Source organism: Cucurbita maxima, unplaced genomic scaffold (assembly GCF_002738345.1).
Source record: "Cucurbita maxima cultivar Rimu unplaced genomic scaffold, Cmax_1.0 Cma_Scf00060, whole genome shotgun sequence".
Lineage (NCBI taxonomy): Eukaryota > Viridiplantae > Streptophyta > Magnoliopsida > Cucurbitales > Cucurbitaceae > Cucurbita > Cucurbita maxima.
Genome location: NW_019272076.1, coordinates 444,428 through 516,516, shown reverse-complemented (window position 1 = coordinate 516,516; position 72,089 = coordinate 444,428). Strand labels below are relative to the sequence as shown.

Here is a 72,089-nt window from a genome sequence, read left to right as displayed (position 1 = left end):
CGTCCTATGGTCTCCACCACTAGGTTGCACCGTGAGATTCCCATGTTCCGCCTGCATGCTGCACTAGAGCAACTACCCATTCGGAGGGTCGTAACATGGGAGTCGAAACAACGCAAACTTCAGAAATGGATAGGATTTCTTAGGTCCATTCCCAACTTTGACTTTTTTTTATTCGATAGCGTTGTTGGGACCGATCTCTGAGGTCTAAAATTGGTGGGTCACAATTACGAAGAATTACTAAGAGTTAGTATATTTTTTACCAAAAAAAGTGATAACTAAAACACTATAGGAACAAGACTTATTCTGGGATTAGTGTTTAAGTCAAGAATGTCTTGGTTTGGTGAAGGAATGATTGACTGCCCCTCGGTAGGATTAAAAACTAAAAAGATAAAAATAAATAAATATCAAATTGAGAAGAAATGCAACGGAAACATATATCTGATCTTGAGCTTGAAGCTCTGATACCAAATGATATGTGGAAATCATTACAAGGGGAGTAAGATTCGAATTACCTTGTTAATCGAATATCTCAAGACAAGAACATTGTTTGAGATTCGAATCACTCCACAAGCAAGATCGATCATATCTAGCTTGAAGGATTCTTGTTGATCAAATATCTCAAGGCAAGTACACTTGTTTGAGATTCGACTCACTTCATAAGCAAGATTGATCATGTTGAGCTGGAATGATTCTACATGAAACCTAAATTACATAGAATTGCAAAGAAACTTAGCCATTGACTAAAGAAAAACACAAATGCTTCTTTTACTATATTTTCCAAGTCTCTTACAAATACAACATACATGACTTTATATAGCCTCAAAATGAAACTACTAGAAGCATTCCAAAAATGGTAACATTCATACTTAATGACCATAATTAACCATTATGTAATTGTAACCTAGAGTAAATTAAAAGTCTTAAAATATATTAATGAAATACAATTACTCTAAATTGTAATCCACCCAAAATTTAAAATATGAAACTTCATTCTTCTTCAATATGGCATGAATTGAAATATCTTTTGATAATTTCAACAATATTTTCTTCACATTTTTATTGAAGCATATTGTATGATTGATGTCTCTTGGTTCATATCACTCTAACTCACTAAAGTATCATTGCAAATTAATAATTTTGGGTACATTATTACATTTGCTAAACTTGATTGGATTAAACAAGATTAAATCAAATCACTAATAGAATTTTCTTATATCACAACATGACAAACTCAATAGTACAATTACTCGTTTCTGAGAAATTAAACGGCGACAATTACGCAACTTGAAAATCAAACCTTTACACAATACTTGTAATTAATGATTTGAGGTTTGTTTTAAATCAGGAATGTCCTTGCATATGACAAATGAACAAAGGCAAATGACAAAGACCGAGTGTACACTTTAGCCAGCATATATGATGTTTTGGCTATGAAACACGATGTCATGGGTACTGTTAAAGAGATTATGGAATCTTTGAAAGGGATGTTTGGACAATCGTCCTTCTCCCTTAGACATGACGTCATAAAATACATTTACAACTGTCGTATGAAAGAAGAAACCTCAGTTAGAGAACATGTCTTGGACATGATGATCCATTTCAATGTGGCAGAAGAAAATGAAGCTGTTATTGACGAGAAGAGTCAAGTTAGTTTTATCATGGAGTCACTTCCAAAGAGCTTCTTCCAGTTCCCACAAATGGAATAATGAACAAGATAGAATATAACTTGATTGCTCTTCTCAATGAGCTACAGGCTTATCATTCCTTCTTAACGAACAAGGGACAAACAGGAGAAGTAAATGTTGCTATCTCTAAGAAATTACTACGAGGATCGTCCTCCAAAAATAAGTATGGACCTTCAACATTATTTTTTTATTCATTATTAATAATGCACGCAGAAAGATGAAGGGTAAAGGGAAAAATAAGATTCCTATTGACCGCAAACACAAGGTTCAAAAAGCAGATAAAGGAAAATGTTTCCATTGCAACGAAAACGGGCACTGGAAGAGAAATTGCCCAAAATACCTTGCAGAGAAGAAAGTTGAAAAGACACAACAAGGTAAATATGGTTTACTCGTTATAGAAATATATTTAGTAGAGTATGAAAACTCAACTTGGATACTAGATTCAGGAGCCACTAATCATATTTGTTCTTTTTTCCAGGAAACTAGCTCCTGGAGAATGCTTGCGGACGTCTAGATAACACTCAGGGTTGGAACAAGAGAGATTGTCTCAAGAAGATCAGTAGGAAATTTAAAATTGTTTTTTGGAGATAGATTCATTATATTAGATAATGTACTTTTTGTTCCTGGAATAAAAAGAATTCTAATATCTATCTCTTGTTTATTAGAACAATTGTATAAAGTATATTTTGAAGTCAATGAATTGTTCATTTGCAAAAGAGGTATTCATATTTATTCTACAAAACTATAAAACAACTTTTATATGTTAAAATCGAGCGAAACAAAAGTTATTTTAAATACCGAGATGTTTAAAACAGCTGAAACTCAAAATAAACGACAAAAGATTTCTCTTAATACCTATCTTTGGCACTTAAGACTAGGCCACATTAATCTCAATAGGATTGAGAGATTAGTTAAAAGAGAATTTCTAAATGAGTTAGAAGACAACTATTTACCTCCATGTGAGTCTTGTTTTGAGGGTAAAATGACAAAACGACCGTTTTCTGAAAAAGGTTATAGAGCCAAAGAAACCTTAGAACTCGTGCATACAGATCTATGTGGTCCAATGAATGTCAAAGCACGAGGAGGGTACAAATATTTAGTCAATTTTATTGATGATTATTCAAGGTATGACTATCTTTACCTAATGCATCACAAGTCCAAAGCTCTTGAAAAATTTAGAGAGTATAAGACTGAGGTTGAGAATCTATTAGGTAAAACTATTAAAATACTTCGATCAGATCGAGGTGGAGAGTATATGAACTTAAGATTTCAGGACTATACGATAGAAAATGGAATAAGGTCTCAACTCTAAGCCCCTGGTATGCCTCAACAAAATGGTGTATCAGAAAGGAGAAATAGAACTCTGTTAGACATGGTTCAGTCTATGATGAGTTTCACTTAATTACCTGATTCGTTTTGGGGATATGCAGTGGAGACTGCTACATACATTGTGAACATGATTTGGGGATGTCTAGCACATGTGTTGTTGCAAAACTCCAAGAAATTAGAACGTCGTTCAAAATTATGTCTATTCGCAGGATACCCCAAAGAGACGAAAGGTGGTTTGTTTTATTACCCTCAAGAAAATAGAGTGTTTGTATCAACAAACGCTACATTCTTAGAGGTAGACCACGTAAGAAATCATCAACCTCGCAGCAAACTAGTATTAAGTGAGATTTCTAAAGAAGCTACTAATAAAACAACAAGAGTTCTTGATCAAGCTTGTCCTTCAACAAAAGTTGTTGATGGAGCTGGCAATTCTGGTCAATCACATCATTCTTAAGAGTTGAAAATGCCTCGACGTAGTGGGAGGGTTATAACTCAACCCGATTGTTACTTAGGTTTGGTAGAAACTGAAGTCATCATACCTAATGATGGCTCTGAGGATCCATTAACCTATAAACAGGCAATGAATGATGCAGATAGAGATCAGTGGATCAAAGCCATGAATCTTGAAATGGAGTCAATGTACTTCAATTTAGTTTGGGAGCTTGTAGATCAACCAGATAGGGTAAAACCTATTGGTTGCAAATGAACCTATAAGAGGAAACGAGACCAAACTGGTAAGGTACAGACCTTTAAAGCTCGACTTGTAGCAAAGAGTTATACCCGAAGAGAGGGGGTGCACTATGAAGAAATCTTCTCTCTTGTTGCTATGCTTAAATCGATTAGAATACTCTTGTCCATTGCCACATTTTATGATTATGAAATTTGGCAAATGGATGTTAAGACAGCCTTTCTATACGGCAATCTTGAAGAGAGTATCGATATGGCTCAACTAGAGGGGTTCATTGAACAGGATCACGAGCAAAGGGTTTGAAAGCTTAAAAGATCCATTTATGGGTTGAAGCAAGCATCTCGATCCTGGAATATAAAGTTTGATACTGCGATCAAATCTTATGGCTTTAATAAAATGATGACGAACCTTGTGTTTATAAAAGGATAGTCAACTCTACAGTAGCTTTCCTAGTGTTGTACGTTGACGATATCCTACTCATTGGGAATGATGTGGGATTTCTGACTGACATTAAGTATTGGCTAGCAACACAATTCCAAATGAAAGATTTGGGAGAGGCTCAGTTTGTTCTTGGAACCCAAATTGTTCGGAATCGCAAGAACAAAGCACTAGCATTGTCTCAGGCATCGTACATCGATAAAATGTTGATTCGATATAAGATGCAGGACTCCAAGAAAGGATTATTACCTTTCAGGCATGGAGTTTATTTGTCGAAGGAACAAAGTCCTAAGACACCTCAAGAAGTTGAGGATATGAGACGCATTCCCTATGCATCAGCAGTCGGTAGTCTGATGTTTGCCATGCTATGTACCCGACCCGACATATGTTAAGCTGTGGGAATTGTCAGCAAATATCAGTCCAATCCGGGACGTGCTCATTGGACTACCGTTAAGAATATCCTCAAGTATCTTAGGAGAATGAGGGACTATATGCTAATGCACGGTGCTAAGGATCTTATCCTTACAGGGTACACTGACTCAGATTTTCATATCGATGTAGATTCGAGAAAATCGACATTAGGATCTGTCTTCACTCTGAACGGAGGAGCAATAATATGAAGAAGTATAAAGTAAGGTTGCATTGTTGATTCCACCATGGAGGCTGAGTATGTTGCTTCTTGTGAAGCAACGAAAGAATCTGTATGGCTTAGGAAGTTCTTAATTGATTTGGAAGTCGTTCCAAATATACATCTTCATGTCACTCATTATTGTGATAATAGTGGAGCAGTTGTAAATTCAAAAAAACCAAGAAGCCATAAGCGAGGAAAACATATTGAGCGCAAATATCATCTCATAAGGAAGATTGTGCAACAAGGAGATGTGATCGTGACACAGATAGCTTCAGAGCACAACATTGCTGATCCATTTACAAAGCCCCTCACAGCTAGTGTTTCAAGGGCACCTAGTGAGTCTAGGACTATGAGTTATGTAATCTAGACCAAGTGAGAGAAAAAGCATGAGTATGTGATGATCTAGTTTATTGTATTTATGTCTTTCTCTCTACTCAACATTATAAAACCCCACTAGAGTTTTAGTCCAAGTGGGAGTTTGTTGGGTTTTATATCCTAAAACTCATAGTTTGTAAACAAAAACATATTCTATTTTCAATAAAGTTATTAATGATGTTTATTCAGTAAAGATTGTTATTGAATAAAGTAAATTTTACGATTATTAATCTAAATTCAATAAACTAAGAACACTCTGACTATAGTGTGATTACTTGAACTATATGTAGAGACATAAGAGTGGATCAAGTTCAAGCATATAGTCAAAATGATCTATAGTATAGGGATATGGCTGAGTACCTTATCCTAGGGACACTATGGATGCGGCCACTTTTGTATATGACATAAACAATGTGATCGCTAAATTGTACATGTGAAGACATGTGAGTGAGGGGGGGGNGGGGGTGTCCTATGCAATGAGTATTGCATAAGATCGGACCATGAAGAAAATCACTCTCACTTTATAATGTCGTTTACTGTTGAGACTGATTTTCTTTTCATCTGATGACCTAGGTAACACGATCTTAATTCTAAGCTAACAATGAACTTCTGTTTATTCGAAATTGTCCTTAGATTTTCATGGGTGAGAGTGGCTCGAGTTCGCCGACTCAATAGGCCTCCCATTTCAGGGGTAAGACTGGGTGAATGGCTGGGGACGTGGGGTGCAAGATGAAATTTACTCCTACCCACTTTTAGGGATAGAAGAGAGGTAGTTCCCTTAAGCACTGACTCCAGGTCTTGAACAAGGGGCCCCACCCTCTCATTGCCCTGAGAGGGATTCGGTTTACTGGTTGGACCACAAACCAATTGTTCATTAGAGGATCAGTGAGACATAAGGAACAAGAAGTAACTTCAGGGGTAAAACGATAAATTGACCCAGCTCTAGTTACGAACAACCTGTGAAGGATTAACTTATTAATCATGGTTATATCAAATGGACATAAATATATCTATAGTGAGGGGAGTGCAACTACTAGGCTATAGTGGAGTGTCCTAGTAGTTAACGAATGTTGGTTAACAAGGTTAATAAGTTTAGCCGGTTAATTTTGGATCGTTTAAGCCCATGATCTATAGGTCCATTAGGTTCCTCTCCTAGCTCATATTAGACTAAACCATAGAACAGTGTGACGAGTGAGTTTGAAGTGTTCGAATTCAAATTAAGGAATATGCGCTACATATATACGATATATTTAACCACATTTTTGTTTTATTTACAAATTAAACAAGAAGAGAGAATCTGAGATATCTAAATAATATTTAAATATTTTAATCAAATATGTGTCGGAATTGATTGGGATTGACATTTGAATTAATATTAAATATTAATTAATTACTTTAATTAATCATTTAATATTACTTTAATTTAAAATTAATTATTCAAATTATTTGTTGAATTAAAACGAAGAAAGTAAAAAATGTTTACTTCATTTAATGAAAAAATCCATGTTTGAGTTAGTGGAATTTTGAGGTGTCAAAATTTAGTTTAACCAAACTTGCATGCTTGCCAAATAAACCCCACAAATTTGAGTGTCAAAATTTGGTGATCTCAACTTTGCATGAACATGCAAACATGACTCTATAAATAGAGTGATCAAGGTACATGGAAGTTCTTCCTTGAAAAAACCTTGAGAAAAACTCTCACAAACTCTCTCTTCATATTAAATCTCTCCCAAGTTTAGTCACTCACCGAATTTCAGAATCTCGTTCTAAGGCCGGAAAATAGTGGAGAAGACACTAGTGGTGGTTCGAAACCGGTTCGTGAGGAAAAAGAAATTTGAACTACAAAAGGTTAGTACTCAAAAACCTTGAGTTTTAATACTTATGAACATGCTAGTGAAATATCTTCTATTAAGCATTTAAGAGTGCCTAAGATCCAAATTGCTTCCCATGTGTTATATTAACTCCATCACTTATATTATGCCAGATTCTTTATTTTGGGATGGATATTCTACTTTCTATTAGGATTTTATTTTTATCTTCTACTCAGCATTGTATTGGCTATAAATATAGTCATTCTTCACATAATAAAGTATTGAATTTCCTTCCTTTTGCAAACTTATCTTCATTAAATTTATCATTTGGTATTAGAGTCTTGTCTCTTTCAGCTGCAGCTAAAGATGACTACTGAAGGCAGCTTTGTTCAACCAGCAATACCAAAGTTTGTTGATCACTACGATCATTGGAGCATATTAATGGAGAATTTTCTTCGCTCTAGAGAATATTGGCAAGTAGTTGAGTCTGGGATTTCAGTTGTAGCAGATGATGCTGATTACTCAGATGAACAGAAGAAGGAGATAGTAGATCAGAAATTGAAAGACTTAAGAGCTAAGAACTACCTTTTCCAGGTCATCGATCGTTCAATTCTAGAGACTATTTTGGATAAAGAAACTTCGAAAGGAATTTGGGATTCAATGAAGAAAAAATTTCAAGGAAATACAAAGGTGAAATGAGCACAACTATAAGCCTTGTGCAAGGACTTTGAGACCCATCATATGAAGGAAGGTGAGACGATTTCTGATTTCTTTTCTCGTAATCTTACCATTGCTAAAAAAACCAAATTTTATGAGGAATGATTAGGCATGATGATTTAGAATAGAATTTCGAAGAAATGAAGTGTATAAAACAGTAAAAAAAAAATGTTTAAAATCGAAGGCCTAATTCGGAAACCCCATACCAGGACGTTTGTTCTAAAAAAACCAAGTAACTGTCCATATTTTTCGAAACATTTGTGGGGAATGATTAGAAATGATGATTTAAAATAGAATGTCGAAGAAATGAAGTGTATAAATCAGTAAAAAAAGTGCTTAATATCGAAATGCTAATTCGGAAACCACAAACCGGGACGTATGAAGCACGTTTTAAAACAATCGAGTAAATGTTCATGTTTTTTGAAACTTTTGTGCGGAATGATTAGGCATGATGATTTAGAATAGAATTTCGAATAAACGAAGTGTATAAAACAGTAAAAAAAATGCTTAAAATTGAAACGCTAATTCAGAAACACCAAACTAGGACGCTTGAAGCACCTTCTAAAGAAACTGAGTAACTGTCCATGTTTTTCGAAACTTTTGTTGGGAGTAATTAGGCATGATGATTTATAATAGAATGTCAAAGAAATGTAGTGTATAAAACAGTAATAAAGTGCTTAAAATCGAAACCCCAAACCGGGATGTTTGAATCACGTGCTAAAGAAACCGAGTAACTGTCCATATTTTTCGAAAATTTTGTGGGGAATGATTAGACATGATGATTTGGATTAGAATGTCGAAGAAATGGAGTGTATAAAACAGTAAAAAAGTGCATAAATCGAAACCCTAATTCGAAAACCTCAAACCGGGATGTTTGAATCACGCGCTAAAGAAACCGAGTAACTGTCCATGTTTTTCGAAACTTTTGTAAGGAAAGATTAGGCATGATGATTTAGAATAGAATGTCAAAGAAATGGAGTGTATAAAATAGTAAAAAAGTGCTTAATATCGAAACGCTAATTCAGAAACCATAAACCCGGACGTTTGAATCACGTGCTAAAGAAACCGAGTAACTCTCCATGTTTTTCGAAACTTTTGTGGGGAATGATTAAACATGATGATTTAAAATAAAATGTCAAAGAAACGGAGTGTATAAAACTGTAAAAAAGTATTTAAAATCGAAGCCCTAATTCAAAAATCCAAACCGAGACGTTTGAAGCACGTTCTAAAAAAATCAAGTAATTGTCCATATTTTTCGAAACTTTTGTGGGGAATTATTAGGAATGATCATTTGGAATAGAATGTCGAAGAAACGTTGTGTATAAAACAGTAAAAAAAAATGCTTAAAATCAAAAGGCTAATTCGGAAACACCAAACCGGGGCGTTTGAAGCACGTTCTAAAAAACCAAGTAACTGTCCATGTTTTTCAAAACTTTCATGGGGAATGATTAGGCATGATGATTTAGAATAAAATGTTGAAGAAACGAAGTGTATAAAATAGTGAAAAAGTGCTTAAAATCGAAACCTATTCGAAAACCCAAACCGGAACGTTTGAATCACGTGCTAAAAAACCGAGTAACTGTTCATGTTTATCGAAACTTTTGTGAGGAATGATTAGGCATGATGATTTACAATAGAATGTCAAAGAATTGGAGTGCATAAAACAGTAAAAAACTGCTTAAAATCGAAACCCTAATTCGAAAACCCCAAACCTGGACGTTCGAATCACGTGCTAAAGAAACTGAGTAACTGTCCATATTTTTTGAAACTTTTGTGGGGAATGATTAGGCATGATGATTTATAATAGAATTTCGAAGAAACGGAGTGTATAAAGCAGTAAAAAAGAGCTTAAAACCAAACACTAATTCGGAAACGCTAATCTGGGATGTTTGAAGCACATTCTAAAAAAACCGAGTAAGTGTCCATGTTTTTCAAAACTTTTGTGGGAAATGATTAGACATGATGATTTAGAATAGAATGTCAAAGAAACGGAGTGTATAAAATAGTAAAAAAGTGGTTAAAATCGAAACCCTAATTCGCAAACCCTAAACCGGGACATTAGAAACACGTGCTAAAAACTCGAGTAATTGTCTATGTTTTTCGAAACTTTTTTGGGGAATGATCAAACTTGATGATTTAGAATAGAATTTCGAAGTAACAGAGTGTATCAAAGAGTAAAAAAGTGCTTAAAATATAACCCTAATCTTGGATGTTTGTAGCACGTGCAAAAAAGCCGAGTAACGTTTGATGTTTTTCGAAATTTTTGTGGTAAATGATTAGGCATGATGATTTAAAATAGAATTTCGAAGAAAACGGAGTGTGTAAAAAATTTAAAATAAAGTGCTTAAAATCGAACCCTAATTTGTAAACCCCAATCCGGGACGTTTGAAACACGTTCTAAAAAAATCAAGTAACGTTCCATGTTTTTTGAAATTGTTGTGGGGACTGATCAAGCTTGATAATTTAGAATAGAATTTTGAAGTAACGAAATGTATAAAAGAGTAAAAAAGTGCTTAAAATTGAAACCCAAATTGGGACGTTTGAAGCACGTCCTGAAAAACCTGAGTAACGATCGATGTTTTTCAAAATTTTTGTTTGGAATGATCAAGCTTGATGATTTAGAATAGAATGTCGAAGAAATGGACAGTATAAAAAAGTAAAAAAGTGCTTAAAATCGAAACCATAATTTGGAAACCCCAATCTGGGAAATTCGAAGTACGTTCTCAAAAAATCGAGTAACTCTCGACGTTTTTTGAAATTTTTGTGGGGAATGATCATGATTGATGATTTAGAATAGAATTTTGAAGTAACGGAGTGTATAAAATAGTAAAAAAGTGCATAAAATGTAACTCTAATATGGGACACTTGAAGCACGTGCAAAAAAACCGAGTAACGTTTGATGTTTTTCGAAACTTTTGTGGGGAATGATTATGCATGATGATTTAGAATAGAATGTTGAAGAAATAGAATGAGTAAAACAATAATAAAAAAAAAAGTGCTTAAAATTGAAACCCAAATTTGGAAACCCGAATCCGGGACGTTAGTAGCACATTCTAAAAAAACCGAGTAACTGTTCATGTTTTTCAAAATTTTTGTTGGGAATAATCAAGCTTGATGATTTAGAATAAAATTTTGAAACAACATAGTGTATAAAAGAGTAAAAAAATGCTTAAAATGGAAATCCTAATCCGAGACGTTTGAAGTACGTGCTAAAAAAACTGAGTAACAGTCGATGTTTTTCAAAATTTTGGTTGGGAATTATTCGGCATGATTATTAAGAATAGAATATTGAATAAACAGAGGGTGTAAAACAGTAAAAAAGTGCTTAAAATCGAATCCTAATTTGGAAACCCCAATTCGGGACATTTGAAGCACGTTCTAAAAAAATCGAGTAACTGTCCATGTTTTTTGAAATTTTGTGGGGAATGATCAAGTTTGATGATTTATAATAGAATTTTGAAGTAACAGAGTGTATAAATGTTGGGTTTTATGTCCTGAAACTCATAGTTTGTAAACAAAAACATATTTTGTTTTCGATAAAGTTATTATTGATATTTATTCAGTAAAGATTATTATTGAATAAAGTGAATGTTACTATCATTAATCTAAATCCAATAAACTAAGAACACTCTGGTTATAGTATGATTACTTGAACTATATGTAGAGACATAAGACTGGATCAAGTTCAAGTATATAGTCAAAACTATCTATAGTACAGGGATAAGGTTGAGTATCTTACTCTAGGAACACTATGGATGCAACCCACTTTTGTATATGATATAAACAATGTGATCACTAAATTGTACATGTGGAGACATGTGAGTGGGGGCATCCTATGCAATGATTATTGCATAAGACCGAACCATGAAGAAAATTACTCACACTTTATAAGGTCGTTTACTGTTGAGACTAATTTTTCCACTCGATGACCTAGGTAACTCGACCTTAATTCTGAACTAACTATGAACTCCTGTTTATTCTGACTTATCCTTAAATTTTCCATGGTTAATAAAACTTCAAAATGACATTTTCTTTTGATCCAATTTTTTTCCCTCTCCTTATCATTAAAGAAAGACGGAACAATTTTAGGGTAGAAACATTCTCGAGAATTTCTCTTAAGATTCGAACCCATAGCTGATGATAGAATTAGAATAGCTATTTTTTGTTTCCTACTCACGCACGCTCATATCTTTCCTTCTTGATTAATCTTTAATTCTAATTTTCCTCCCCAATAAGATATTACGGTGCTGGTATAGATCGAAATTTCGTTATAGTCCAATTTTGACTGGTAATAGATACAAAGGAATGTTTCCAATTAAAATTGTTCGTTCTCTATATTTTGAAAAATTAAAAAGGAAAAAAAATAGAATTGTTTTCCTTTCCTCATTATTGTTTGCATTTGAATTGTTTGTAAGTGTCCACTTGATTTAGTTCATGTAACCACCCAATTAAGTATACACGTTTTAAACTTTTATGGTTTTAACTCAATTTTTTTTTTCTACTGATACTTTAATTTCATCTCGACATACTTCAAAGTTATAAAATTTTCTTTCAAACACTACCACCCTTAATATGTATAGCATACTATAAGATATTGTCATTTATCTTCCTGGGTCATTTTCATTTCATTTTAAATTAATTACACGTCAGTATACGTTGGTGCATTCCTCTCCATATCAATGGGATCACAATAAGTAATTAATCTATATTCGAGACGTATAACCGAAGCATATGACATTCCTTAGCATAATTATTTCCACGGATACACTAACATTTAGTAGCTTACTAAAACTATAGCTACCCATTCACAGTACCAAGCTCAGTAAATCTAAACATCATCAATACAATAATTTACATTCACATTTCATGCAAGGTAAAATATAACATATTCTACATTATAATAAATATAGGATTAAGCTAACAATAATGCAGTCAATTATGATACAGTCATTGGTGTAAACATTCAATTATGATTTATATTTTATAATGACCAAGCAATACCAACATACGCAATCAACAACATTTTATTTTCTTATCTTATGCAAGTCATACCTGACGGAGACGAGACATCAACAGTGGGACCATGGAACATTCCAACTACATCGTAGGCTAGTCTACAAGATCTGTAACTTGGCTTTGATACCAACTGTAACGACCCAAAATTTTTTACTTAATTTAAGGTCGCTACTATATACGTACCATAAACATTGAATATAGAAGACTTAATCGATGGTGGGACCATGGAACATGTCAATCCTACATCGTAGGCTAGTCTACAAGATCTGTAACCTGGCTCTGATACCAACTGTAACGACCCAAAATTTTCTACTTAATTTAAGGTCGCTACTTTGTACGTACCATAAGCATTGAATGTGGAAGACTTCATTTAAATTCCATCAAACATAATCTTTATCTTAAAACACAGTCAGGGACATCCGATAAAATTGGAACGATATAGAGAAGATTAGCATGGCCCTATGCAAGAATGACACGCACAAATCGAGAAATGGTATCAGAGCCAGACACCGAACAATGTGTCAGCCTTCTCGTTGTTCCCCGAAGGGGGATAGACACGAGGTGATGTACCAGTAAGGACGCTAGGCCCCGAAGGGGGTAGATTTGTTTGCGGTCCCACATCGATTAAAGGAAGGAGTACCAGTGAGGACGCTAGGCCCCGAAGGGGGGTGGATTGTGATGTCCCACATTGGTTGGGGACGAGAACAAACCACCCTTAATAAGAGTGTGGAAACCTTTCACTAGCAGAGTGTTTTAAAGTCGTGAGGGGGATCCTGAAAAGGAAAGCTCAAAGAGAACAATATCTGCTAGCGGTGGGCCTGGGTCGTTACAGTGTGGAAACCTTTCCTTAGCAGACACGTTTTAAAGCCTTGAGGGAAAGCTTGAAAGGGAAAGCCCAAAGAGGATAATATCTGCTAGCGGTGGGCCTGGGTCATTACAATGTGGAAACCTTCCCCTAGCACACGTATTTTAAAACCTTGAGGGGAAGCCCGAAAGAGAAAACCCAAAGAGGACAATATTTGCTAGCCGTGCACGTATTTTAAAACCTTGAGGGGAAGCCCGAAAGAGAAAACCCAAAGAGGACAATATTTGCTAGCGATGCACGTATTTTAAAACCTTGAGGGGAAGCCCAAAAGAGAAAACCCAAAGAGAACAATATTTGCTAGCGGTGTACCTGGGTCGTTACAAACATTTTCACTAATTTTCACTATCGAGCGAAAAACTGCTCGGTCTCAGGACCACCCTAGAACACAAGCGAAAATGCTTCAGTTTCAAAAATTTTGGCTCCCAACTATCGAGTTAGGTCATTCCCCACTCCTAGGGAAAGAAAAAAAATTTCGCTAATTTTTTCGCTACCAAGCGAAAAATAGCTCGGCCACGGGACCGCCCTAGAACTCAAGCGAACACGCTTCAGTTTCAAAAAATTTAGCTCCCATTCATCGAGTTGGGTCATTCCCCACCCCTAGGAAAATAAAAAAAAATTTGCTTATTTTTTTGCTACCGAGCGAAAAATCGATCGGTCTCGGGACCGCCCTAGAATGCAAGCGAAAACGCTTCGATTTCGAAAAATTTGGCACCCAACCATCGAGTTGGATCGCACCCCACCTGTAGGGCAAGAAAAAAAATTTTGCTAATTTTTTCACTATCGAGCGAAAAACCGCTCAGCCTCCGGACTGCCCTAGAATGCAAGCGAAAACGCTTCCGTTTCAAAAAATTTGGCTCCCAACCATAAATTTGGGTCATTCCCCACCCCTAGGGAAAGAAAAAAGTTTTTGCTAATTTTTTCGCAACCGAGCAAAAAATCACTCGATCTCGGGACCGCCCTAGAACGCAAGAGAAGACGCTTCGGTTTCGAAACATTTGGCTTTATCCATCAAGTTGGATCATTCCCTACCGCTAGGGCAAGAAAAAAATTTTCCTAATTTTTTCGCAAACAAACAAAAAATTGCTTGGTCTCGGGACTGCCCTAGAACGCAAGTGAAAACATTTCGGTTTCGAAAAATTCAGCTCCAAACCATTGAGTTGGGTCATTACCCACTCGTAGGGCAAGAAAAAAATTTCGTTCATTTTTTCGCTACCGAGAGAAAAACTGCTCGGTCTCGGGACCGCCACAGAACGCAAGCGAAAACGCTTCGATTTTGAAAAATTCGACTCCAAACCATCGAGTTGGGTCATTTCCCACCCTTAGGGCAAGAAAAAAAATTTCCCTAATTTTTTCAGAAACGAACGAAAAATCGATCGGTCTTGGGACCGCCCTAAAATGCAAGCAAAAACGCTTCGGTTTCGAAAAATTCGAATCACAACCATAAAGTTGGACCATTCCCCATTCCTAGGGCAAGAAAAAAGTTTTAGCTAATTTTTAAGCAACCAAGCGAAAAACTACTCGATCTGAGGACCGCCCTAGAATGCAAGCGAAAACGCTTCAGTTTCGAAAACTTTGGCGCCACACCATCAAGTTGGGTCATTCCCCACCCGTAGCACAAGAAAAAATATTTCGCTAACTTTTTCGCTACCGAGCGAAAAATCGCTCGGTCTCGGGACCGCCCTAGAACGCAAGCGAAAAAACTTCGGTTTAGAAAATTTTGTCTCTCAACTATCGAGTTGGGTCATTCCCCCACCCCAAGGGCAAGTAAAAAAATTTGCTAAATTTTTCCCTATCGAGCGAAAAATCGCTTGGACTCTTGACCGCCCTAGAACGCAAGCGAAAACTCTTTGGTTTCGAAAATTCAACCCCCAACACTCGAGTTGGGTCATAACCCACCCCTAGGGCAAGAAAAAATTCGGGACCACCCTAGAACGCAAGCAAAAACACTTTGGTTTTGAAAAATTAGGCTCCCAACCATCGGGTTGGTTCATTCCCCACCCATAGGGCAAGAAAAAAAAATTTGCTAATTTTTTTCGCAATTGAGCGAAAAACCGCTCGATTTTGGGACCACCCTAGAACGCAAGCGAAAACGCTTTGGTTTCGTAAAATTTGGCTCTAAACCATCGAGTTAAGCCATTCCACACTCCTAGCGCAAGAAAAATATTTTCGCTAATTTTTTCGCTACCGAGCGAAAAATCGCTCGGTCTCACGACCGCCGTAGAACGCAAACGAAAACGCTTTGATTTTGAAAAATTTGTCTCCCAACCATCGAGTTGGGTCATTCCCCACCCCTAGGGCAAGAAAAAATTTCGCTAATTTTTTTGCTACCGAGCGAAAAAGCGCTCAATCTCGGGACCCCCCTAGAACACAAGCGAAAATGTTTCGGTTTTGAAAAATTCAACTCCCAACCATCGAGTTGGGTCATTCCCCACCCCTAGGACAAGAAAAAAAAAAAATCGCTAATTTTTTCGCTACCGAGTGCAAATTTCTCGGTTTCGGGACTGCCTATTGGGTTTTATGTTCTAAAGCTCATAGTTTGTAAATAAAAGCATATTCTATTTTGAATAAAGTTATTATCATATTTATTCCGTAAATAAAGTAAATTTTACAATTATTAATCTAAATCCAATAAACTAAGAACACTCTGACTATAATATGATTACTTGAATTATATGTAGAGCCATAAGAGTGGATCAAGTTCAAATATATAATCAAAATGACTATAGTACAGGGATAAGGCTGAGTACCTTATCTTAGGGAACACTACGGATGTGGCCCAATTTTGTATAGGATATAAACAATGTAATCACTAAATTGTACATGCAAAAACATGTGAGTGGGGGTGTCCTATGCAATGAGTATTGCATAAGATCAGACCATGAAGAAAATCACTCACTTTTATAATGTCGTTTACTGTTGAAACTAATTTTTTTTTCATTCGATGACCTAGGTAACTCGATCTTAATCCTAATCTAACCATGAACTCTTTTATATTCGGAATTATCCTTAGATTTGCATGGGCTCGAGTTCGCCGACTCAATAGGCCTCCCATTTCAGGGGGTAAAACTCAGTGAATGGCTGGGGACATGGGGTGTGATAAGGCAACTCTAATCCTTAGCCCAACGATCAAAGCTTTTGTTTTAGTAAGAACCCTTGAATCCAAGTAATTAACACCTCAAATTTAGATCAACCAAGAGATAAGGCTAGAATTAGATTACCTCATACGATCGAAGATCTAGAAGCAAGATGTGAAACCTTGTTCTAAATTGAGTCACTTCATAATCTAACTTGATCAAGATTTGATTGAATGGCTCGGATGCAATTCTACCACAAGAATTACTTGAAACTTAGAAATGAAAAAATTGATGCTCGAATTTTTAAGGAAAATGTCTCAATTCGAGATCTCAATTTCATTTATTCACCAATCTGATTTTTACATAACATATTGTGGGTATTTATAGTCTCTCGACAAAAGACGTTTGTGGTCGGGATTCCATCTGATCCCCTTTAATCTTCACAAAAGATGAAGTCAATTTTGACCATTTGACCATTGCAAAATGAAAATGAAAAAATAATAAATTTTTTCAACAAACATTGATATGTTTGAGTGGCTAAGGAGACAAACTTGAAATCAATTGGGCTTCACTTGTGTAGGTTCAAACCTTGTTGATATTTTAAAGTTTTCCAATTTCAACCGTGCAAATATTTAATTGTCGTCAAATGGTACAACATTGAAGGTCGAATGTTCACCTGCATCAAAAGGACTGAAAAGTGTTATTAATTCGTGTTCAAAGACTTGATAAGGGTTGTTCACCTGCATCAAAATGACTGAAAAGTCTCTAGAAGATCAATTTTATATGCATTGTTATTAATTCGTTCAAGGACTTGATGGCCTGAATTAATTCGTTCAAGGACTTGATGGCCTGAAGGTAGAATGTACTGAAAAGTCTCCGGGAAGATCAAGGAAGATCAATTTTATATGCATTGTTATTAATTCGTTCAAGGACTTGATAAGGGTCATCCCCTCTTTGTTGAATCTTCTTCGCCTTGGATCGTGTAATAAATCTAGTTGGAAGATTTGGAACACCGTGATTCTTATCATTTTCCCCCTCTTCAAAAAGATTCGTCTTCGAATCATAAAAATCATCACCTACATCAAAAGAACTCAAGTCAGCAACATTGAAGGTAGTTGAAGGTAGAATGTACTGGAAAGTCTCCAAGAAGATCAATTTTATATGCATTGTTATTAATTCGTTCAAGGATTTGATGGCTTAAAGGTAGAATTCACTGAAAAGTCTCCGGAAAGATCAATTTTTATATGCATTGTTATTAATTCGTTCAAGGACTTGATAAGGGTCATCATCTCTTAGATGTAACTTTGTCTTCCGTTGAGATGGGAATCGCTCCTTGCGAAAATGTATACAAACCCAATCACCACGTTTAAAAATGATTTCCTTCCATCCTTTGTTAATCCTTGAAACAACTTTGAAATTTTATTTCTCAATTCTCTACTTCACCTCCATGTGCAATGTTTTGATCAAGTCTGTCTTACTTGTGGCTGCATCACTCACAAAAATATTAGAAGGAATAAGAAGCAAATCAAGAGGCGTAAGTGGATTAAATTCATAAACAACTTCAAAAGGAAAACAATGAGTGGTATTATAAATTGCTCTATTATATGCAAACTCTAAAAATGGCAAACATTCATCCCAAGACTTAATATTCTTAGAAATAATAGTCATAAGCAATGCTATTAATATTTTATTGACTAGATCAGTTTGTCCATCCGTCTGAGGATGACATGTAATTGAAAACAACAATTTGGTACCCAATTTACCCCACAATACTCTCCAAAAGTGACTTAGAAATTTAGCATCCCTATCACTAACAATTATTCTAGGGATTCCATGTAATCTAACTACTTCCTTAAAAAAAATAAGTCAGCAACATGTTTTGCATCGTCCGTCTTGTTGCATTGAGTCATCTTACTAAATCTATCTGCCACAACAAAAATACTATCTTTACCCTTTTTAGTGTGCGGCAAACCAAGAACAAATTTCATAGATATATTAAGACAAGGTTCATTAGGTACATTCAAAGGAGTGTACAATCCATTTGGTTGTGATATAGATTTAGCTTCTTTGCATTTAAAGCATTGACTACAAAACTTATGAACATTATGCTTCATTTTCGCCCAAAAGAAGTGTTCATGGAATATATTATAAGTTTTATTAATCCCAAAATATTCGATTATGCCACCACCATGTGTTTTTTTTACAAGCAAATCTCTAATAGAGCATTTAAGAATAAAAAGCTTACTTTTTTTAAACAAGAATTCATGAAACACATAATAAGCATCTACAGCTGGTTTTGTAAGATAAGATCATAAATAATTCCAAAGTCTTAATCATCTCGATATAATTCTTTAATATGCTCAAATCCAAGAATTTTTGCACCAAGAGAAGTATAAAGATTGTACCTTCTAGATAATATGCATTAGCTACAACATTATCCTTACCTTGCTTATATTTGATGATATACATAAATGTTTTAATATACTCCACCCACTTTGCATGCCTACGATTCAGTTTTCTTTGACCCTTAAGATACTTCAAGCTTTCATGATCAGAGTGGATCAAAAATTCTCTAGGCCATAAGTAGTGTTACCACACCTGCAATGTGCGAACTAAAGCAAACAATTCTTTATCATAGGTAGGATAGTTCAATGCTGCCCCATTTAGTTTTTCATTAAAATATATTACATGTTTTCCATCTTGCATCAAAATAGCACCTATGCCCAAACAACTTGCATCACACTCAAGCTCATTGGTTAATTTATTCTTAAGTTCATTGAATGCATTATCTTGCATATCTCCCCATTTAAAAACAACATTCTTTTTCACTAAGTCATTCAATGGTGCAACTATGGTGCTAAAATATTTTATAAATCTCCTATAGAAGCTAGCTAACCCATGAAAACTACCAACTTCACTTGCATTTTGTGGGTGTTGGCCAATCCCGGATTGCTTTAACTTTCTCTTCATCTACTTCTATGCCATTTTTACCAACTATGAAGCCAAGAAAGTTAACTTTTTTCTATGCAAAAACTACACTTTATTAAAATTAGTATAAAGTTTCTCTTTTCTAAGTGTAATCAAAAGTAACTTAACATGCTCCACATGCCCATGCAGCCTTTGAATAAATTAAGATAACATCAAAATACACAACAACATGTTTTCTTAAATATTCTCTCAAAACGTGATTCATTAAGCGCATAAATGTACTAGGAGCATCAGTTAACCCAAAAGGCATAACAAGCCATTCATATAATCCAAACTTAGTTTTGAACGCGGTTTTCCATTCGTCTCCTACATGCATTCTAATTTGATGATATCCAGATTTCAAGTCAATCTTTGTAAATAAACATGAACAATGCAATTCATCAAGCATATCGTCTAGCCTAGGAATAAGATATCGATACATTACCGTGATTTTGTTGATGGCTTTACAATCCACGCACATGCGCCACGTTCCATCTTTCTTCGGCACCAATAAGACTGGTACAGAACATGGACTCAAACTCTCTCATATATAGCCCTTCTCCATGAGCTCCTCTACTTTCCTTTGAATTTCTTTAGTCTTAGTTGGGTTGACTCTATAAGCTGATCTATTAGGAGTGACTGCTTCTAGAATGAAATTTATTTTATGTTCAATATCTTTAATGGGAGGTAATTCTTTAGGGACTTCATCTTGGAATACGTCATGTGATTATAAACGATCTTTATCATTTTTTTTAGATCATTTACATGTTTATTTGAAGATCAAATAAACTTCGATTCACATCTTTTTCTTAATCCGTCTAAATCTAGAACCGTTGAGTTTAATATTTTTTTTTTCCTTTTTCTCATATTCTACGCTTGAAGATAACTTCTAAATTTCCTGAATTCTGTAAAAATGAGAGTTAGATCGTTCTTAAATCTTCACGTCCTTCTTTTTGGAATTTTCTTTTTATTTTTTTCAGTGTGCAATTCTATCCAAAAATATCTTCATGTCCCTTATTTTTTTGTTCACTTCTTGTTTTATTTTGTTGTTATTTCATAATTAACTTATCTTGATTCCTTGAATAGCTTACTACTATAAAAACTGCTTTACCGATATATTAGCCTACCTTGATCATAATTTAGTCACTTTCTCAAACAGCCTACCTTTGTGTGTATAAACACGAGTGTCCCTGAGTGTAAAATCAGTGAGTTGAGGGTTGAGGTCCTAAACATATTTCACTATTGTTTGTACAATCATGAACCAAGATGAGGAAAATGGAGGGGAGATCAATGATCTAGTTGAAGAAGTCTAGAAGAATGAGAAGGAACTGGTAGATGGGATTTATTTGGCCCTTATAACAAGAAGACTTGTTAAAACTTAAGTTACGGAGAATGATGTTGATGATCAAAGAGATAACCTGTTCCACACGCAGTGTTTCGTCAAGGGGACTGCTTGTAATCTTGTCATTGATAGTGGAAGTTGCACCAATGTTGTAAGTACTATGTTGATCAAAAGGTTACAAATTCCAACCCAAGATCATTCTAAACCTTACAAGCTCCAATGACTCAATGATAGTGGAACAATGTAGGTAGTTTCCCAAGCTTTAATATCTCTTACTTTGGGAAAATATAAAGATGAAATTCTTTGTGATGTGTTACCAATGCATGCTGGAGATATATTGCTTGGCCGACCTTGACAATTTGACAGGAGAGTTATGTATGATGGCTATTTGAATAGGTATTCTTTTGTAAAAGATGGTAGAAAAACCACTCTTGTACCTTTGAGTTCTGCAAATGTATTTGGTGATCAATTAAAGTTTAAAGTTGGAGGAAAGAAAGAAAGAGTTTGAGGAAAAAGAGTTAAAAGAAAAACGAGAGTTAGAGTGGAAAAATAGAGAAAAATCAAAGAGAAAAAAGAAGAATGAAAAAAGAGATGAAATTGAAGAAAAAAGAAAGATAGAAAGTTATTTGGCTACAGTTGGAGAGGTGAGTAGGTTTTCACAAAAATCGATTTTTGTACTGATGTACAATGGAGGAATTTTGTTTTCTAACTATAACAACTTCGCTCTGCCTAGTGTTTTTCAATCTCTTTTATAGGAATTTGAAGAAATGTTTTAATATAAAGAAATACCTCCCATTAGAGGTACTGAACATAAAATATAAAATAGACTTCATTCCAAGGACTGTCATTCCTTATAAGTCAGCTTATCAAGTCAATCCAACTGAGACAAAAGAAATTCAAAAGAAATTCAAAAGAAAGTGGAGGAGCTCATGGAGAAGGGCTATGTACAAGAAAGTTTGAGTCCATGTTCTATACGAGACTTATTGGTGCCAAAGAAATATGAAACTTGACACATATGCACGAATAATAGAGTCATCAACAAAATCACGGTAAAGTATCGACATCCAATTCCTAGGTTAGACGATATGCTTGATTTATTGCATGATTCGTGTCTATTTATAAAAATTATTTTGAAATCTGGATATCATCAAATTAGAATGCACGTAGGAGATGAATGGAAAACAACTTTCAATATTAAGTTTGGATTGTATGAATGGCTTGTTATGCCTTTTGGGTTAACTAATGCTCCCAGTACACCTATGCGCTTAATATATAATGTTTTGAGAAAATATCTGAGAAAATATGTTGTTTATATTGATGATATTATAATTTATTTGAAGATTTTGCTTGAGCATGTAGAGCATGTTAAATTAGTTTTAATTACGCATAGAAAAGAGAAATTTAATTTTAATAAGGGTAGTTTTTGTATGGAAAAAGTTCACTCTATTGGCTTCATAGTTGGTAAAAGTAGAGTAGCATTATATTGAGACAAAGTTAAATTCATTATGGATTTTCCAACACCAAAAAGTGCCCGTAAAAGTTCGAAGTTTTCATAAGTTAGCTAACCTTTATAAGAGATTTATAAATGATTTTAGAACCATAACTGAACTATTGAATGACTTTGTGAAAAAGAATGTTGTTTTTAAAAGGGGAGAAAAGCAAGAGAATGCATTCAATTTGCTTAGGAAGAAATTAAGCAATGCATCATTATTTGTTTTGCCTAGCCTTTATAAAACTTTTGAAATTGGATGTGATGCATGTGGTTTGGTCATAAGTGATGTTTTAATTCAACATGGAAAGTTGTTAGTGTATTTTAGTGAAAAATTAAATGGGGCAACATTCAAATACCCTACCTATGATAAAGAATTGTTTATAATTCATTTATTGCATGTGCCGCAACACTACTTATGGCCTAGAGAATTTGTGAACTTTGATTATGAAAACTTGAAGTATGTGAAGGGTCAAAGAAAACTGAACCGTATACATGCAAAGTGGGTGGAATTTATTGAAACATTTTCGGATGTCATCAAGTATAATCAAGGTAAGGATAATAATGGTAGCTCATGTGTTTTTTAAAAGGTATGATATTTTACTTCTCTTACTGCAAAAATTCTTGGAGTTGAGCATATTATTGAATTATATAGAGATGACGAAGACTTTAGAACTATTTATGCATCTTGTCTTGTAAAAAAAAGTGGTGGATGATTATTATGTGTTTCATAAATTTTTAATTACTAAGAGTATGCTTTGTATTTCTAAATGCTCTATAAATGATTTGTTTTTTAGAGAAGCATATGGTGGTGCCTTAATGGGACATCTTAGGATTAATAAAGTTTATAAGATGTTGCATAAACACTTCTGTTGGCCGAAGATGAAGCATGTGGCAAATAGAGTTATGGATGATGCAAAGCAAAACATGCTGCTGACTTATTCTTTAAGAAAGTAGTTTATGGATTTAATACACTTCATTTGTTTAGTAATGCAGATTTGATCAAAACATTTCAAAATGAAGTGAAGGAAAGAAGGTGGTGATTTTTCTATTTCGAGGACATTAGAAAATGAGGGGAAGGAAGAAGATGAAGCATGTGCCAGATAGAGTTTGCTGCGCATATTTGATCAAAACTTGCTGCGCATATTTGATCAAAACATTTCAAAAGAAGGTGAAGGAAAGAATGTGATGATTTTTCTGAAAAGGAGGTGAAGGAAGAAGGTGAAAAAAAGGAGGTGAAGGAAGAAGGTGATGATTTTTCTGATTCGAGAACGAATTCTTTTGAAGAGGGGGAAGATGATAAGAATCACGGTGTTCCAAATGGACCTATTGCCAAAAAGATTCAAAAAAATATGTCAACAACAGAATTCAAACCTACAAGCAGAGAGCTCAATTGATTTCAAAATCTGTCGTATTAACCACTCAAGCACATCAACATTTGTTGGAAAGAACTATTTTTAATTTCATAAATTATGTAAAAGTCAAATGATCAAATTGACTTATTCTTTTGTGGAGATTAAAGGAGATTGGGAATAAATCCCGTCCACAAACGTATTTTGTCGAGAGACTATAAATACCCACAATATGTTATGTAAAATTCAAATTTGTGGATGAATGTAATTCAGATCTCAAATTGAGACGTTTCCCTTAGAAATCCAAGCATCATATTTGTCATTTCTAAGTCTCAAGCAATTCTTGTGGTAGAATTACACCCGAGCCATTCAATCAAGCCTTGATCAAGTTAGATTATGGGGTGACTCAATTTAGAACAAGGTTCCAAATCTTGCTTCTAGATCTTAAATCGTAAGGTAATCTAATTTTAGCATTATCTCTTGGTTGATCCATATTTCGTATAAGGAGGTGTTAATTACTTTGATTCAAGGGTTCTTGCTAAAACAAAAGCTTGGATAGTAGGGCTGAGAATTAGAGTTGCCTTATCACATAGGAAAGAAAAAAATTTCGCTACCGAGAGAAAAACTGCTCACCATAACTGCCCTAGAATGCAAGCGAAAATGCTTCGGTTTCGAAAATTTGACCTTCAACCATCGAGTTGGGTCATTCCCCACCCCTAGGGCAAGAAAAAAAATTTGCTAATTTTTTCGCTACCGAGTGAAAAACCGCTTGTCTCGAGACCGCCCTAGAACGCAAGCAAAAACACTTCGGTTCCAAAAAATTCAGCTCCCAACCATCGAGTTGGGTTATTGCCCACCCCGAGGGCAAGAAAAAAAATTTCGCTCATTTTTCGCTACCGAGCAAAACATCGCTCGGTCTCGGGACCGCCCAAGAACACAAGCGACAACACTTCGGTTTCGACAAATTCGGCTCCCAACCATCGAGTTGGGTCATTACCCATCCGTAGGGCAAGAAAAAAAATTTCGCTACCGAGCAAAAACCCGTTCGCTCTCAAAACCACCCTAGAATGCAATCGAAAACGCTTCAGTTTCCAAAAGTTCTACTCCCATCGATCGAGTAGGGTCATTCCCCACTCCTAGGGCAAGAAAAAAATTTTGCTAATTTTTTCGCTACCGAGCGAAAAACTGCTTGGTTCGGGATCGCCCTAGATCGCAAGCAAAAAAGCTTCAGTTTCGAAAAACTCGGTTCCCAACCATCGAGCTGGGTCAGTCCCAACCCCTAGGGCAAGAAAAAAAAACTCACTAATATTTTCGCTACCGAGCGAAAAACCACTCGATTTCGAGATAGCCCTAGAACGCAAGTCAAAACGTTTCAGTTTCGAAAATTCGGCTCCCAACCATCGAGTTGGGGCATTCCCCACCCCAATGCTAAGAAATAATTTTTTCACTACGTTGCGAAAAAACCGCCCAAGAACGCAAACGAAAGCGACAATTCAGCTCCCAACCATCGAGTTTGGGCATTCCCTACCCCAATGTCAAGAAATAATTTTTTCGCTACGTTGCGAAATAACGCCCCATTTTGGAACCGCCCTAGAATGCAAGTGAATATTCGACTCCCAAGCATCGAGTAGGGGCATTTCCCACCCCCATGCCAAGGAATAATTTTTTCGCTAGGTTGCAAATAAATCACCCCATTTCGGACGCCCTAGAATGCAAGCAAAAAAAGGTGAAAGTGAAAATTTGGCTCCCAACCATCAAGTTGGGGCATTCCCCACCATAATGCCAAGAAATAATTTTTTCACTACGGAAAAATTGCCCCATTTTGGAACTGTCCTAGAACGCAAGCGAAAGCGAAAATTCGGCTCCCAACCATCGAGTTGGGACATTCCCCAACCCAATGCCAAAAAATAATTTTTTTCACTATGTTGCGAAAAAACCACCCTAGAACGAAAGCGAAAGCGAAAATTCGGTTCCCAACTATTGAGTTGGGGGCATTCCCCACCCCAATGCAAAGAAATAATTTTTTCTCTACGTTGCAAAAAAACCGCCTCATTTTCGAACCGCCGTAGAACGCAAGCAAAAGCGAAAATTCGGCTCACAACCATCAAGTTGGGGCATTCCCCACCCCAATGTCAAGAAATAATTTTTTCGATACGTTGCGAAAAAACCACCCCATTTCATAACCGCCCTAGAATGGAAGCGAAAGTGAAAATTTGGCTCCTAACCATTGAGTTGGGGCATCCTCCCCTCTCCCCATGCCAAGAAATAATTTTTTCGCTACGTTGTGAAAAAACCGCCCTAGAACGCTAGCGAAAGCGAAAATTCGACTCCCAACCATCGAGTTGGGGCATTCCCCACCCCAATGCCAAGAAATAATTTTTTTGCTACGTTGCGAAAAAAAACTGCCCCATTTCGGAACCACCGTAGAACGCAAGCGAAAAAAAGGCAAAAGCGAAAATTCGGCTCCCAACCATCAAGTTGAGGCATTCCCCACCCTAATACCAAGAAATAGTTTTTTTGCTACGTTGCAAAAAAAAAAAAAACCGCCCCATTTTGGAACCGCCCAAGAATACAAGCAAAAACAAGCGAAAACGAAAATTCGATTCCCAACCATCGAGTTCGGGCATTCATCACCCCAATGCCAAGAAATAATTTTTTTGCTACGTTGTGCAAAAACCGCCCCATTTTGAAACCGCCCTAGAATGCAAGTGAAAACAAGCGAAAGCGAAAATTCGGCTCATACCATCGAGCTGGGGCATTTCCCACCCCAATGTCAAGAAATAATTTTTTCACTACCAAGCAAAAAAATGACTCCATTAAAAACTCAAAACTGCCCTAGAACGCAAGTGAAAACGTGCCGGTTTCACAAAATTCGGCTCCCAACCATTGAGTTGGGGCATTCCGCACCCCAATGCCAAGAAGTAATTTTTTCGCTACTGAGCAAAAAAATCACTCCATTTCAAAACTCAAAACCGTCCTAGAACGCAAACGAAAACGCACCGGTTTCGCAAAATATTATTCATTTTACAAATTTTTAAATAATTTTTTTAAAACTCAAAATTTTTATATTGATGTTCATTGGAGAGTGATAAACTAACAAACCACCATCAATTTTAAGAATATATTTTATGATAGGTTATTGAATATGATTTATATATATATATAAGTTATTTGAAAGAAAAGCATATAGTATACCATGTTTATAGAGATTAAGGGAGTAATTTTAAAGCATATTGTTTTCTTTTATAAATTCTTAAATGAATTTTTTTAAACTCAAAGTGAAAGTAGTTTAGAATTCTTTTACTTTCCATCTATCATTTTTCTTTTATAGAATTTGGTGGAAGTAAATGAATTTAAATACAAAGTTTTATCAAAAATCAAAATATTTTAACCGTTTAGTGTTTACTATTGTTTCTCGATCAACTTTTAATATTAGTAAAGATTCTTGATTATTGTAGGAGTTCTTTGACACCTAAACTTTTAACATTTAACCCTAAATTGAATGAATAAAATATTAGTTTAAATAGATTTGAAAATTTTGTTATAAAACTTAGAGATGAGAGATGTAATTCTATTACCCATACTTTTTAGAATATGACTAACTTCACTCTGAAATAAAGGGAAATAGAGTGGAGGGTGACTCTAGGACAGATCTCAAAATTTAAACTAAAAATTAAATTAAAATTTTAAGATAAATAAATAAATAAATATATATATTTACATGGATAGAAGTTTCAAATCATTTGAAATCATTGTACCACAACCAGATACGTGAAAGACAAATTAAACCCGAAAAATTTAGAAACTTAGGTTTTAGAGTATATTATTATTTTTGTTCAAAAACTTCAAAAATATTTTTATAAACTTTTTTAGAAATTTGAAATCTTTTTTAATCTTTTTTATAAAAAAAAAAATACATTTAAGACCACTTTTGAATTTTTAAAAAATATATTTTTAAAGGATGTTTTGTGTTTGGTATATTTTATGTCAATTCTATGGTTGGAAGCAATGTAATAATATTAAAGATGGATGTGGCATGACATGACAAGTCATAAATCTCACCAGACACAACTATCTATAAAATAACAATAAAAAACTTGCAATAATTAAAGCACGAGAATATGATAAAATAATTTTCCAAATATAAAAACATTACACATTAATATTATTGAATTTCTTAACATCATCTAGTCAATTTTTTGGTTTCTGGAACAAATTTCTTTTGCTATTATTACACAACAATGATATAGAGCAACCTTTCAACGTGGGAGCTCAAGTACAACAACCAAAGTCTGTAAGCAAATTGTACTAATGTTGAAAAAAATACTTTTCGGTATTGTGGTGGGGATACCTCAATTCGATAGTTGGGAATCGAATTTGCCACACCAACACATTTTCGCTTGTGTTCTAAGGCAGCTTCAAAAGGTTGCTCTGGTTTTTTCGCATGAGGAATGCCCCAATTTGATGGGTGGGCACCCATTTCGAGACACCAACGCGGTTTCGATTGTGTTTTAGGGGTTTCGAAAAGATGCAACACGGAAGCGGTTTTTTCGCACGCATGCGAAAAAAATATTTCTTGGCATTAGGGAAATGCCCCAATTCGATGGTTGGCAACCGAATTTTCCACACCGGCACGTTTTTGTTTGTGTTCTAGGGTCAGCTCCTCGGGAGCGTTTTTTTCGCACGCATGCGAAAAAAACATTTCTTAGTGTTGTGGCTGGGAATGCTCCCATTCGATGGTTGAGACACCAAACTTGCGATACTGGTGCGTTTTCGCTAGCGTTCTAAGCCTGCTCCTCGGGAGCGTTTTTTGCGAAAAAATATTTCTTGGCATTGTGTAAGACTCGAACTCCGATAGAAAGTTTAAAATCTAATTATTATTTTTTTAAGTCGGACTTCTTTAATTGGGGGAGGAACGAAAAATATAAAAGAAAAATGATAGAAAATTGGGAATATGTGAAACGGTCAATCCATAGAGTAATTTGGTCATTATGCCCTCCTTCGGCCTAACTATTACCCTAACACCTTCAGAGGTAGGAAAGGCTAAGGAAATGCCTATTACCCTCATACCTTATCAGGAGTAGGAAAGGCCCTATTACCCTCTGACCTTATCAGGAAAATGAAATTGCCTTAGTTCTACCTCAATTAAAAAAAAAATGAGGAAAAGAGGGGAAAAGAAAAGAATAGACAGAAAGAAAGTTATATGGAGAGAGGGAGGTAACTGCAGCTTGGGCCACGAGGAGTCCGATTCCGGTCGAGCCTTCTACATGAAATCTTCACAAAACTTAGAGGAGAACATTCTTCACTCTTAAATCGTCCAAAACTGTCAAGAAACAAGGAAAATCTTAAGATAAAATTCTTTAATCTAGATTCTCGGATTTCCTTCAGATCTAGATATTGTAAGAGTTAGATTCTGAAATTTGAGTATGTTAATAGAAACCAGGAAAATCTTAAGATAAAATTCTTTAATCTAGATTCTCGGATTTCCTTCAAATCTAGATATAGTAAGAGTCAGAATCTGAAATTTGAGTATATTAATCGAGGGTGGATTAAGCTCAAATCCGGTAAAGAAAGTTGTAGTTGATGCTGATTGGAAGTAGGAGTGTCAAAAGGAGAAGTATTGATATTGATGTTTAATTGCCATCTTTGGATTAAGATAAAAATACTACTCATGGATGGATATGCCATCTACAAATATGGTGAAGGATCCGTGTTAATCCGATTTATGTAGAAAGAAATGGGAATGCCCACATTAGATGGTTGGGGCACCGAATTTGTGACACCGGCGCGTTTTCATTTGCGTTCTAGGGCCCGCTCCTCGGGAGCATTTTTTCGCATTTTTGTGAAAAAAATATTTCTTGGCTTTGTGGCTGGGAATGCCCTCATTCGATGGTTGGGACACCGAATTTGCGATACTGGCACGTTGTCTCTTGCGTTCAGGGCAATTTCAGAAAGCTATTCAATGGGCGCAATTTTTTTGCACTTACGCGAAAAAAATATTTTTCGGCATTGTAGTGGCGGATGCCCCCATTCGATGGCTGGGAATCGAATTTGCGACATCGGGCGAGTTTTCGCTTGTGTTTTAGGGCAGTTTCGAAAGGCTGCTCCTCTGGAGCAGATTTTTCGCATGCATGCGTTTTCGATTGTTCTTAATATTGTGCTTATAAATCCTTATAATTAGACCATTTGCACGTTTATTTGAAGATCAAATAAACTTTAATTCTCATTTTTACTATACCATATAAATATGGAATCATTATGTTTGATATTTTTCTTTTATCATTTAAATACGAAAATAATTTATGAATTTTTCCATTTTCCAAAAAAAAGAGATAAAGATCATTCTCTTATATTTTATAATTAAGAAGGGAATTTAGTCAAAATCTTAACTATCTTTTGTATTTGAATTCATTTAGTGTAAAATTTTATCCAAAAATACATTTGTGTCCCTTATTTATTTGATCTTTTTTGTTTTATTTTGTTGTTATTTCATAATTAACTCATCTGTATTTTGACTGCTTTAGAATAGCTTACTAATATAAGAATTGTTTTATCCATATATTAGCCTACCTTGATTATAATTTAGTCACTCCCCCAAATAGCCTACCTTTGTGTGATAAACACTAGTGTTTCTGAGTGTAAAATCAATAAGTTGAATGTGTGAGGTCCAAGCATATGTAACTACTATTTGTACATCATGAATCAAGAAGGAGAGAGAAATAGAGGGGAGATCAATCAGCTCATTGAAAAAGTCCTCATTTCAGTCTCTTTCTTCCTTTCTTTATATGTATATGAGTGAACTAGCAATTATGTGTAGACATATATATAGTGTATATATATATAGATAGATAGCTAAATTTTATAGGTGAGGATGGAGAGGTAAACCTAGTAAACTTGCTAAATGTGTGACTTTCTGTTTATTAAAGAGTTATTGTAGTATCTTTATATGTCTGTTTAGCTGACTACTTTACTTGCATAGTTGTTCGTGTTCTTGGGAGGAAGAGAGTTTGAGAATCTATCTAATAGAGTAGAAACATTCCAAAAATTTAAGCATCTCTACCGAAACTCTCCTAGCTGAAACTCACCATTATTAATTGTCTCATTCAGCTTCCGTTTGCGACATGTTTAGTTTTATTCTACATTTTTTCTTGATATTATACACTCAACAAACACATTTGAAAGTCATTTGAACTCACTTACTTTTCTAACAATAGACCTAATCGAAAAGATAGGTTCCTTGAGTATTCGATACTCTATTTATTACTTATTGACATTGTGTACTTGTACTTGCATTTATGAGGATTAGTCTAGGGACATATTAGGGACAACTACTAGATTGACCATGTACCATGACCCATGACCATGAGACGAGAAACCATACCAAGTTCCTAGAAATGATTAAGGAGTAGTGTAACTTAGCATGCACCATGGGCATGATCAAGAGCCTATCAGTAGGCTACTTACCAAGTTTTTGTACTTTCACAACCTGATTTCTTAAGTTACTTGGAGAACGAATATCAACTTAAAAACTTAAAAAGACAAAAGACGTAAAATAAAATTGCATGTAAGACAAAAGGGTTATAAAACATAAATATATTTAAAATATTAAACAATTAAAATTTTGGTGTTGCTCTGTATGATACCTACTCTAGATCTGCTCCATCCTTAACTAGTTCGTTCATGTTAACTTGAAAATATGAAAATATAGAACGAGTACAAAGACTCAGGAAAGAAGCGTACTTGTAAGCTCTTAATCGTGTTCATGATAGATGCTAAGGTACCACACTCTTTTCTTGTCATGTATTTGTTTCTTGAGAACTTAGGTCCTTAAATTATATTTTGGAGAACTAAGGCTCTTAATCATAATTGTTTAGTAGTTATTGACTTTCATTTTTGAAAAATGGTTAGTCTTTTTTTTTTTTATAGTGGAAAGTTTAGGAAATTTGTTAGTCTCCCCTATAAATATTTATGAGATGTACTCTATTTTTACCATTATAAAGAAAATTAAAAATTTAATTGCTTTCCATTTTTTTGTTCTAAAAGATCTCTTATCTCAAGTTGTTCATTTGTTTCTTTTATTTGTTTCATCATATTTCGATTGTGGTCATTTCCAACTTGAGCATAACTTTGTATGTGTGTGTTAATGTCAAGACTTAGTTGGTCGGTACCAAGTCCACCCTGGTTTGTACTTGAAGGTGGCTATGATTTTGTAAACTGTGTTTATATTTTTTGTGTGCTATTGGTCATAGGGGTTGTGCTTTAGTTTGTTAGCCGCACTCTACGTTTTCTATATGTGAATGGTTTCTCTTTAGAGATATTTTTTGGGCAACTAAATTTGAGACCTTTTTAAGCTTGCATGCTAATCCTAACAAGAGTTTACTCTTTTTTTGGGGTCTCGTTGGCTTCTCCCAATACATTATCTTTTCATGAGCTCATTTCGTAAACTAGACTAATTGGTTTGCATACTCTTTATCCTGCGCTAGTAGGTTACAACTCAATCAATTTGTCGTCTAGAGTTTTTAGGTCTTGTAGACTTCTCACTCACATTTTTCCAATGTAAACTAATCCAACATCGTGAAATACTATGTACAACTTTATGAAAAAGATGATATTATAGATGTCATTTTAAGAGTAATGATAGCATCATACAGAGATGATTATCACCCAACTTATCAACTCAAATATAAACCGTTAGTAGTATTTAGAGGATTCATAGATGGATCCACCAAAAATTGTCCAATTCAAGGCAATGAAATCAAAACTTGTATAAATCATGCAGTAAATAGTAATCTGTGTATAAAACATGCTTTGGGTGAAATGAGATAAAAAAGGAACCAGCAATGAAAAATAAAATAAAAAAAAATAAAAAAAATAAAAAAAGAACAAGACATTGAAACAAAAATATAATGGCTAAAGCAGCAAGACTCGACTTTTAACTACCTAATGTCACCTATATTTCCATGCACGAATAAATATAATGGACACTTTTTTGAAAGAGGATGCCAATCAAAATGACATTTCAACATGAACTCCAAATATAAACTCCATTTCAAAATGAGCCCTTGTTTTAAATATTTCACAAACCTGAAGGTTAAGAGTTGGGTACATATGAAAGGAAAAGTTGAGTGTTAAAATTTAAAATAAAAAAGGTAAATGAAAAAGGAAGCTACAACTTGAGAACCAGGCCAATTGGGCAATGATCACTGCCCCCCACATCAGGGAGTATGTAAGACTCATGCACCTTCTCTGCTATTGTTCCCGATACAAGAAAATAGTCGAGTCGCCATCCTGTTTATTAGAGAAAAATGATTCATCCACCCTCGAAAGTTACCCCAAATTTACCAAAATGCTGAATTTTAGGACAGCAGAGCAAAGGAGAGAACACATAGATAAAGTAATAAAAACAGATGCAGATTGAGTTTTTACCTCTGTTGGTTTTGCGTCCACCATGACGATAACCCCAATATGTATACCCAACAACATCAGGGTGTTTTCGTCTAAATGTATCGACAAACCCCTTTTCCAAATAGCTCGTCTCGAACGATTGCCTTTCTTCGTCTGTGAAACCAGCACTTTTTCGGTTTCCCTATTCAATCCAACCATACATGTCCAGTAAGTAAATTGAAAAAATGCAACAGAAAGCTAATTGTACAAAGCACAATATGAGACTTTGAATGAAGCTCCTTCACAGAGCACTAAATTTGATCACTTGCCGCAGGATTATAGATGTCTATCTCTTGATGAGCACAATTCAGATCACCAGTCAAAATCACCGGCTTCAATTTTTCCAACTCCTACACAAGTTGCTACCAATAAATGTTAATATATAAATTAAGGAAACCGAACCATGTAACATTTTAGTTTTACGCACTGAACAATGTTTATACAAAGTGCTTCATAAGAATGCACATTTGACCAAGAAGTACTTCAAAAGTACTTATAAGAATATAGAACATTTGTTACTCAAAGTGCTTATACCTAAAATATGTTTGCTACAAGCACTCCTTTGGGTGCATCAAGTTTTACTTCCATAAAGTTGCGAATCTTCACATAATTTTACATTTCTTCCATTGAAATCAGCCATTGGTTTTAAAGCTATGGCTATAAGCTAGGAAATGGAATTTAAGGCTTTTTCCTACTGGCCAAATTAGGAGTTGAGACCTACACCAATCGTTTTCCACTCATAAGAAATGTTTTCCATGAAGGCATTGATAGCTGAGGAGCTGTGAATTAAAGGGAATTAGTGAAGGACTTTTTGGGTAAGAAATTAGCTCTTTACTGTGAATGGGGAAATTCTCCCACTCCACTCAATCTCATTGCCTCGAACTTATTTCTACAATCTCAATGCCTCAAACTAAAACAAGAATGGTTCAATCAACAAAAGAATAAAACCTAAGATGATAGTTACAAAAAATATGATTAATGAACGCCCCAAAGAATCATGAAACTTCACACGCCCTACAAATCTAAGCATGGTTCAATGGATAAGACACCAATTTACCATTCAAAAGATTAATGGTTCAATCCCCCACCCGTTGAACTAAAAAAAAAAAAAAAGACTCCACCTTCCCGAACCTCCTCCAAAGATCTCTAACCCCTCTCGAAATTCTACTATTCCTCTCATCAAACTCCTCACAAAATAGCACCAACTTTACTGAGACCAAACAGAAAACTATCTGCCATTCTACTGTCATCTGCAAATAACACATCATTCGGCTGTAGCACAAAAGGAATGTTGCTGATACAGTCTTGGTTGTTCACTCTCCCAAAACTTGTCGAACAAACAACGCACAAATGTGTTTATCCCCCACCCAACAATCCTCCCAAAAGTCATCTCAAACTGTCTTTTCTAAAATATGGAATAATAAAGGAATAAAATGAAAGAATAATAATGCGTACTTACCTTCATATAATTACTGAGAGATGGGTCCCATTGGGTAATTCTGTATGACTACAGGTGAAATCAGAGATATCAGTGCAAGAGGCATTCACATCAAAATAGAGCATAAAATCAAGCATTCATTTTATGATGAAATAAATAAGGCTAACTACAATTGGGAAGTGAATACCAGTCTCTTCAATCCGTCTCCAGAATTGGGAACATAAACATTTAGTAAATAAAACGATTCAAATTCCACCATCACAAGCCGCCCTTCACTATCATGTTCTGATATGCCTACACCATATCTGACTGAAATTGGCTCTATCTGAAAAATAAAAGGAAAAGATTTGAAATGCATAAAATATGATGGCAATATGAGTATCTACAAGTGTCCGCAGGTAATAGTAGCTTTGCACTGAAATAATTTCTTTTTTAATAAATAAGAAATCGGGCTTTCATTGAAGAAAACATGAAAGAACCTAGCAGATAAGTAATCTAGTCCAGAAAGAGTCTCCAATCATGTAAAATAAAATAAGAGCAAGCAGATAATTGCAGAAGATGAAAAATAGAACCTAGTAGTGAACTAGAGCTCCCTATGGTCTCTCTTACCACCCCCCCNCCCCCACAAAACCCTAAGCAATCCTACTGTTCTGACAAATGAAGAAGGAACTCCCAACAAATTGCAAGTCAAACACGTCAAAAAAGAGTCCTCGAAGGTACAAGCAAAATTGCACCCCCAAAGCAAGTAATCAAGTACCTTCCAACAAAGGATAACAAAACAGCCCAATCAATGAAGGCATCTTTCTCAGAAATCAATCAAAAGTATCAACCTTTCCATGGATAACCTGTCAAACAAAGAACTAAACTTTCATTGGAACTTTCACCTTCCACAAACAAGAAAAGACCAACTCCCTGACTGAAGTAGGATTTAGTAGCCATTGAAAGAATGAACTACAAGAAAAGCCCTTAGTAGGGCCATAACTCCAATAACAAACATCCCCTTTCTTTGACCTAAGAGCAATCCACTCCATCAACGATAGGACAGCCAATATGTCTGTAGTCTCCCTGCCGGAAAGTGGACAGTGAAAACCAAGTCAACAAGGGCGAGCTCTTTGAGGACCAGAGATACTAGCCATGAAATGGTTTTTAATTGAGGATGGATGATATGAATGGGGGGGAACAAAGAGTAGAGAGAACCATCCCCCACCCACTAATCCTCTCAACAATATGTATCCTCCCATCAACCACAAAACAGTAGACCAAGGAAGAAAAAGATGAGAGGAGAGAAGATATGTCCTCATTTTCCTATAAGTGCCTTTGAAATCACCCAACATTCACTTGAAATGATAGGAGGATGAGCGTATTTACTCAAAATAATCCTATGCCAAAGGGAACCAAACTCAAGAGGGAACTGTCAAAGCCATTTAGTCAGTAAGACAATGTTACGAGCACCTAAATTCTCCAACTCTAACCTCCCCAAGTGATAAGGATCATGGTGTTCCACAAGTTTCAACTGGACCTATTACACGATCCAAGACCAAAAAGATTCAACAAGCGTTCATTCTTCATCTATAAAATTGGATAGGCTTGGTCAAACCTCTATTTCATGTGTTACAAGCTAACTTGAATATGGAAGGACTCTTTAGAACTTTGGAAGTCAACATTTGCAAGATTTAGAAGTGGAGCATGGGGTTTGGATTGATAATATATTTGAAGGCTTTATTTATTATTTTAATTCCATAACTTCTTGTAGTGACCATTAGACGGGTAGTGGGGAGTTACCAAACTTATAAATCATGGTCATAACTTTTTGGAGTGGACATTTGAAGGGCAGTTGGAAGTTACCGAACTTGTCAAGCATGGCAATAATTTTTTTTTTAGTGGGCATTTGAAAGGATTTGAGGTTTCTTTTGTGAGAGGGTATAAATACCCACAAAATAGTACATAAAAATCAGATTATGAAAGAATGAAATTGAGCTCTCGAGTTAAGATTTTCACCCTTGGAAATTTGAGCATCATCTTGTCATTTCTAAGGTTTCAAGCAATTTTTGTGGTAAATTGCATCTGGACCATTCAATCAAGTCTTGATCAAGTTTGATGGTAGAGTAACTCAATTTAGAACAAGATTTCAAATCTTACTTTTAAATCTTTGATCTTAAGAGGTGATATGAATTCAACTACTGACCCTTTGCATGTACCCGAAGGACTAAATACAAGAAGCAAGGTCAAGAAGATTCAAGAGGCCTATACATTGCTTCTTCAAAGGCTAGCTAGTGTACAAGTTGAAACAAAGACTTTTGAGCTAAAAAAATCTTTATAGCATTAGCATATCAAATCAAGAAAATAATGGAGTAGATGACATTGGAAAGTGATTAGAAGACTTTGTCTTTGGTAGTTGAACTACAAATTAAGACAATTTATGTATGCCTTATTTTCTTCAATGTATTTACAAGTTTTATTGGTAGTTGTAGTTTGTAGTTGGTAGATGAACTTCATTATGTTTGGGTTATCTTTTTGGCCTATTTAAAGGCATGTAATATTCATGCTTGAGCATCATTGTTGAATACAAACAAAACCTTTATGTTTTCTTGATACCTTTTTTGGTGTTATTCTTTTTCAAACCTTGCTTTAGGTTTAATGTTTAAACCGATTCATTGAATTAGTTTTGATCCAAGATAATTTTGGAGTGAGTCGTCTTGGAATCTAAGAGTGACCATCATAGATTTCAAGTTCGATCTAAGAGTCATTCATCTTCTAACCAGCTCTTGGTTGGAATCAATTCGTTAAGTTAGCTTTCTTTGTGAACGTTTGCAAAGATTCTAGAAAGACCTCTAGCTTTGCAAAATCCAGCATGGTTGGCGTTTATCAAGAGGTAATCTAATTCTAGCCTTTATCTCTTGGTTGATCCAAATGTTGGGTAAGGAGGCGTTAATTTTTTTGATTAAAGGGTTCTTGTTCAACAACCGCTTGGACCGTTGGGCTGAGAATTAGGGTTGCCTTATCGCCAAGGCTCACAAGCCTCCCCACCTTCTTCCAACTCACGAGATGCACACATTTTGTTGTGCGCCGAAAGCGGAACAAATGTACTCACAACACCAAAATCACTCAAGACATACAATATTGCACTCAAAAACTTGATCTTCAGAAAGAATGGCATTATATAGCCTTCTGCTAAACCTAAAGATAAACTAACAAGCCTAAAAATATTAGCAAGACCTTGAGAATAGGTCTTGGTCCTAGAGAATAGGGCTTATGACAGTGTTTAACAATCTCCACCTTGTCATAAGATCTCCAAGTTGATAGCGAATTTGGTTGCTACCACGTCAACACACTACTCCTTCCTTCCGACGTTGATGAGATCCAAACAATGGCAGAACTTTTCACGAGCGATCACCTTTGTCAACATATCAGCAGGGTTATCAGCAGTTCCAATTTTTAGTAAACGAATATCCCCTTTGCTAATAATTTCTCGAATAAAGTGAAAACGGACATCAATGTGTTTTGTACGAGCATGATGGACTTGATTTTTTGACAAGCAAATAGCGCTCTGGCTATCACAAAATACATATATGTCCCTGCAAAATACCCAAGTCATTGATCAAACCATGCATCCAAATAGCTTCTTTAAAAGCTTTCGTTACTGCCATATACTCTGCTTCAGTGGTAGACAATGCAACAGTAAACTGCAATGTTGAACGCCAACAAACAGGTCCACCAGCCATAGTAAATAAATATCCCGTAGTAGATCGTCGCTTATCCAAATCACCAGCATAATCAGAATCCACAAAACTAGCTACACAATTGTCAAGATTAAACATTTCTTGTTTTTGAAACTTAATACCAACATCAATAGTGCCAAGAATGTACCTAAGAATCCATTTTACAGCCTGCCAATGCTCTTTACCAGGATTATGCATATAACGACTCACCATGCTTACTGCGTGTGAAAGATCAGGTCGAGTACACACCATAGCATACATCAACGCACCAACAGCATTTGTATAAGGAATGTTCTCCATATACCTTTTGTCATCGTCAGAACTTGGACACATGGAAGCACTAAGCTTGAAATGAGGAGCAAGTGGAGTACTAACGGGTTTGGTTGAATCATTCAAACTAAATCTTGACAATACCTTGCGTAGATATTGAGACTGAGTCAACCAGACTGTACCTTTTTTTCGATCTCGCTCTATCTCCATTCCAAGTATTTTCTTTGCATTGCCTAAGTCTTTCATTTCAAATGTTTTAGAAAGCTCATCTTTGAGTTTATCAATCTCCACCTGTCTCTTTGAAGCAATTAACATATCATCAACATATAAGAGCAAGTAAATAAACGATCCATCATCGAGACATCGATAATACACACAATGGTCAAATTGACTATGAGTATACATATGCTCTACCATGAAATGATCAAACCTTCTATACCATTGGCGAGGGGATTGCTTCAGCCCATACAAAGATTTCTTCAATCTGCATACTAAATGTTGTTGTCCAACTACTCGGAAACCAACTGGTTGCGTCATATATATTTCTTCTTCCAAATCTCCATGCAAAAAAGCAGTTTTTACATCGAGTTGTGCAAGCTCAAGATTAAATTGAGCAACCAAAGCCAACAATATTCGAATCGAAGAATGTTTTACCACAGGTGAGAAAATTTCATTGTAATCAATACCTTCTTTTTGTGCGTAGCCTTTAGCCACAAGTCGAGCCTTATAACGTATACCAAAAGGGTCTTCCTTTTTTGCAAAAACCCATTTACAACCAATTTCCTTCTTACCTTTTGGAAGCTGTACCAAATCCCAAGTTTGATTTATCTCCAATGATGCTATCTCCTGATTCACAGCCTCTTGCCAGTGTAAGCTATCCGGGCTCTGAATAGCATCTTTGTAACTGTTAGGAACTCCATCAATCAAAGAGAAAGCATATGCTATCGTATCATCAAACCTTGCAGGTTTTCGAATTACCCTTCGTGGTCTATTCTTGGCGATTGACTCAGGTTCCTCCCCTCTTTCATTTACAAGGCTTTGCTCCTCAAGACTTTGTTCTTTCTGTTCTAAGACATCAAAGTTATTATTTACCTGATCAATAGGTTCTTCAGTAGAAGCAACCACATCAGGAGAGAACACCACCTTCTCCACCTGCTTCAATGCCTCGTCATTATTTTCAATTTTCAGCAAAAACATTCCAGACTCATCGAATGTCACATCTCGACTATTAACAATCTTACTTGTTTCTGGACACCATAACCTATAGCCCTTCACACCTTTGCTAAAGCCCATAAACTTGACTTTTTTTGCTCTAGGATCCAGCTTTGAGTCTGTCACATGATAATAAGCAGGACACCCAAACACATGCAATTTATCATAATCACTAACAGGACTACCTGACCATACCTCAAGCGGAGTTCTCCCACCGTTTCCAGAAACAGGTAAACGATTCACCAAGTGAACTGCATAACTGAGAGCCTCAGCCCAAAATGCTTTACTCAATCCTGCTTGAGACAATATGCATCGAACCTTCTCTGTTAATGTCTGGTTCATTCTCTCAGCAACTCCATTTTGTTGTGGCTTACCAGGAACAGTGAAGTGTCGAACGATCCCTTCATCTCGGCATACTTTAAGGAATGGATCATAAGTATATTCTCCCCTGTTGTCTGATCTCAGCCTTTTGATTTTCCTATCCGTCTGATTCTCTACCATTTTCTTCCACTCTAGGAAGATTTGGAGAACCTCGTTTTTGTGCCTCATGGGATACATCCATACTCTCTTCGAGTAGTCATCAATAAAGGTGACGAACCACCTCTTTCCTCCCAATGAGACATTCTTTGTAGGACCTCATACATCAGTGTGAACATAATCCAAAATGCCCTTTGTTTGGTGTATAGCTGTACCAAACTTCACATTTTTTTGTTTACCAAATATACAATGTTCACAGAAATCAATTCTTCCAGTTGTGGCACCCTTAAGGACTCCTTGGTTCACCAGTGTTTGAAGCGCCTTCTCACCCGCATGCCCGAGTCGCATGTGCCATAATTTCGATATGTCTTGTTCTTTCGAACTTGCCACAGCAGCATGCCCAATTATTGTGGTTCCGTTGAGGTAGTATATGCTACCTCTTCTAGTTTCTGTAATTGCCACCAAAGCTCCACGAGCTACTTTCAAATTCCCTCCTTCCAAAATGATGCGATAACCACTCGCATCCAAAACGCCAAGTGAAATCAAATTTTTCTTCAAGTCAGGGACATACCTCACCTCTTTGAGTTTTCGTATAACCCCATCAAACATCTTGATTTGTACTGAGCCGATTCCCATTATCTTGCAAGTACTATCATTGCCCATATAGACAACTCCACCATTGAACTTTTTGGAGTCCAAAAACATCTCTTTGTTGGGACACATATGATAGGAGCACCCAGAATCAAGAATCCATTCACTGGTTTGGTTGACTGATAGGGAGATTGTCAAGGCATCATATGTATCAGTGTCGTCATCTCTAACCACAGTGGACTTCGACCCCTTCTCTTTTAAGATCGAACAATCTTTTTTCCAATGGCCTTTCTGTCGACAATATGCACACTCATTTTTATCAAGTTTTCTCCAATTGTCAGATCTACCTCTCGACTTTAATCGAGACTCTCCACATTCGTTCTTTTTCCAATTAGAAGTCCTTCCATGAGCAGTGAGAACATTTGAGCTAGAGCTTTGATACGTCTCCTTTTCCTTTTTTCGCATCTCATTGTTTATTAAGGCATTTGAAACATCTTCAAAATCAATATTAGTGATTCCATGTAGTAGGGTCGTTACTAAAAACTCGTAGGTTTCCGGCAAAGAGTTTAATAACAACAACGCCTTGTCCTCGTCATCAATCTTAACATCAAGATTGAGCAAATCAGTGATGATTTTGTTAAAATCATCCAAATGCTCAGCCATTGAGATGCCTTCCTTGTAGTCAAAACGGAAGAGTTTCTTCTTCAAATAGAGTTTATTTTCCACACTCTTCTTCATATATTTCACTTCAAGCTTGTCCCATAATTCTTTCGCCATGGTAACCTTCATAAATGGATATTTCTGATCCTTGCCAAGACAGGATCGAATAATTCCACAGGATTGTCGATTTAATTTCGTCCATTCTGCTTCTGTCATGTCTTCAGGCATTTCCTCTTGGAGAGAAACATCGAGGTCTTGCATGACCAGCAAATCGCAAACTTCGCCTCGCCAAACACCAAAATTATTGGTTCCATCAAATTTCTCTACTTCGAGATTGGAACTCCACACTCTCGATCCACGTCGTGATGGTTCTGCCATTTGCAATAATTAATCTGGATGAAACTCAAAAAACACAATTCTTGAAAATTGAATTTCAAGAGAATAAACACGATTGTGAGCACGTCTAATGGTCGATGAGGCCCAAGCTTTCACAATATCCCAAAATACCACAATAAGGCTCTGATACCACTTGTTGTGCGCCAAAAGCGGAACAAATGTACTCACAACACCAAAATCACTCAAGACATACAATATTGCACTCAAAAACTTGATCTTCAGAAAGAATGGCATTATATAGCCTTCTGCTAAACCTAAAGATAAACTAACAAGCCTAAAAATATTAGCAAGACCTTGAGAATAGGTCTTGGTCCTAGAGAATAGGGCTTATGACAGTGTTTAACACATTTTCCCTCTTCAATGCCCTCCCACAAAAAAAAAAATAATAATAATTAAAAAAAATCCCTCATAAGTTTGTTGATATAATTGCAAATAGCCCAGAGGTTTAAAGAGAGAGAACAAATAAACAGGGATGCCACTCAAGACAATGTGTATGAAGGCCAATCTTCCTCCCTTTGAGAAAAAAAATGTCTTTTTCAAGCAGCTAGTCTTTTATGAACCTTCTCTAAGGTGGAATCCCAAAAGGAAATGGATCTCGGATTATTTCCAAGAGACAACCCTAAGTAAGAGGAGGGAAAAAGCCAACCTGACATCCCATCAAGTTTTAGAAACTTGTACGATTTAAGTTCTTTTATGGATATCAGCTTTCAGGTTGCTCAGTTGAGAGATATCCATTTGATGGCCAAGGAGTTTCTTTTCCTAGCTCTCTTGTGAGAAGGTTTGGTTTTTGCGTCTACAGGGGATTTATGTGATTTTGTTCCATGGGGCCTCCTCTCTAGGCTACTCAATCGAGAGATATCTACTTAGTTGTTGAGGAGCTTCTTTTCCATTGGCCCTTTTGTGGGAAGCTCAATTTTTGCGGTTAGTGGGGGTTTGTGTGATTCTGTTCTATGGGGGCTCTAGTTGGAGAGAGGGGCCATAGATTTTTTTTAAGGGGTTAGAGAGATCGATGGAGGATGTGTGGACCTTGTTACGTTCCATGTCTCTTTGAACCTCAGTTCTTACAAAGTTTGTAATTATCTTTTAGTTCTCATTTTGCTTGATTAGAACACCTTTTTGTTTTAGTTTAGCTCCATTTCTTTGGGGTTGGTTCTTTTATAATCCTTACGTTCTTTCATTTTTTCTTTATCACGATGGCGGTGCAATATTTCACTAAAAAATGATGCATCTCAATAAGGGTAATAAAATGCACCATTTGTTCATTACTCAGCTTACAAACCTTGATTAGTAACCTACAAAATTATCATCTGACCCTACAGGATTATTGCCTACCTCTGCAACTTATAGAATCAAGAAACCCATAGGCTGTTGAGTAGCTTAAATAGATAGCTACAAAGAACTGCCTCAAAAACATTTGAGTTTACATTTTGCTTATTCCTCATCTAGCAAACCACATAACCCTAGTTACAAGTTAAAACAAAACTCATTAGGCATTCATTAAGAGATAATTTTGTCCAATTTGATAATATATAGACTCCAAGTCTCCAAGTTTCAACAAGCATATCAAACAAAAACATTGTCTCAAAAAAACAATAAATTCCTTGATCCACAATGAATACATTTTAAGAAGACTGATAACTCTTCCCCTCTCAATACTTTTGAACCTTGCAAGACTATGGTTTTGCCTCACTAGCTTTCATAATCAAATAATTTATAGAATATTAATAATAGATAACCACAGAAGCATAATCCAGTACTTGATCCATAATATAACATTTTAAATGATCAGGCTGACATGTTTTTCTACTCTTTTCTTTGTTGTACACAAAATTTTTGTTAAAGTATGGGAAAAGGAAACCATACCCGGGATATGATTGCAGTTCCAGAATAACCAAGTTTAGAAACACTGCACGTCCAATAGGTATAATGATATCCATCCATGAGAGAGTTTTTAATTTCTAATACGTCCTTCTCCTGCAGCAGAAATTGACATGTAAACTCAACTCCAGACTCTAGTTTATAGAGAAAGAAAGCATAACATTTTTTATTTTATAGCAGTAATAATAAGTGATGACTATTGCTAGAATAAACAATTTAAAACTTAAACCTTCCACCCTTGCCCTCCAAAACCGAAGTCTACTAAAGGTGAAGTTACTGAAATCTGCATAACTCTATACTTGAGCTAAAAAGTGTTTTGCTAACATTTGGGGAACATAGCCTTTACAGCTTACAAGCGATTAGGGGGCTTTTGGAATTAATTAAAATAATAAACCAAACTTTAAATTTTAATGATAGGAATTAAGTTAGACGTTAGAAGAGATTTAGAAGAATAATGAATAAAGTTATTAACTTCCCTTCTTTCTCAAAGAGCATTTCATCCCTTGCCACATTTTTTTTCTTTCTTGATTTCAACAGGAAGCATACATCTAAAGAAAATGGGCGAAGCAACAGAACCAACTATGAGATATGGTGAAATCAGTGCTAAGTCTAAATACACGAGCATTATTCATTTTATAGTGAAATGAAATTCCACCGGGAAAAAAAATATAATCTCCACAATAGTTCTTACTCTATGTAGAAAATAAATAAGAATTATTCTACTTGCCTGCAATTTGGTTTCCTGTAAACACAATATATCAAAGTCTTCCCTTTCAGCTAATTCCACGGCTGAAAATCCCTTAAGTAAGGCTCTTAACCCATTGACATTCCAAGATAAAATTTTCACAGATTTTGTATCCTTGGAAAGAGGTTTAGGCCTCATGGTTCTAGGGTTGTATGCTATCCAACCTTTTTGAGGTTTCTTATGAGCAAGAACAGTCCACGGCTCCTTTTGCATCAACTCTACTCCATGCTCATGCTTTACGATGCTGGAATCAACTTCTGACAATACTTTTTTCTTTGTTCTAGATGGGTTACAACCTACAAAGATATAATTTACGTAAGAAAATTTGTTAGTCAGTGTACCAGTAAACAATGAAAGTACTTAAAGTGCAGTGTATTTGAGGTTTAGAAGAAAAAAAAAAACAATACTAAGAAGATAGAGGTGTTCAAAGGATAGATAGAATCAGTCGTTGCACCACTTGAAAACTCACCAGATTTAGCTGACTGCCTCTTCTTTGGTGTTAAGAATTTTGTTTCAGCGGCCTCAGTTTCACCTTCAGAAGGTGATACATTTGAATCTCTCTCTGTCTGTTGTGATCTATAATCTTCGACTGCATCAATAACACTGCCTACAACAAATATATACTCAGTCTTCTCACTTATTCTACACTTCAATGAAAATGGAGGATTAAGACAATAAATGCAAATAACATTCATGTGAATTTCTAATGCAAAATTAACTAGGATGGTATCTACTCTAGTCATGTTAAGTTACAGAGCACTACAATTTTGGAAGAAAGAAAATGCAGTTTTCGATAATAAATAATGTATACCGACTGTTTGATTCTCCACAAAACGTTGCAGCGCAATTACAAGATCATGCTTACGCCCTTTGGCTAGAATACCTACACTTCTGTAAAATGTGAACATCATTTATTAATAAGAAACTTAGTTAGAACTCTATTACAGTCTAAATTTGGAACTGGGTGCCCTTGAGCTGAAACACTGCAGCATATATAACCCAAAGCTCAATATTCAAAACAAGATTCCAAGAATTCTCCATCGGAGGACACATCAAAACAAGTTACTTCAAAGATAAAGCTCCCATTACCTTAATGTCATTCTCAGTTCTTGGACCGTCATAGCTTCAATTTTCGACGGGTCATCCTTAAAACTTTGAATGTCCACTTTACTGTCGTTTTCCTATATATGTCAAACACGTGATCTGAATAAAGAGTAGAGGCATAGAAGGTGAATGAAATACAGTACAAACCAAAAGCATCCCACAACCTCAACAATAATCTGACTGGAATTTGTTTCCAGACTTGTATCTTTTCTTGTCCCACCGGTGGTTGTATTGTGTGTGGATAAATTTACAGAGAGTCGATTCAATGCCATTGCAACTGTTTGCAAAGGTAACAATGTTGCAATTCTGAACCTACTCTGGTTCACTGCAAGGCTACGGCGAGCCCAAGTTAGTTCAGCTGACCAAAGAAACAATTAAACCATTGCTAATAGTAGTAGTAATAAACCCATGTTCGCGTTGTGAAGAAAAGAAATGGGCGAGGCGTGTGAAGGATAGCATTTAGGTATAAACATTTAAACAGAAATCATGGAAGGAAGAAAGAATTATAAACAGAAAAGCAATTAGGGGTATAAGGGAAAACCTGGAGGGATTAAGGAAACTCCGAAACCCAAATTGGAATAGTGAGTTCATGGAGAAAGAAAGGAGAGGAGAAAAGAAATGTATACAGATGAGGAAACAGAAATGGAAGCGGCAAAGAGGAGAGGAGGGGAAGAAGACAGACCGAGACGGAGTGTATGCCGTGTTTCTCCTCACTGCTCACAAATCCGATTTCTTTACTCCAACAACATTCCGATTCCGCGAGGGAGCAGACGTGATATTCCTTGCAATCAAGGTAAGAACATTCCAGTGATTCCAAAGTTTTTGTATCCCTGGGGAAGATTTTAGTACGTTTGAAGTAATAAATAAAACATGGTTTATTTCAAACATTTCCCATTTTATGCTTCTTTCAATTTTCCTATTATTTTTTTAAATAATGGTTCTTATCATTTACAAGTATGTACAATATCAGGATAATTCACAAGACAATACATAGATGCACACACATCTAACATTTTAAATTAACATTGAAAATGGTGGTCATCCAACCCCAAAACTCTTACTCCAAATCAAACATAAACAATTAGATTGTGTGGTTCTAAACCTCTTAAAACTCGCATATACTTAGTAATTCCTAGCAAAATACCTTAAATTAGCTTCATCAAATATAAGTTTAGCTTAAAACAGGGAAAGTTAGGAGTGAACTAACCTTAAATTGAAGGAAAATTGTCTCCTAGTAAAAGCATGTCCGGAACCGTCAGTCCAGTCTTTTCTTTTGTACATAAACTCTCATATCTTTGTTGTCAAAACGGTCAACTATTTGAATCATTGTATTGAAATTTTCTTTGAAATGAATGATTATGTCTTAATGTCTTTTCAAATATTTTTCTTACATTCATGTTATCGTTTTGAGTCACGGCTCATTGTAAAATATTGGGTCGTGACAACATTGATATTGACTATTAATCAAAAGATGGTTGACCATTGACTCAGTCTAGTAGACAAAGTTCACAACCCAACATTCGCGTGTGCCCGGCACACTAGAGGCCGAAAAATGCATTCCAGCCCATGAAGTCACGCGATCCAAGCGTTAAACCCTTCCACTCAAAATCAACTCGCATCCTCACCATGTATCAACTTGATCCAAGCCAACACCCCAGACGGCTTGCACACGTTCTTCACATGGCTTACAAAGCATTCAACCAACCAATCACTCTCACTTTATAATGTCGTTTACTGTTGAGACTGATTTTTTTTCATTCGATGACCTAGGTAACTCGATCTTAATCTTGAGCTAACCATGAACTTCTGTTTATTCGGAATTATCCTTAGATTTGCATGGGTGAGAGTGGCTCAAGTTCGCTGACTCAATAGGTCTCCCATTTCAGGGGTAAGACTGGGTAAATGGCTCGGGACGTGGGTTGCAAGATGGAATTCACTCCTACCCACTTTTAGGGATAGAAGAGAGGTAGTTTCTTTAAGTACTGACTTCAGGTCTTGAATAAGGGGCCCCACCCTCTCATGGGCCTGAGAGGGATCCGGTTTACTGGTTGGACCACAAACCAATTGTTCATTAGAGGATCAGTGAGACATAAGAAACAAGAAGTAACTTCAAGGGTAAAACGGTAAATTGACCCAGCTCTAGTTACGAACAACCTGTGAAGGATCGACTTACTAATCATAGTTATATCAAATGGATAGAAATATATCTATAGTGAGGGGAGTGCAACTACTAGGCTATAAGTGGAATGTCCTAGTAGTTAACGAATGTTGGTTACCAAGGTTAATGAGTTTAACCGGTTAATCTTGGATCGTTGGAGCTCATGATCTATTGGTCCATTAGGTCCCTCTGCTAGCTCATATCGGGTTAAACCATAGAACAATGTGAAGAGTGAGTTCGAAGTGTTCGAATTCAAATTAGGGAGAATGCGCTACATATATACGATATATTTAACCGCATTTTTGTTTTATTTACGAATTAAACAAAAAGAGAGAATCTGAGATATTTAAATAAGATTTAATATCTTAATCAAATATGTGTCGGAATTAATTGAAATTGTCATTTGAATTAATATTAAATATTAATTAAATAGTTTAATTAATCATTTAATATTACTTTAATTTGAAATTAATAATTCAAATTGATAGTTGAATCGAAATGGAGAAAGTCACTCCATTTAATGGAAAAATCCATGTTAGTGGAATTTTGAGGTGTCAAAATTTGGTTTAACCAAACTTGCATGCTGCCAAATAAACCCCACAAATTTGAGTGGAATTTTGAGTGTCAAAATTTGGTGATCTCAAATTTGCATGAACATGCAAACATGACTCTATAAATAGAGTGATCATAATACATGAAAGGTCTTCTTGTTGGTGAAAAACCTTGAGAAAAACTTCTCACAAACACTCTTTTCATATATACAAAATCCCTCCCAAGTTTAGTCACTCACCGGATTTCACAATCTCGTTTTAAGGCTGGAGGATAGTGGAGAAGACACTAGTGGTGGTTCGAAACCAGTTCGTGAGAAAAAAGGAATTTGAACTACAAAAGGTTAGTATTCAAACTCATTAAGTTTTAATACTTATGAACATGCTAGTTATTACTATAATTGATGTTCTAAAAATGCATAAGATTCAAATTGCTTCCGCATGTGTTATAATAACACCTTCAGATTATACACTAGTAAGAGAAGTAGAAGACATAATGTGTTTTAGGGAAAACCCTGGACATAGAGAAAAGTATCCTCAGAGCTTGAGGAAGGTTAGTTACCAAACAAGAGTTTTCAGAGAGTTCCATAGGATCCTTTATAAGAACTTGAGAGATGCACATGCACAAGTCAGTATGAGATATCACTACGAAAGGAAACGTGACTTGATCAACCATAAGACACTATAGGAGCTGGCCTAGGTGAACATAGAGGACTTATGCAAGGAACCTTTACCTTCAAAAGAGCCTGCATTTAGCTCAAATGAGTATTAGTACTCAGGCGAGCTACATGACAAGTTGTTTTGTTTTGAGGAAAGACCTATGTTGGCCAATTGATAGGTAATTATGAGACCATTCTTGGTGAAGTAGTAAGGATTGTAAGGATCTCGACAAGTTCAGGATACCTCTTATGAGGATCAAGGAGAGAGATATATTGAAGACAACTACTAGGAGCAATCACGAGGAAGGAAAGTTTATTGATAAGTCTTTCAACCGGATCAATGTCTTTCTAAGGTTTAGGTTTAGACAAATCAAATGTTCAAGGGATTTTCTTATTATCGTCAAAGACTGACTTCAATGACAATATGTTGGTGTACACCAAGATGGAGTTAGTTGACAGGAAACACCCGGGGAATGTTCTAATGGTGTTATGAACACATCAATTGTACCCTAAGTTTCCCCACTAGCAAGTTTTGGTTGTCTGAGATGACAATTGAGGATATGTAGAGTCAAGCGGAGGAATCATAGTGGACCCCGCTAAGATTGTTACAACTACAAAACGGCTTAGACTGACCATAGTCATTGAGTCACGTGGTTTCTGGGAGTATTATAGAAGGTTCGCACATGAGTTTTCTAGGATCTCTGCAATGTTTTCACATAGAGAACCTAGAAGGGCAAGCCCTTCGTTGGGACACCAACATGCAAACAGAGTTTTCAGGAACTTAAGAAAAGATTGGTGACTGCATCAACCCTCCTAGTACCGGATAGGTCAGACAACCTTGTAGCGTAGAGAGATGCCTCAGATAAGGGGTTAGGGCGCGTGTTTATGAATAAGGGTAAAACAATAGCTTACACTTCAAGACAACTAAAGAACACGAACAAAATTACCCTATCCATGACCTTGAATTAGCAGGGGTCGTATTAGCCTTGGAGATGTGGCAACATTACTTGCAAGGAAAAAAAGTGAAAATACAGACTAACTATAAGAGTCTCACGTACCTAGTCATCTAGGTGGAATTGAATATGAGACAAGGAAGGTGGTTTGCATTAGTAAAAGAATATGACATCAAGATTCTTTACCATCCAGGCAAAACTAATGTTATAGTTATACTTTGAGCAAGAAGACTACGCGTACTTTTACAATGATCACCAAGGAGGAGAAATTACAAGATGAGATGAAGAAAGCAAAAAAAAAAAAAAAAAAGAGATTGTAGCTAGGGTGGTAACGCTCAGATAGTGCAGATGACCATGCACCTACCCTATGAAAACGAGTTGTTGATACCCAAAAGCTTAACGAGCACCTCAACAAAGTGTGGAACCAGACATAAACAAAGAGACCAACGGGGCGTACAAACCCTTCTAACGGAGGTTTGCTATGGAAAAACTGCCTATGAGTTCCCCGAGACGAGAAAATCTTAATGAAGCCCACAATACATCTTGCATGTTCCACCTAGGAAGTACGAAAATGTATCAAGATCTACAAGGATGCTATTGGTGGTCAGGAATGAAGAACATAGAGAATTTCGTAAGACAATGCTTGGCCTGCCAATAAGTGAAGGCCCCGAGACAGCGTCCAACAAGATTGCTATAGCCCTTAAATGGGAAGCAGTGTGTGTGGGTTCTATCTCGAGTTGGCCAAAGATCAAACAGAGTTTTAACGTGATCTGGGTAGTGGGGAACAGACCAAACAAGACAACTTACTCCATTCTAGGCGAGACCACATATCGAGTAGATCGATAAGCTCAGTTATATGTCAGAAAGATAGTACGCCTGAAGAGGTGCCACTTTCTATTGTGTCAGACAGTGACATTAGGCGCTTGCTCAACAAAGTAGTTTCCATAGTAAAAGTCTCATAGTATAACCACTGTGGTGAAGAGGCAACTTGGGAACAAGAAGAAGACATGAAGAGTGTCTATCCCAAGTTCTTTCAAAAGATACCAACTTTCGAGGACAAAAGTTTTTAAGGAGAGAAGAATTTGTAAGACTCGAGCCCTGATGGACAGTTTAAAAATCTAATTTTTCTTTTAAGTCGAACTTCTAAGATTTTATTGAAGGTCTTAGATACCAAATTTTGAGATGAGACAATAGAGAAAAAATGCTTAGAAATAATGGAGGAACTTAGAAAAAATATAAAAGAAAAAATGATAGAAAATTAGAAATATTCAAAGTCAACCTTGGAGGGTAATTTGGTCCTTATGCCCTCCCTTCTAATTAAAGCATTAGTGACCTGATTAAAAGAAAAAAAGTCTAAAAGAGGGGAAAAGGAAAGAATAGAAAAGGAAAGAGAGAGAGGAAGAAAGTTCGAGAGAGAGGGGGAGGTAACCGCCGCTACAGCCACGAGAAGTCTGGTTCCGGCCGAGTCTTCTTCATGAAATCTTCACAAAACTTAGTAGAGAACATTATTGACTCTTAAATCGTCAAAAACTCTCAAGAAACGAAGAAAATCTAAAGGTAAAGTACTTGAATCTAGATTCTCGAATTTCCTTTAGATTTGTGAGATATAATAAGGGTTAGAATTTGAAATTTGAGTAGGTTAATATAGGGAGGATTATGCTCAAATCCTTGGGAAGGAAGTAGGTTAACATAGGGAGGATTATGCTCAAATCCTGTGAAGGAAGTTGGAGTTGATTCGGATTGGAAGTAAGAGTACCGGCATTAGTGTATGCATTGATATTTCTTGCCATTTTTTGATTAAAATAATTATCTCTATCGTTAGAAATAAATTACAAGAAAAATATCTACTCATGGATGGATATGCAATCTACAAATATCATGAAGTAACCATGTTAATCCGATTTATGTTGAAAGAAATATGGAAATGCAAAGAAAATGGAAAAAGTAATTGTATTTTGGAAATCACACGAGGAAGACGATGACTCGGACACGTGTCAGGCAGAGAAGGGGGCCGTGCATCGCCGGAGAAGAAGGGAAACGTGTTAAACATCCATTGGCGAATAAAATCAAAGAAATACTTCGCGTTGGATAGGATTCGAAGGTCGACGGTCCGCTACTCGAGTCCTCGACCCGATGACCCGCGCACAACCCGGACCACCGACCCGGCTTCTCGTTGCCACACGTCAGCATAAAAGAATTCAGATTTCCAGCGCGTCCTTTCGGTGTCGAACCAGCGACCTCGACCTTGGCTGACCGTTCAGCAGGCGCTACGTGGCAATACCTAGCGCGCGTGAGGTGCTGTTTTCAGCCCGTTCCACTTCTGTTTGCCTGATTTTCCTCCCGATTCCAACTCTAACCCTATTTTTATATGAAATAGGACCTAAATGAGAAAAATTAGTATTTGTGGACACACTATTGGTGTAGAAACGCTAAACGAAGAACACGCATCAGTCAAGTAAGTCACCACACAGAACTTTAGGAAGAAATACTTGTAGGAGTCGCTTGGTTATGCATGCTAGTTTAATTACCTTAGGTGGTAGCTTTTCGTGATTGAAAGTAGGTAATTTGATTGTTAAGAGTATGGATGTATTATGAGAATTATCTATGTGTTGCTATTATGTTTTAAGCTTTCGCTTTATATGTATATGTTTAATTCATGCTGAAAGGAGGATGAGAACTTGTGAACTTTGCGCTCCGCTAGCTTGATGGATGTTATCGTCCTGTTGAACATGTATGTTTACTTTGCATGAATTATGTATGATGATGCTAGATGACACTTGTGTGCACACTTGGTTAATTTCCATGACCCACATTTATGATAAAGCCTAGGGATTTGTGGTTAGAGTGACAATGATAAGCGCCAACAATGTTGGATTTTGCAAAGCTAGAGGTTCTTCTACAATTCTTGCAAACGTTCACAAAAAAAGCTAACTTAACGAATTGATTTCAACTAAGAGCTGGTTTAGAAGATGGATGACTCTTAGATTGAACTTGGAATCTATGATGGTCACTCTTAGATTCCAAGACGACTCACTCCAGAATTAGCTTGGATCAAAACTAATTCAATGAATCGATTTAAACATCAAACCTAAAGCAAGGTTTGAAAAATAATAACACCAAAAAGGTATCAAGAAAACACAAAGGTTTTGTTTGTATTCAACCATGATGTACAAACCTGAATATTACATGTCTTTAAATAGGCCAAAAAGATAACTGAGTTCATCTACCAACGACAAACTACCAATAAAAACTAGTAAATACAAATGGAAGAAAATAAGACATACATAAATTGTCTTAATTGGTAGTTCAACTACCAAAGTCAAAGTCTTCTAATCACTTTCTAATGTCAGCCACTCTATTATTTTTTTGATTTGATATGCTAATGCTATAAAGTTTTTTGACTCAAAAGTCTTTGTTTCAACTTGTACACTAGCTAGCCATTGAAGATGCAATGTATAGGCCTCTTAAATTTTCTTAACCTTGCTTCTTGTAATTGGTCCTTCGGGTATATACAAAGGGTCAATAATTGAATTCATATGAGACAAGTCACTAAGTATAGACTTAACCCTTCCTCTAGGAGCCTAACAAACCACCACGACATATGAACCACCTCTAGAGTACCCTTAGTCTGCATGTGTGTGATTGATGTCAGCTTCGTGGGGACCAAGGGGTTCTTGATCAGAGCCCGACTACTCTTAGCCGTTTTAGCATGGGAAAAGTGTGCCCACGTCGTATAGACCATTTAGCTGGATGGGTTAAGGGGGTAGCTCTCCCTGACCAGGGGGACTAACATGGACCTAGGAGGTTGCAACTCACTTCTTAGCTAAAAATTTTTTTATAGAAGAATGAGAGTTCCAATCCTTTCTTCACATGAATGAGATTTTCGTTCACAAATTTGTTATGGGTGAGAGTGGTTTTGTAATAGATTCAATAAATTTGTTATTTCGGGGACTAACCAAATGAGAGGTTGTTTAAGAAGATAGAATTCACTCATTTTCATATTTGTAAAAGTATATTAATAATTTCCTTAATAAGCAACAATAAAGCGTTTAACGAGTTGTGCTTAACATACATGAGAGGCGTGTAAATGTGGTAAAAGTTGAAGCATGTGAGTGATATGTGGTTTGTTATTGAAAGCACAAAGAAAAGATAGAATTTTCATGGGTTTTGTCCTGCTAGGAAAGCTGTGAAGAGTGCCAAGGATCTCCCTGGAGAAGTGTAGGGAGCTTGATGAGCTGCTCCTCTGATGGTGGCGAATGATAGAATATTCTTCTCCCCAAATCCTTCGACCCATCCTCCAACCTAAAACACAGTGCAAATTTTTTTAGCTCAACCAAATATATTTTTTAAAATATTTGCATAGAGCTTGTAGTATTGGTTTTTGAAGTAGAATTTGATTTTATGTTAAATGATTAAAATTAAAAAGTAACATGCATATAATTACCTGTTGTTTGTAAAACCAAGGTGAGTAAGGCAGAGTGCCGTTTAATTTTAAAGCCTTTGCCAGCTTATTCACCAGAGTTCGAGTTCCAAGTAACGGAATTACAGCATCTTGATCTCCACTGCCAATCAACCGTGCGTAGAGTTTAAATTGATATAATTATTAATCGTAATTATACACAAATTCATGTAAGATAAAAAATAAAAAAACCTGTAAACCAGAACCCTTAGCCCAGAACGCAGGAGTGAACCCACAGTTTGAATGGTGGGTATGAATAAGTCGGTCAAATCATAGTTCAAAACACTGCAACAAATGAGGCAATGAGCAAAGATGATTTAGGAATGAAGAGATGATGATATTGGGAAGAAATGGATACCCACCCGCTACATAGGGACCAACTAGATACTCCAACCAGCCGCGCATGAAGAGCCTCTTGCACATCCGCTCTGTTTAGATATGCATCCACTTCATTCAATATGCACACGTCTATCTTTTCATCCTCCTGTAACAATATGAGAAATTTGTTCGAGAATTATTAGGAGAAGTAGTCCATATTGGCTAATTAAAAGGGAGATTGTAGGTTTATATCTTTTCATCCTCCTATAACAATATGAGAAATTTGTTCGAGAATTATTAGGAGAAGTAGTCCATATTGGCTAATTAAAAGAGAGATTGTAGGTTTATAAATAAGGAATACTATCTTCATTGCTACGAGGCCTTTTAGGAAAACAAAAAACAAAACCATGAAAGCTTATGCTAAAAGTGGACAATATCATACTATTGTGAAGGGTCGTGATTCCTAACAATATTAAGGGGACGTGAACCGAAACTTACAGAGTATTGCGGGAGGGCAGTGGAGGACGATTTGGCTGCGTTAGCTTGATCTCCTTGTCTGGTGGAAGTGAGCGAATGGAGGGTGCCAGGAGCAGCCGGGGGCTGACTTAAACACACATCCACATTGATAGAATACACATTGATGAAATCAGAGATCTGTTGGGACACCAAATCATCGATTTCTGAACATGCAGCTGAGATATTATTGCCTTTAACAATGGACTCTCTTGTCATTTGGGAAATGCTGCAAACTGTGTTTAGAAGTTTATATGCATAGTCTGAAATCACTCCATGAGACCATAAATATGTGCCTCTTGAATTGAAATCCGTGTTGAATTCCAGCAATGGATTCCCTATCTGAAATTGTTTCGGGTTCTTAGTTTTGTTAATACCGTTTAAACCGAATATTAAGAAAAATAATACTAACCGCTATAGCCTTGAGTTTAATATAGAGTTTCGATTTAAGGATTAGGCTGGCTAGTTGTGGAACGTAATGGCCTGCGTAGCTCTCTCCTGTGATGTACAAATCTCGGGTTTTGTATTCTGGGAATTTGTCCAACCATCGCTCGAGGAAAACTAAGTTGTCTTGTGCTGCAATCACCCAAACCATATATTTGATCATTGAATCGTCTCAAAATTTACCTGAGCTTGTTGAGGATTATTGGGAGAGAGTCTCACATTGGTTAATTAAGGGAATGATCACCGGTTTATAAGTAGGAAATACGTTTCCATTGGTATGAGGTCTTTTGGGGAAACTAAAAGTAAAGACATGAGAGTTTATGCTCAAAGTGGACAATATCATACCATTGTTGAGAGTCGTAATTCTTAACCGAACTGACCTGTAATTTTGTCGTTAACAGTGTCATAGAATGAGGTGTTTTCAGAAAACGAGAAGCCAACTCCAGCCGGAGCTTCGAGATATAATATATTTGCCACTGTATCAAAACATTGGTACGTTATTGAATCCATGCATTTCAAGAAGACGAACAAAATTAATCCTCTAAATAACACAAACCATTGTTCCAACTAAATTGATTGAGAATCAAAACGTCCCCCTTGGGTCTAAAAGGGCCATGCTCGGTAAGAGCTCCAGCACCAAGAGATGAACAACCAGGGCCTTAAAAACGAAACAAAAACACATCACAACGCAAAATTCGAACTTAAAAATGGCATGATGAAGAAGAAATAAGCTCAAAACTTTACCTCCATTGAGCCAAAGAACAAGAGGGCGTGAATAAGGATCCGTTTGGGCCTCAACAAAGTAGTAGAAAAGAGATCTATTTTGGAGTTCATCAATGCTAATATACCCACCAAATTGTCGAAAGCTAACACTTGGTTGGCCTGGTAAGCTCTTGATGAAATCGCCACCATTGAAACACTCTCCATATTCAAACCAAATTTGGATCAAACCAACCAATGCAATACCTTTCAATATCCATTGCTTACAAGAACAAGGCCTCATTATTCTCTTAGATTAATTACACTCTTTCTTTGCCTCATCACAAATGTTCTTCTTTGCCCATCTATTTATATACTCATAAACCTTGTTGTTGCTGCCTTGGCTTGCTTGGATTATACCCACAACCCTTCTGTTGGTGGCATCATCAATATTTCTTCCAAATATTCAGACATTCTTCAGGAAAAATCAACATATGTATTGCAGCCGCCGTTGGCCGGCAATGCTATTTGCCGTTTATGAACATAAATTTATGTTAAAAACAGCTGGAAGTTAAGTCTGTATGTCTGTCGTGTTGTAATGAACTGAGTTGTTTTGTTTTATTTGGATTTATGTATTGGGAAAAGTCTTAGGTTCAAGAGGTATTGTTCTTTGAATTTCTTGAACTGAGTTGTGACTCCATATCACCATTACATTTCTTGAAAACACAATCTTTTTCACAAATGAACGTTGAATATGAACATTGTGATGTATTTACCATTTATTATTCAAATTGAACATGCAATAACAATTTCAAGAGAATTTCAATAACGAAAGAGTATGGAATTGATAATAAACATATTGAGAAGGGGTATAATGATTAGGGCGTTGACGACTTACAGTGATGCTGGTTACCACTCAATGCCACTTTTACGAGTTTTCATCGTCCTCTATAGTGTCATCCGATATCTGTAACGATCCACTTTTTTAGGTTTTGAATCATAGATTGCCACGTGGATTCAAGGGTGACATAAAAGAATTTTAAAGTATCAAACCATGTCCTAGAGGCTTATCAAAATAGTTTAAAAAAAACACATTTCATGAAAGATACATTTAAAATAATATTAAAATGATCCGAAGGAAAAAAATAATGGTAAGAATAAGTATAAAAATATTTAATAAGTACATACTTGTACACTCTCATCGATGTACTAGTTGTACTAGGATCATTTCTAGTCCTATCAGGTAGAGATATGTCACAACCCAATTTTCGAGCTTTCAAAGCTCGGACCGTAACCAAAAAGACAAAGCAAAAATAGACAAAAATAAAAGATAAAAATCTCATAAAATTTTTAAATTCGAAGAAAAAGAAGTTTAATGTTTCAAATATTACAAAGAGAACAACTATAAAAGAGAATACAAAAGACTCCAAAACGAGACTGACGCTCCAAGACAACCCCCTCTGTAACGGCACAACTCTCAAACGTTCCTCCAACTCAACCGGCAGCCTGCGATCATCTGAAAAAATGAAGAAAAAGAGGGATGAGTATAAAAATTATACTCGACTCTAGGACGTCTAGTTCTGATCTTATCCTCTTGGGGCTATTCTGGTTCTCCGTCCTTTCATTTAAACCCTAAGAGTTCCTTATGTCGAACTATGAATGGCTGGTGTCTCACTACGTAGCGCTACCTCATGCATGGCTATTTGAGACTATATGATATCTTACCTAGTAGTGTGTTGAGTACCTCCTAGGTCCATGATAGTCCACCCTCATGGGGGGCGCAACCCCTCCCATATCCCATGCAACTAATGGGTTGTACGACCAAAGACAAAATCTTCTAATCATGCATGTTCCAGATTGTGGCTACGACTTTCTCCCCTGTCACCTCGTCAGCCACTCCATTATTTTCTTAATTTGATATGCTAATGTTATAAAGTTTTTTGGGCTTAAAAGTCTTTGTTTCAACTTAAACACTAGCTAGCCTTTGAAGATGCAATGTATAGGCCTCTTGAATCTTCTTAACCTTACTTCTTGTAATTGGTCTTCGGGTACATGCAAAGGGTCAATAGTTGAATTCATATCATCCTCCTTTTTTTTTAAAGAATTTGTCCTCAAATCAAGGTCTTCATTCCCTTCATTCCCTAAATCAAATAGAGTCAAATTAGCCACATTAAAAGTAGAACTTACATTGTACTCACCTTTGAGATCTAGCTTGTATGCATTGTCATTGATCCGCTCTAGTACTTGATAAGAACCATCTCCTCTTGGTTGAAGTTTAGATTTTCTCTGATTTGGAAACCTTTCCTTCTGTAGATGAACCCAAACCCAGTCACCTTGTTTAAAAATCAATTTCTTTCTTTTATGTTTTTGTGAATTCTTTTTATGTATTCGGCTCTTGAAGAAGCTACATCATTAACAAACATATTAGGTGGCAAAGGTGATAAATCTAGAGGAATTAAAAGATTAAATCTATACCCAACCTCAAAAGGTGAACAATGAGTGATGTTATGTATCGCTCTATTGTATGCAAATTCCACAAAAGGTAGTCTCTTCCCAAGACTTAAGATTTTTGAAAATTAGTAACCTAAGTAAGGCTCCTAATATTCTATTAACGACTTTAGTTTGTCCATCGGTTCGAAGGTGACAAGTTGTAGAAAATAGAAGCTTAGTTCCCAACTTTCTCCCACAAAACTTTCCAAAAATGACTTAAAAATTTTACATCCCTATCACTAACAGATTTTGGGAATACCATACAATCTAACCACTTCCCCAAATAATAGATTAGCTATGTTGGTAGCATCGTCTGTTTTGTTACATAAAATGAAATGTGCCATCTTACAAAACCTATCAACTACCACAAAAATTCTATCATGGTGTCTTCTAGTTGTCGGTAATCCTAGAACAAAATTCATGCTAATATCAATCCATGGTTCACTAGAAACATCTAAAGGTGTGTAAAGATCATGTGGTTATCTTAGACTTCAAACATTTAAAACATTGTTTGCATACTTTGTTCACATCTTTTCTCATTTTTAACCCATAAAAATGTTCACACAACATGCTATATATTTTAAATTCTCCAAAATGTTCCATAAGTCCTCCCCCATGAGCCTCTTTTATAAGTAATTCTCGAATAGAACACTTAGGGATTCAAAGTTTACCCTTCTTAAAAAGCATATCATCGAACACAATATGATCTTGCACATATTTCTGTTCTAAACATTTCAAATACACATCCAGATTTTTCAACTTTGTATAATTCAATAATGGGTTTAAAACTAAGAATTTTTGGCAATAAGGGAAGAAAATAAAGCATACCTTCTTGATAATGCATCTGTGACCACGTTATCCTTCCCCTTTTTGTAATGGAATTACATAAGGAAATGTCTCAATGAATTCCACCCATTTAGCATGTCTCCTATTTAGCTTTGTTTGGCTTTTGAGGTGCTTCAAACTTTCATGATCCATATGAATAACATACTCTTTTGGCCACAAATAATGTCGCCAAACTTGCAAAGCCCTCACAAGTGTATACAACTCTTTGTCATAAGTCGGATAGTTGAGTTGTGCTCCATTAAGCTTTTCATGGAAGAACATGATTGGACTTTTTTCTTGCATTAAAACAGCTCCTATGCCTATTCCACTTGCATCACATTCAATTTCAAAAAAATTGTCAAAGTTAAATAAAGCAAGACAAGGTGCATTGGTTAAAACTTTTAGTTGGTTAATTTATCTTTTAGTTCATTGAATGCATTCTCTTGTTTTTTTCTTTCATTCAAATTTCACATGCTTTTTAACAAGTTCATTCAATGGTGTTGTTATGCTACTGAAATCCTTAATAAATCTCCTATAGAAACTAGCCAAACCATGAAAAGATCTTACCTCGGTTGCATTTGTTGGTGTTGGTCATTCTCTAATAGTTTTTACCTTTTCTTCATCAATTTGTACTCCATTCTTTCCAGCTAAGAACCCTAGGAAGTTGACTTGATCTAGACAAAAACGGCACTTTTTGAAGTTGGCATAAAGCTTCTCTTTGCTAGGTTTAAACAAAATTTTCTTAACGTGTAAAATATGATAAACAAGGAAATCATCAAAGTATACAACAACAAATTTTCCAATATAGTCTCTCAAAACATGATTCATTAGCCTCATACAAGTACTTTGTGCATTTGTAAGGGCAAACGGCATAACGAGCCACTCATAAGACCAAAACTTTGTTTTGAAAATCGTTTTCCACTCATCTCCCACATTCATTCGAATTTGATGATAACCACTTTTAAGATCTATTTTTGAAAACAGATTAGCACCATAAATTCATCCAACATGTCACATCCAATCTAGAAATAGGATGTCGATACTTTACCGTTATCTTGTTGATAGCTCGACAATCAACACACATCCTCCACGTGTTATCTTTCTTGGGTACCAAAATCACAGGAACCGAACAAGGACTCATGCTTTCTCTAACATAGCCTTTATCCATGAGTTTTGTTCCACTTGTCTCTGAATGTTCTTAGTCTCGGTGGGATTGGTCCTATAGGCAGCCATATTAGGAAGAGTTGCCCTAGGCACGAAGTAAATTTGGTGTTCAATCCCTCTTAGAGGGGGTAACCCCGTACATGCATCTTCATGTGGAAACATGTCATTGAATTCCTGCAAAAGAGACTTAAAAACACTTGGCAAAGCATCATTAGTTTTTTGTTCTATTGCTAAACACATTCCTTTGCACATAAGTACAAATTTTGGTTCTTGAGCTAACATATTCTTCATTTCTTCCTTTCTTATAACCAAATTAATATTTTCTCTCTTTTCCTCAAAATCATTTTTTTTCCTCAAAATCATTTTTTTTCTTTCTTGGTTTTCACTCATCCTTTGCCCCTCACTTTTCTCTTTTTTTTTTTTTTTTTTTTTTTTTTTTTTTTTTTTTTTTTTTTTTTTTTTTTTTTTTTTTTCACTCTTATCTCTATCTTTTACCTTAGTTTCTCTTCTCTACGGTTGTTCTTCATATTTTTTTCTTTTCTTTTCTAATTTTAATTGGTCACAATGTACTTCATATTGGAGACAATGGAAGTAAAGTAAATTTCTTCCCACACAAAGTAAAAGTATACTTGTTCATCAATCCATCAAATGTTACCTTTCTATCATATTGCCAAGGTCGGCCGAACAAGATGTTTCCCGCATGCATTGGTATGACAAAGAACTTCATCTTTATATCTTCCAAGAGTAAAAGAAATAATAGCTTGGGAGTTCACCCTAATTTCTTCTTTGGTTGTCAACCATTAAAGTTTGTATGGTTTTGGATGGGGATGGGTATAAAGTTGAAGTTTTTTTATAAGGAAACTGCTTACTACATTTGTGCAACTTCCACAATCAATCACCAAGGTGCATGGGTTTTCTTTGATCAAACATCTTGTGTGGAACAAGTTTTCCCTTTGATCTTCAAATTTCTCTTCCTGATTTGAACATTGAGTGCCCTCCTTGTGATAAAGATATGGAATTGACGTAGTTAATTTGTTAAGAAAACTAATTTGGAAAAGCCAGTTGGAAGAAAAAGACCCAGAGTTCTTTTACGGAATGATGGTAGGGTTTATGAGAATTTCTCTCACCCTGTTATTAGTAATAGAAAAGGTTTATACCTAATCCCTTTCTGTAAATTCAGAGCAAAAGAGCAGAGAGCAAGAGAAAAGAAAACAAGAAGTATAGTGTAATAAAAAAAAATTTCAGTATTTTTTGTCTCCTTGTCTCTTCCCTCTCGACATCTCCTTCACAAGTACGCGAGTAGTATTTTCGCAAAGTGGTATCGGAACGTTCAATTGTTAGTGTGTGTGAGAGTTACTTCACAAATTCGTGAGTCTTATTTTAACAAAATGGTATCAGAGCCGATGGTGAATATGATGGGTCAAATGCCGCTACCGCAATTAACGAAGACGAACTACGAGAATTGGAGCAACCAAATGAAAGCTCTTCTCGGTTCTCAAGACTCATGGGAGGTGGTCGAAGAAGGTTTCTAAGAGCCAAAGGATACCACGGGTTAGATGGTGGCGCAAAACACGGCGTTAAAAGAATTGAGATCAAAGGATAAGACAGCATTATACATGCTGTTCTGGGCCGTTGACGAGTGCCAAGGCAACTACATCAAAAGAAACGTGGGACACTTTAGAAAAAGTGTTCAAAGGAACCGACCGAGTCAAGCAAGTGCGTCTCCAAACTCTTCGTGGCGAGTTGGAGAGCATGAAGTTGGAGTCAGAAAATGTATCTGACTACATTATGCGCAAGATTGTGGTAAACCAACTAAATCGAAACGAAGAAATGTTACCTGAGACACGGGTTGTGGAGAAGATCTTGAGGTCATTAACCAACAACTTCGAGAATGTTGTATGTGCGATAGAAGAATCAAAGGACCTAACGATGTTCACGGTCGATGAGCTCGCCGGTTCTCTTGAGGCACATGAGCAACATAAGAAGAAGGAGAAAACACTCGATCAAGCATTTCAAACCAAGGCATCAATCAAAGATGAAAAAGGTACTCTACTCTCAAAATTTTCAAAGTAGAGGTTGTGGTTGTGGAAGTCACGGAAATGGTCAATGTGGTCAAGGCAGCAGGAATGAAGGACATTATAAGGAAAAGAGACGGTTGAGCCAAGAAAATTGGTGTGGAAGAGGACGCAGTCAAGGATATCATTCCAACATTCAGTGCTATAAATGTCAAGAATATGGTCACTATGCGAATGATTGTAACGCTGACAAATGTTACAATTGTGACAGAGTAGGGCATGTTGCAAAAGATTGTTGAGTCGGAAAAATGGTGGAAGGAGCAACCAACCTAGCCTTGGAAAACGTAACAAATGAAGGTCTTCTTTTGATGGCTTAGAAGACAACATCAACAACGACACTCTGTAGTACCTTGACTCAGGGGCAAGCAACCATATGTGCGGTCACAAGCACCTATTCAAAGAGATGCAAAAGATTGAAGATGGTCATGTGCCATTTGGAGATGCGTCAAAGGTGGAGGTCAAAGGCTGAGGTACGATACATTTCTTACAAAAGGATAGTTTAATGGGGTCAATCCAAGATGTTTATTACGTACCAGACCTCAAAACCAACATATTGAGTATGGGGCAACTCATAGAGAAAGGTTACTCGATATTCTTAAAAGACCGCCTGCTACACCTGAAGGATAAGCAAGGGCATTTGGTTGCTCGAATCGAGATAGGAAGAAATCGGATGTACAAACTGAATTTAAGAAGCATACAAGAAAAGTGTTTGCGAGTCGACGTAGAAGACAAGGCATCACTGTGGCATCGCCGCTTTGGTCACCTACATCATGGCGGCCTAAAGAAGTTAGCGAAGAAGAATATGGTGCATGGGCTACCCATCATAGACTTTTGAAGGAAAATTTTGTGAAGAATGCGTGCTAAGCAAGCATTCGAGAACCTCAATTCAAAAGAAGGCTAAATTTTGGGCTAAACAACCTCTCGAGTTGATCCATATAGATATATGTGAACCAATTACTCTCGAGTCTTTAAGCGGAAAAAGGTATTTCATTTCCTTTATCGATGATTACTTACGAAAAACTTGGGCTTACTTTCTTAAAGAAAAATCTGAGGCATTCAAGATGTTCAAGAGCTTCAAAGTGATGGTGGAGAAGGCAAATGGTAGACACATCAAAGTTGTACAATCCAATAGAGATGGCGAGTATACTTCAATGGCTTCCATGGAGTATTGCGAGGAGCAAGGCATAAGGTGATTTCTAACCGCACTGTACACCCCTCAACAAAATGATGTGGCCAAGAGAAAGAACCGGACCATTCTCAACATGGTTCGATCAATGCTCAAGAGCAAAAGGATGCTAAAGGAATTTTGGGCAAAAGCCGTGCAATGCGCCATCTACGTACAAAATCGATGTCCACATGCGAAGTTAGATGATCAAACACCACAAGAGGCTTGGAGCAGACAAAAGCCTACAATCTCTCATCTCAAAGTGTTCGGTAGTGTGGTTTATGCTCACGTACCGGATCAACGAAGAACGGAGCTCAAAGAAAAAAGCAAAAGGTATATTTTTATTGGATATAATGAGAAGACAAAAGGATACAAGCTACTTGACCCGATAAGAAAGATGGTGATAGTGAGTCGTGATGTGCGAGTAAATGAAGTAAGTGAATGGGACATCAGTATTTGCACCAATAAGTGCACCAACAAACCCAAAAATTCCGATGACGAAGATGAACCACGACAACCCAAAATGCGAAGTTTGCGAGACTTGTATGATTCAACAAATGAGGTACATCTTGTATGTCTTCTAGCAGATGTTGAAAATATCAACGTTGAAGAGGCAGTGCGAGACAAAAAGTGTCAAACTGCCATGGATGAAGAGATTAAAGCGATTCATCGCAACAATACATGGGAGGTGACAGAATTACTGGAAGAAAGTCAACCCACAGGTGTGAAGTGGTATTCAAGAAAAAGATGAATGCTCAAGGCAAGATAAAGTAGTACAAGGCGCGACTCGTTGAGAAGGGATAAAGCAAAAGGTGACTGACAAAGTGTTTGCTCCCGTCACAAGAATGGAGACAACCTGATTGCTCATTTCCCAAGTGGCTCAATTCAAATGGCCGATTTTTCAAATGGATGTCAAGTTGGCATTCTTGAATGATGTACTTGAAGAAGAAGTCTACCTCAAACAACCACCCGGATACATGAAAATTGGAGAAGAGAAGAAGGTACTAAAATTGAAGAAGGCGCTTTACGGGTTGAAGTAAGCACCGTGAGCATGGAATACTCGTATCGATACATACTTCAAGGAGAACGGGTATAAGCAATGTACCCACGAGCATGCACTTTACACAAAGAAGAGTTGAGGTAATGTGATGCTTATCGCTCTTTATGTCGATGACCTCATCTTTTCAGGAAACAATGATGAAATGATAGAAGAGTTTAAAAGCACAATGACGCGAGAATTTGAGATGAATGACTTGGGCTTGTTGAAGTTTTTCCTTGGTTTTGAGGTTAAACAAGAAGAGATGGGTATCTTTATATCACAGGAGAAATATGCAAAGGAGATTTTGAAGAAATACAAGATGAAAAATTGCAACCCGGTATCAACACCAATGGAACTAGGTGCAAAACTCTCAAAGTACGATGAAAGAGAACGAGTAGATACAAATAGGTACCAGAGCCTGGTAGGAAGCCTTCGCTATCTTACATGCACAAGGCCAGATCTTTCATTAAGTAAGTGTCGGCATTATAAGACGGCTCATGGAGGAGCCAATTTATTCACATTGGAAGGCATTTAAGCGAGTCCTACGGTACATCCAAGGAATGGTGTCATTTAGGTTATTCTACTCGAAAACAGAAGATTACAAATTAGTTGGTTACTCTAACAGTGACTGGTGCAGGGACATAGACGACCGGAAAAGTATATGAGGGTTATGTATTCTTCATGGGCAACACATCATTTACTTGGCTTTCAAAGAAACAACAGATCGTAACACTCTCAACGTGTGAAGCTAAGTATGTGGCAGCATCTTGGTGCGTGTATCACGCGATATGGCTTAGAAATTTGTTGAGCAAGATGGAGCTAAAACAACGAGGTGCAACCGTGATTCAAGTTGACAACAAATCAGTAATTGAGTTGGCAAAGAACCAAGTGAACCATGAAAGAAGCAAACACATTGACGTTCGATTTCACTTTCTCCGAGATCATGTGAAGGAAGGAAGCGTGGAATTCCTGCATGTGACAAGTCAAGATCAAGTTGCAGACATCTTTACAAAACCGCTACTGAAACAAGAAGATGATTGACATGACAGATGATAGGAGCATTTAAGTTTATGGGGGAGTTTTGTTGAAATAAACTTAAAATGCCAAATGCAATTAATTTATTAAAAAACCTATTTAAGTTTACGAGGGGAGTTTTGTTGAAATAAACTTAAAATGCCAAATGCAATTAATTTTTTAGAAAAACCAATTTAGAAAAGCTAGTTGAAAGAAAAAGGTCCAAAGTTCTTCTAGGAAATGATGGTAGGTTTTGTTGAAATAAACTTAAAATGTCAACTGAGTTAATTTGTTAGGAAAACCAATTTGGAAAAGCCCGTTGAAAGAAAAAGGCACAAAGTTCTTTCAGGGAAGGATGGTAAGGGTTTATGAGAGTTTCTCTCACCCTATTATAAAAAATACCTAATCCTTTTCCTGTAAAGTCAAAGAAAAAAATAGAGAGCAAAAGAGCAAGAAAAAAGAAAAACAAAAAGTACAGTATAATAGAAAAAGGTTTTTTAGTATTTTTTGTGTCCTTGTCTTTTCCCTCTCGACATCTCCTTCACAAGTACGTGAGTAGTACTTCACAAAGCGGTATCAGAGCATTCGATTGTTAGTGTGTGTGAGAGTTACTTCACAAATTTGTGAGTCTTATTTTAACATGAATTACCTTCTTCAACATACTCACCATCATATGTTGCGATTTCTTCCACAAACTGTGAATCATGATCCTCACATTCATTATCTGAATCAAGTATACCATTCCTTATCACCATAAATCTTTTATTAACACACTCTTTGCTCATGTGTCCAAACCCTTTGCACTTCCAACATTGAATAAAATTAGATTTCTCCTTTACCGTCTTTGAAGCTTCATTCTTTTTACTATTGGAACTCTCAGCCTCCACTCTTTTACAGCCACAAACTTTTCTTTTGGTCAATTGATTTATTTCTATTCACAAAACTATCCTTATTCCAAGTTTTAGAATTTGAAAAGGTGTTAGTTCGTGATGTGTACCTTTTTTAATGCTCTTTTTTTTCCCTTCAATTGATCTTCAATTTTGATAGCATAATGATACATGTCTTCCAGATATGGTGATGGATTTCTATCAACAAGATGAGCAATTTCTCGATTCAAAGCTCCAAGGAATCTAGACATGGTATCTTCTTCTTCTTCTCTAATGTTGGCTCTTTCCATCATAGACTCCATCTCTTAATAATATTCAGCCACACTTTTTGTTCCTTGCCTCAAACCTTGTAATTTAGTTTTTAAATTTCTTTCATAATGTTTCGGAACATACCTTTTTCTCATGGCTTCTTTAAGCTCTTCCCAAGTCTCAATTGGATCCTTCTCTTTTCTTCTTCTCTTGGATTTGAGATGTTGGTACCAATCATCGACATGATTGGTAAATTTGGCAATAGTAAGTCTCATCTTCTTATTTTCACTATAGGTGTTGCAATCAAACACATACTTTATCTTTCTTTCCCATTGCAAGTATGCCTCAGAATCTGTCGTCCCACAAAATGGTGAGATTTTGAGTTCTCCCCCATCTCTGTCTTCATGTACTCTTTCCATCCTTCTAGGTTGCATAACATTTGCATGGTTATTTCTTCCTCTCCATCTTCCTTCAACTTGTCTTTCTTATACAACTATACCTTCATCTTCTTGTAATGCTCGTTCTTGTCATTGTTGTTGTGCCCTTCTTTATTGTCTATCTTTCATCATCATTTCCACACAAGATGTTTGTCTTTGTTGTAATGTTCATTCTTGTCTTTGTTGTAGTGCCCTTATTTCTTCCTCTCCACTTCAATGTATGATGGAAATGATGATGGAAGATAGACAAGAAAGAAGGGCGCAACAACAAAGACAAGAATGACAATTACAAGAAGATGAATGTAGAGTTGTACAAGATAGACAAGTTGAAGGAAGATGGAGAGGAAGAAATAACCATCCAACGATTATGCAACCTAGAAGGATGGAAAGAGTACAGGCAGATAGAGTTGGGGAGTTAAACTTAAAATTCCACCCTTTTGTGGAACGGTAGATTCTGAGGCATATTGCAATGGGAAAGAAAGATAGAGCATGTGTTTTATTGCAACAGCTATAGTGAAAATAAGAAGATGAGACTTGCTATTTGCCGAATTTACCAATCATGTCAATGATTGGTACCAACATCTCAAATTCAAGAGAAGAAGAAGAGAGGAGGATCCAATAGAGACTTGGGAATAACTTAAAGAAGCTATGAAAAAAAGTTATGTTCCGAAACATATGAAAGAAATTTGAAAACTAAATTACAAGGTTTGAGGCAAGGAACAAAGAGTTGCTTAATATTATCAAGAGATGCAGACTATGATGGAAAGAGCAAACATTAGAGAAGAAGAAGAAGAAGAAGATACCATGTCTAGATTCCTTTTGAGGTTTGAATCGAGAAATTGCTCATCTTGTTGACAGAAATCTACCACCATATCTAGAAGACATGTATCATTATGCTATCAAAATTGAAAACCAATTGAAGGAAGAAAAAGAACATTAAAAAAGGTACATATCATGAACTAACACCTTTTTAAATTCTAAAACTTGGAACAATGATAGTTTTGTGAATAGAAATGAATTGATATCACCAAAAGAAAAGTTTGTGACTTAAAAGAATGGAGGCTGAAAGTTCCAATGATAAAAAGAATGAAGCTTCAAAGACGGTAAAGGAGAAGTCTATTCAATGTTGGAAGTGCAAAGGGTTTGGACACATGAGCAAAGAGTGTGTTAATAAAGGAGTTATGGTGATAAGGAATGATATACTTGATTCAGATGATGAATGTGAGGATCATGATTCACAACTTGTGGAAGAAATCGCAGCAAATGATGATGAGTATGTTGAAGAAGGTAATTCCATATCTTTGATCACAAGAAGGGTACTCAATGTTTAAATCAAGGAAGAGAAATTTGAAAATCAAAGGGAAAACTTGTTCCACACAAGATATTTTATCAAAGGAAACCTATGCAGCTGGGTGATTGATAGTGGAAGTTGCACAAATGTGATAAGCAGTTTCCTTGTAAAAAGACTTCAACTTTCTGTCCATCCCCATCCAAAACCTTACAAGCTTCAATGATTAACAAACAAAGAAGAACTTAAGGTGAACTCCCAAACTCTTATTTCTTTTACTCTTGAAAGATATAAAGATGAAGTTCTTTGTGATGTCGTACCCATGCATGCGGGAGACATCTTGTTCGGCCGACCTTGACAATATGATAAAAAGGTAACATTTGATGGTTTGATGAACATGTATACTTTTACTTTTTTTGGGAAGAAATTTACTTTACATCCATTGTCTTCATATGAAGTACATTGTGACCCATTGAAATTAGAGAAGAAAAGAAAAGAATATGAAGAACAACCGTGGAGAGAAGAAATTAAGGTAAAAGAGAGATAAGAGTGAAAAAAAAAAAAAAAAAAGAGAGAAAAGTGAGGGGCATCGGATGAATGAAAACCAAGAAAGAAAAAAAATGATTTTGAGGAAAAGAGAGAAAATGTGAGTTTGGTTATAAGAAAGGGAGAAATGAGGAATATGTTAGCTCAAGAACCAAAATTTGTACTTATGTGCAAAGAAATGTGTTTAGCAATAAAACAAAAAACGGATGATGCTTTGCCAAGTGCTTTTAAGTTTCTTTTGCAGGAATTCAATGACATATTTCCACATGAAGATGCATGTACGAGGTTACCCCCTCTAAGAAAGCATAAGTCCTTGTTCGGTTCCTGTGATTTTGGTACCCAAGAAAGATGGCACGTGAAGGATGTGTGTTGATTGTCGAGCTATCAACAAGATAACGGTAAAGTATCGACATCCTATTTCTAGATTGGATGACATGTTGGATGAATTATATGGTGCTAATCTGTTTTCAAAAATAGATCTTAAAAGTGGTTATCATCAAATTCGAATGAATGTGGAAGATGAGTGGGAAACGGCTTTCAAAACAAAGTTTGAGCTTTATGAGTGACTCGTTATGCCGTTTGGATTTACAAATGCACCAAGTACTTTTATGAGGCTAATGAATCATGTTTTGAGAGACTATATTGGAAAATTTGTTGTTGTATATTTTGATGATATCCTTGTTTACTCAAAAAGCTTGAATGATCATATTTTGCATGTTAAGAAAATTTTGTTTAAACCTAGCGAAGAGAAGTTTTGTGCCAACTTCAAAAAGTGTCGTTTTTGTCTAGACCAAGTCAATTTCCTAGGGTTCTTAGCTGGAAAGCATGGAGTATAAATTGATGAAGAAAAGGTAAAGACTATTAGAGAATGGTCAACACCTACAAATGCAACCGAGGTAAGATCTTTTCATGGTTTGGCTAGTTTCTATAGGAGATTTATTAAGGACTTCAATAGCATAGCATCACCATTGAATGAACTTGTTTAAAAGCATGTGAAATTTGAATAGAAAAAAAAACAAGAGAATGCATTCAATGAACTAAAAGATAAATTAACCAATGAACCTTGTCTTGCTTTATCTAACTTTGACAAATTTTTTGAAATTGAATGTGATGCAAGTGGGATATGCATAAGAGCTGTTTTAATGCTGGAAAAAAGTTCAATCATGTTCTTTAGTGAAGAGCTTAATGAAGCACAACTCAACTATCCGACTTATGACAAAGAGTTATATGCACTTGTGAGGGCTTTGCAAGTTTGACGACATTATTTGTGGCCAAAAGAGTTTGTTATTCATACGAATCATGAAATCTTGAAGCACCTCAAAAGCCAAACAAAGCTAAATGGGTGGAATTCATTGAGACATTTCCTTATGTAATTCCATTACAAAAAGGGGAAGGATAACGTAGTCGCAGATGCATTATCAAGAAGGTATGATTTATTTTCTTCCCTTACTGCAAAAATTCTTGGTTTTAAACCCATTATTGAATTGTACAAAGTTGAAAAATCTGAATTTTATGATGTGTATATGCAATGTTTAGAACAGAAATATGTGCAAGATCATATTGTGTTCGATGATATGCTTTTTAAGAAGGGTAAACTTTGAATCCCTAAGTGTTCTATTCGAGAGTTACTTGTAAAAGATGCTCATGGGGAGGACTTATGGGACATTTTGGAGAATTTAAAATATATAGCATGTTGTGTGAACATTTTTATGGGTTGAAAATGAGAAAAGATGTGAACAAAGTATGCCAACAATGTTTTAAATGTAAGGAGGCTAAGTCTAAGACACAACCACATGGTCTTTACACACCTTTAGATGTTTCTAGGGAACCATGGATTGACATTAGCATGGATTTTGTTCTGGGATTACCAAAAACTATAAGACACCATGATAGCATTTTTGTGGTAGTTGATAGGTTTAGTAAGTTGACACATTTCATTCCAGGTAACAAAACAAACAATGCTACCAACCTAACTAATCTATTCTTTAGGGAAGTAGTTAGATTTCATGGTATTCCCAAAACCATTGTTAGTGATAGGAATGTAAAAATTTTAAGCCATTTTTGGAAAGTTTTGTGGGGAAAGTTGAGAACTAAGCTTCTATTTTCTACAACTTGTCACCCCTAAACTGATGGACAAACTGAGGTCGTTAATAAAACATTAGGAGCCTTACTTAGGTCACTAATTTCCAAAAATCTTAAGTATTGGGAAAAGACTCTACCTTTTGTGGAATTTGCATACAATAGAGCGATACATAGCACCACTCATTGTTCACCTTTTGAGATTGTGTATGGATTTAATCCTTTCTCCTTTAGATTTATCACCTTTGCCACCTAATATGTTTGCTAATGATGCAGCTTCTTCAAGAGCCAAATACATAAAAAAAAATTCACAAAGACATAAAAGAAAGAATTGAAACCAAAATAAAAAACTAGTCACGCGCAAGAA

General features: G+C 36.1%; 2 protein-coding genes, 1 long non-coding RNA gene and 1 pseudogene across 8 annotated transcripts; 1 reads left to right on the top strand and 3 right to left on the bottom strand.

Moving 5' to 3' along the window:
• The first annotated feature begins 13,098 nt into the window (after positions 1–13,098).
• LOC111471927 lies at positions 13,099–13,195 on the top strand (annotated as a pseudogene).
• A 19,601-nt stretch (positions 13,196–32,796) lies between these two features.
• Positions 32,797–46,576, bottom strand: LOC111471891 (DNA-(apurinic or apyrimidinic site) lyase, chloroplastic). 6 transcript variants are annotated; one of them, XM_023117559.1, is made up of 13 exons: positions 46,255–46,576; positions 45,878–46,046; positions 45,699–45,790; positions 45,421–45,500; positions 45,079–45,216; positions 44,592–44,905; positions 43,850–43,960; positions 34,849–34,986; positions 34,683–34,730; positions 33,493–33,573; positions 33,206–33,365; positions 32,934–33,067; positions 32,797–32,898 (listed from the first exon to the last, which is right to left on the bottom strand). In XM_023117559.1, exons 1-12 carry the CDS (start codon positions 46,302–46,304, stop codon positions 32,946–32,948), a joined length of 1,503 nt encoding a protein of 500 aa, XP_022973327.1. In that variant the 5' UTR covers positions 46,305–46,576; the 3' UTR covers positions 32,797–32,898; positions 32,934–32,945. The 6 variants fall into 6 exon arrangements, with proteins under 6 accessions (XP_022973327.1, XP_022973330.1, XP_022973325.1 ...); XM_023117562.1 differs by having other exon boundaries at positions 32,797–33,067; positions 45,878–46,071; XM_023117557.1 differs by having other exon boundaries at positions 32,797–33,067.
• A 7,613-nt stretch (positions 46,577–54,189) lies between these two features.
• On the bottom strand, positions 54,190–56,768 carry LOC111471918 (serine carboxypeptidase-like 45). The gene is made up of 9 exons (XM_023117591.1): positions 56,510–56,768; positions 56,322–56,423; positions 56,146–56,241; positions 55,734–55,897; positions 55,307–55,663; positions 54,853–54,974; positions 54,683–54,775; positions 54,476–54,593; positions 54,190–54,333 (listed from the first exon to the last, which is right to left on the bottom strand). Exons 1-9 carry the CDS (start codon positions 56,766–56,768, stop codon positions 54,190–54,192), a joined length of 1,455 nt encoding a protein of 484 aa, XP_022973359.1.
• A 1,035-nt stretch (positions 56,769–57,803) lies between these two features.
• On the bottom strand, positions 57,804–61,332 carry LOC111471909. The gene is made up of 5 exons (XR_002715290.1): positions 60,828–61,332; positions 60,347–60,453; positions 59,783–60,107; positions 58,663–58,868; positions 57,804–57,980 (listed from the first exon to the last, which is right to left on the bottom strand). It is a non-coding gene; the product is annotated as an uncharacterized LOC111471909 (long non-coding RNA).
• Between the last annotated feature and the right edge of the window lie 10,757 nt (positions 61,333–72,089).

Coding starts and splice junctions, on each gene's coding strand:
- LOC111471891 (XM_023117557.1), bottom strand. CDS start 46,304: ATGAACTCACTATTCCAATTTGGGTTTCGGAGTTTCCTTAATCCCTCC. Junction 43,961..44,591: donor TACAGGAAACCAAATTGCAG/GCAAGTAGAATA, acceptor TTTCTGCTGCAG/GAGAAGGACGTATTAGAAAT. Junction 33,366..33,492: donor TAGACATCTATAATCCTGCG/GCAAGTGATCAA, acceptor TGGATTGAATAG/GGAAACCGAAAAAGTGCTGG.
- LOC111471918 (XM_023117591.1), bottom strand. CDS start 56,768: ATGAGGCCTTGTTCTTGTAAGCAATGGATATTGAAAGGTATTGCATTG. Junction 54,975..55,306: donor CTGCCCTCCCGCAATACTCT/GTAAGTTTCGGT, acceptor ATATTGTTACAG/GAGGATGAAAAGATAGACGT. Junction 54,334..54,475: donor CTTGGTTTTACAAACAACAG/GTAATTATATGC, acceptor ACTGTGTTTTAG/GTTGGAGGATGGGTCGAAGG.